Consider the following 72,089-nt stretch of genomic DNA (forward strand, 5'->3'; position numbering starts at 1 on the left):
GAGGGGATGGGGGCGCATGGTTGTTACACGCATGTTGTCTTGCCCGAATTGAGATTGTTTTTAATTATTTTATTTGATTTTCTGCAGGAATATTTTGAGTATTATTCGTGAAATTAAAATATTTTCGTGTGGGGAAATTTATTTTAATCGGTGGAATTTATTCGGAAACCCGAATACTATCGGGCAACAATAAATTTTACCACCGTCGATGATGAGCCTCGGCGAGTCGACGATGAGCCTCGGCGAGTCGACGGTGGCCGGTGATGATTTTAATCCGAGTCCTACCTTTATAAAAAATATATATAATAAAATATAAATAAAAAAAAGAAATCAATTAGTTTGTATAATTATCTTTGAAACGAAAATAGTTATTTGTTGTATCGAAATTGAATTGCGAGATTGGGATTGTGATTGTTGTGATTTGACGTCGATTATGTTTCGACGGGTAGGCCGATAAACAGAGGAGACGCTGCCCGATTTCCGGAAATTAATTCCGAAAATACGAGAACATAACCTACAATTATCGGAAACATCGAACGATAATATATAATTATATTATACGAAACCTAATTACGTGTCGTGACAAGATATTTTGTAAATAATTGATTACCCTATTTTTCAAGTTGACGAGTATACATACTTTCCGAAAATAAGTACCAAACTGAATTTCGAAGACGTGAACCTTGATTAAGTGTATTTCAATAACACATTTAAATACGAGTCGAGATTTTATATTGAATGGGTAGATTTGATGGCAAGGATATGTCAAGTATAAGCAATTGTCTAAATTACGGTATTTCGACTCTGTAGGTTCTAGTAAGAAGACCCGAGTGTTGACGTCGGACTAAAAATAGCCTAGTGGTTCGTCAAGCTTAGAAAGGTTCCAATCGAAGGACCTGAGTGTTGGAATCGTATCCAGGATAAGTTAGTGGTTAGACGATAAAGCCGAACGTCCAAGTCGGTCCAAAGTCAACCAATAATAGTTGTTAAAGCTTATCAAGGCAAGTATTCCTGAACTTTCTTATGATATACTATAAATATTTCTTTCCTATTCTAAGTTCAGAATAGTTAATTATTTTATATTTGCTGTAATTACTCTTATTTATTCACGTACTTTTCATTATTGTTCCTTTATTATCAATTGATCTCTTGAGCAAATACCTATTATTCTGGGTTATTTGCGAACCCTGAATCAGGATGTTTTGAAATCAAAATGATTTGACATCAAAATACTCTACGGGCTGGATGTTTACTATGAGGGCCAGTGATGAACTGGACCCTATGGGTCGGGGATGGACCGGACACCTGGGCCATAGTGTAATATCCGGGATATAGCTTGTAATTATTTTTATAAATAAATAATATTAAGTGATTATATTGTGATTTTTGGTGAATTATCTGATGATTGGTCTTGTCATCCGGATGTTTATATATGGCAAAGTATAAGTATGTTAATTTTATTATGCCCAAAATAAAATATAGATAATTAAGGTATTTTTTTGGTAATTTTTGGAGTGTTATATGATTTTATATTGATTTATGAATTTATTAATTATTTTTTTAATAATCACAAAACTATTTTATAAAGCCGTGAATCGTCCAACTTCAACTGTTTTTGCGTTTTTACAACCCGAAACTCTTCAAAAAACACCTTCCTAACCCAATCTGATAATTCGGGACATTTTCCGTGTTTTGACTTTTTCAATCCGGATTACGGTTTGACCCCTGCACGGACAGACCCAAAATTTTCGATACGATAGTCATTTCGATAATCAACAAAACCTGTATTCTCGAAAGACGGGATAATATTACGTTATTTTCCTATAAAGTGTTTTATAAGAAGCCCGGTTTGGATGATTATCCAATACGGGTATCAAATCATATCGTTTTTGCAGTTACTTAGCGGCTTAGTAACTAATTTATCGATCCAATACGATCCAACACGAACCAATATTCCATAAATATAAATATCCCTTTTCTTATTTCATTTTACTTGTAAAATCATAAACAGACATTAAAACCCAGTAAAATACAGAGAAAACCCTAATTAAACGTCGCGTTCTTCATAATCAAATGCACGAACGAAGGCGTTATCGAACTCCGATTCGGGCATGCAATATATCAAATCGAAACTCTCAAAAAACTCTTTCTGAATCAACCATCCATTTTAGTGCAGAAATCAAGGTATTTTTCTTATTTAATTATTTTATTTCAAATTATTTATGGATTAAATTATGAAATTTTGTTCTTGATGTTGTTTGTGGGATTTGATGCTAAAATCATGTAGATCTTTTCTTCCTGGTCATTTTAGTATATTATATGACTAATTTGGAGTTCAATAACATGTTCAAATTGATGTTTGATTCTCGGATTCATAAATTACGGTTTATATTCTTGAATAATTTCAATCGAAATTTGGGGTTTTTAATTTAGCTGATTCTGGGTATGATTGAGTAGTACCATTACACAAATCGTGTGATAAGCAATCGAATGATGTGAGTGGATTGAACAGAGGATGAATATTCGAGCTCCCGGCGAAACTTCGGTCGTATTGTCCGGCCAAACGGTGTGTTATTTGCAAAAATAGACCCTGCAGATGTGTTTCTGGGCTAACAGAGAAGGTCCCCTGAAATTTTGACGTGATTCCGTGATGTTTTCAGGCCCACCGGAAAAGCTCCATGGCGGCGGCCATGGAGTTCCGGCCGGCGAGGTGAAGGAGGAAGGGGGAGACTGTAAAATTACAGTTTAGCCCTCGGTTATTGTAAAACTTACATTTTTAATATTTCGGTTTCGAAAATTTGCAAAAATCAGTTTTAAAATGTTCAAAAATCAGACTCCTTTTTATTAATTTTCAGAAAATGTATTTTTTAAAAAAAAAAATAATTTCAGAAATTGTTTTAATTATTTTAAAATTCTAAAAATTTATTATTTAATTTCTAAAAATTAGTTTTAAGTTAAAAATAAATCTTATTTAATTATTTACTTAATTTTAGTTGATAATTAATTATTTAATCAGTCAATTAATTTAAATATTAATTGATTAATTAATTTTAATTGATTATTTAATTGGATTTAAATATTTATTTTGATTTAAAATCCCAAAAAAATAGTTTCGAGCTTTAAAATATTATTTTAAATTATTTTTAAAGCTCGATAATTATTAATAAATGATTTTAAAGTCAGATTCAGGAAATCGATATCACACCCCCCCCAACTTAACAATACATAATATATAACTTTTATAATATTCAAAAGAAAGTAAATACAACTGAATCCAAGATTTTACAGTTTAGGGTTTGGAACAGCCTAACACTACTAACTATTACAACTGGTTTTAATATCGAGTCTTCACACAAAATTATCTCTTATTCTACCTGAGCTCGGACATATGCATCAGCATCACAAGTCTTACGTGTTGTCTGCTTGAATTTAACCATAGCTGCTAGCTGTAATATCAGGGTTAAAGCAAGAAGTGAGCCAAATGCTCAACAAGTGCTAAACAATACGATACAGAACATAAATCGAGATATATATTAAAGAATGACAGTGTGAAGATATAACTAATAATAAAAAGAGATGAACTTTTGGGTGATGGCATCATTTGCTTGTATCAAAAACTTTTTCAAAATCATATCTTAATCAAAAACTATTTTATGACGCTACAGATTACAGCCGGTGATCAGCCGTGAAGTAATCCCGAACCTCGATGGGTTCTAAAACATTAATGGGATCCCTAGGCAACTTTTAAGCCTACAATATCAGTGTGGAAAGGACTTGCGTCTCAGTCCAGATCCAATATTTAAAGAAAACATTTATCCCCCTTTGGGACTGAAAATCCAAATTTTAATCATTTCAAAAACTGATGCCGATTGATAATAAAATTTCTTAAATAGTAAACATCTTTATCAAGGGATTGTAGATTGACTTGAAGCACTGGAATTATGTTCACTAAATCTTAGGGCCATGATCCACTAGACTTTACTCTATCAGGGTAATTGAAAGGTTTCCATTTACAAGAATTTTGACAAGGAGATTTAGTAGGGTTATTGGATAATATGAAAGAGTAATACCAAACTAGGCTTAAAGCAATGGTTTTAGACAAGGTATAGGTATTAGAACATCAAAAAGATAAGCATTACTGGTTACAAGTATGATAAAGGTGTTAAGATATAAAGAAAATGATCATTAGCTCAAGGTATATCAGGATGTCAAGCTTTAGGGTAAGGATAAGGTTATCAAACAATCGTGAACGACTTTATAGAATATCTGGCTTTTAGGTATCAAGATAAAGTTTCTATCGGGGTTCTTACAAGAGTTAAATCAAGCATCAGGGTGCAAAAATCAAGATTTCTCAATAATCAATAGCATGTGAATCAAAAGGATCAATCAAGTATTATAACCATTCTCTATTTTATCATGGCATCCCAATTACTTTGGTATACTAGCATGGTATGATTTTTGATCTACTTGCAATAAGTACTTGAGGGTTCATGGCAATTCTATATAATACGAAGATAGATTTGAGAATCACTTGGTCCAGGTATAACAAGATAAATCAGGATACTCACATCATATATATAAGAAATAGTTATCACACATTCGCAGTGTAAACTAAAAAGTAGGTTGAATCACTTGCACAATATAAGTTTACAAGGGAAGGACACTTGCCTTGAGAAAGCCTGGACTGGACTGGCAAGTAGGAGCAACTGGAAGCTTTACTCTACCTTTATGGCAAGTTTACACTCGTCTCGAGATCCTACACAATTAATAATAACCTCATTACAATATATTCTCACCAACGCAACCTACTTACAACCCGAAATTAAACACAAATGGCACTTAGGCCTATATGCACGTAATTTATAATCACCTTATAAACATAATAGTACACATAACCAAATATACTCACATACCATATTTTAAATACCAAACAATATCACACACACCATATTGTAACACTAGGCTTGGATGATCTCGTTCCACAACTTAAGTCACTTGATCGCTAAACTAGACAAAGTCTCCAAATTTTGGCCTCCTAACTCGATGTGCCTTTACTAAACTATCTAAAATCTATTGACCCTCACTTGGGCCTTTCACTCTACTAGCTTTATGCTATCTTAACAACTATAGTGGTCAACCTAGGCCTCACTCATAAATGCTCTAAAACTATGTGGTAAGTGAAGGTGCTTACTAAGGTAAATTTCAGAATGACATCTATGGTTTCTTGAGTGCATTAGACACTCTTACTCTACAAGTTTACCTCCAAAACTTCTACACTATACTCTTCTTATCATAAGGCAACTCCCAAACTTGATGTGGCTCAAGGGCCTAGCTTGGGCCTCCCTAGGCCTAAGCTTAAAGTCCATGGTTCCCCTGTTTTTCTGTGCAGAAAAGGTCCTGACTTGAACTAACTTGTGACACATTATTCTAACTCAAATCCTATGAACTATGGCTGAAAAAACTCCTCTGACACTCCTTCTAACTAAGGCCCAACATGGCCTAATGAGGGCCTACCTATGACATGGTCAAAATTTCCTATTTCTAAGTTGCAACAAAACTGTCCCCTGCTGGACAGATTTTGTGATTCCACTCGTGCACCTAACCAAACGTCTTACAAACCTAATACAAACACCTAAAACCTATTATATACTCCTAGTTCTAGCTTCTGGAGTCTTGGGCCTCAAAGTGCACAACAAATGCTCATTCAAAACTTCCCCATAAACTAGTGCATCAAATCTGGAAAAAATGCAAACACTAACTAATCCCTTTCCACCTTGACTCCCACTTATTAACCAAACATCCAACCTTTACCAAAGCAAACCTAGTGTATCAATATCCTAAAATAGTGCCTCAACAAGAGTGGAGATCATCCATTCCCTAGAACACCAACATGCAAATAAAAATATAACATGCAACTCATGGAAAACACTTAACAAGATTTCGGCTAAAACATAGAGTTTAAATTCTTGTAAATTCGACTTGTACCTATTACTCAACCTTAATAATCATGAAATATATCTTCTCTTAACTATTATTAAGAAATATATCATGGAAAAAATCTATTTCAAGCACAAATAATTCAAATTTATAGATTTTTAAACATGAAAACATGATTTCGAGAAGAGTAGCATAGACAACATGGTTGATCATCATATTAACATCTTAAAATTAGCATGCATGGCTAAACATGATTATATAGTGAAATTTCAGTAGCATGCAAAGGTTTTTAAAGTATAGTTTCTCCATAAAACTCTTAGTTAAAACATATATAAAATGTATCTCATAGAGAGCTCTTGAATTCACAAGAATCAAGAGTTTCCCTTTGGAGATCACACAAAAGCTACACATGCAACCATGAAACTTCATCTCCCAACAAAACTCTTGGGAATTATATAAAATAAATGTAGGTGGAAGAATTTTTTTCCAGGGAAGATGAGAAATGGGATGAAAAAATGGAAGGGAGTGGGGGAGGGGGTTCTCGGCCGAGAGCAAGGAGAGGGAGGGGAAGGAGAGAAAAAGAGAGGTGAGTTGGAGTGTGGAGTGAGTGAAATGATTTCTCACATTTTGTTTTTGGTATTATGCCTTTGATTGACTAAAAGAAATGAGTGGAAATGAGAATGTACAAGAATACCCTATAGCTAAAGTTAGGCCATTTTGCATGCAAGGTTAATGTGGTAATTTGGTTAACAACAAGTGAGTTAGTGGGGATGGAAAGGTCTCCTTTGCCCTTTAATAGAATGGAAGAGTGATTTGCATGCAAGGGTTTCCATGTAATTTGCTAATTATAACAAATAAATTTTTAAAGATTTATTTTTATAAAATAAAATACAAGTTCAAAAATTATAAAATTTATTCCATAAAATAACTTGGATATTTAGAAATTTTATAAGATCACTTTTGAAATTTGTGAATGAAACAAATTTTAAAAGAAAAATTTTCCAAGGTTTAGAATATTCCTTATAAATCAAAAATAATGGAAATAAATAAATTTTTGCTTTGAAAAATCATATTCTATATAAAGCAATTTATAATGCAGAAATTTTTATTCACACAACGTACAATCATTAAGTATATTTACATTCGGCTCTAATATTATACAAAGTTCACAAATAATATTACACAAAATGCCGGTCGTAACAATCGAACCCTATTATTTAATTATAAAATGATTTGGAGACCCATTTTAATTTTGAAAAATGTTCAAAAATTCGTATTAAATACATGAAAAATCATTTTGACCCCGAATCTTCTTTGAAAAATTATTTTGATCGAATATCTTGCGTGGTATGTACTACGTGCTATCTGATTGATGTGTTATTTGCCTATGTGGTTATTGTTTAACTGTTTTGGTCATAACTTTCAATCCGTAAATCTGATTTGGGTAAAATGAAGTGTAGATATAAGCTTATGACGTCTATGTGACGATTAGAATAATAAGAGATTGAATATTGAAAGATACTTGTGATGCCTAGAAGAGTCAGTCATGCATAGAAAAGGAAACCAGTGATCTATAAATAGAGTCGAAGCGTAGAAAGAGAAGACAAGTGATTGATGAATAAAAGCAAGGCGTAGAAAAAGAAGGAATGTGATTGAAAAGTAAAACTTTTAGATAAGTACATGTAAAGTTGGAAATCATCTGTGATAAGGCAATTATTTTTGAACCTTTATTAAAGATATATTTCAAATATTTCTGAACTTTCTCATAATATGTTTCTAGTATTCAAAATAAATCTTGTTTTATATTGCAAGAACTTTAAACTATTTAACCTTGAACCCTGATCGTATCATTGAACTTGAGCCGTAAGCTTTATTTCTTGTAAACCACCAACGGTTGATTTCCCAGATATTAAACCATACAAATACAATACCACTCCACAAATACATACACACCATAAACTAGGTATTTCAAAAGAATTCCTTGGGCATACAGAAATTTATACACCCTAGAATACCCTATCACATCAAAGGTCTATACCCTGTATTATCATTGAACCATTGTTCTTCAAATACTTGATTCTTCATCAGGGTTGAATCCGTTCTTCATATCTACACCTTGATATACCCTGGTGATACCTATGAAATGGTTTATGCTATGAGATAAATGCTTTATCAATGTTAATTATGGTTCTATTTTTATTGAACTGCAATGGTTATCATATTGAATTGTTTCAGAATTGGATGGTTTTATAAATACGGACCAGATTCGTGGTCAGACCATATTCGTGGTCATATTAGGCCAATGCGTGCCTTGGATCTAGTATATAGAGCAAAGTTGGGAGCCTTGCTCGGGGTTAGTGCGTGACTGATCAGCAGCCTAACCATGGTTTTTAAAATGAAAAGTGAATATCCAATTCTAATTTTTGCTTATCAAGAAACTTGATTCTTCAGAATCATTTCAATTAATCATTATTTAACCTCAGTTATTGCTATTATGACTTTCTGATCTAGTTAGCTCACTCTTACAAACCTTTTTATGTCTTCAACAATTGAAAAGGAAATTGTTGGTAACGAGGGTTCCCTGTCCAGTGTGCGAGCTAGGATTCCAGGTTAAGCTGGATCGAGCTAGCAAGAGCTTTATATTGGAGATGAGTTATACAAGATTGTAAGAACGATATCATTATTAGTTGTAAGTTGAACTAGTTGGGATTTGGTACGATGTAATAAAAGTTAAGGTTGTGGCTTGTTTTCATACTTTAACCTGTTGCAATCCGTGGTTGTGTAAAGAAGGGTCAATGCATATAATATTTTATATACAAGTTTATATATTGGGTGTGTGTTGTGAACCCCAAACTTCTGACCCGGGTTTGAAGGGTGCCACAGGTTTGGTATCAGAGCTACAGGTTATAAGTCACTAAAACAAGCCTAGATTGTCGGGAATGGATAGAGGGTTAGGATTAAGATTAGAAAATAGAAAGATAGAACGTCGAAAGGTTGAGAGCGACTGTATAATAGGTTTTGGTATGATTCGTGATGAGATTCGAGATTCTTATATAGCGACGTTATTGTCAGATAGCGGCGATGGCAGATTCTTTTATTCCAGATTCGTCTAATCATTCGGAGCCTTCAGTCGGAGGACCATCATTTGATTCACACCCTTCTCTTCCACCGGTGTTATCCATATCATCTCATGTTACGACGGTTACACCTTTTTAAGCTATTATCCCATCCCCTGATGCGAGACTACCTATTCGAGAATCCCCTACATATTGATTCTGGTTTTCCCGAATATTCAGCTGTGAGTGCATTTTTTCTGTCTACCCTATGCCTTGTTGTATACCATCAGTTTAAAACCCGTCTTATGAAGTAATATCACCTATGAGGATGGATTCGGGAGCTACAATATATGGTGAGTACTCGAGATATTAAGAAGGGTGAAAAGACACCTAAAGGAAGGATCTGTGTGTTCCGGAGAATAGCTGCTACCAGGTTATATGGAGCTACTAGTAAGCATGCCACCTATGATTATCTTGTGGAGTGAGCTAGATGAATTTTAAAGGAGTTTAAAAAGATTGGAAATCGAGAGTTTTCTTGGAAGTAGATGATGATGTTATGACCAAACATGATACATATAGTAGTAATGTAAGGTGTTATTAGTTGACATTGTTTTATAAAATAGATTTGATAATTACTGGAGAGACTTGTTATACTTAGTAATCGTAAGAGATGATGATGGGAGTGTTACCAGTATGGGAGACTAGAAGTGAAGTTACGAATAAGATAACATGTAACGGTAACTGGAATTTTTGTCGACCAATGAAGGCAAAATGGACCCAATAAGGGGTAGAGGATATACGAAAATGAATGAGCTTTTATCTGATTATTTCTCTAATTTGATATTTTGTAGTGGTTGAGAAGGACCACAACAAACTCATATAGTAATGAAGACCAGGTGTAGGATTTTCAAAATTTTAAACAGTTTTCAAAAGAGATTTTTCTAACAAAATTTTTCTGAAAATCCTTTAAACAAAACAAGTTTTGAAAACTTGGTTGTCAAACTACTACTTGAGTTTCTTGTTTGCTATAAGATTCGGATTATCCAGAAGAATACTTGTTCTAGACGTTAGAATGGTTCATTTAGCAGGCCAAGTGAACCCGCTATTATGGAGAAGATTTGATTGTTCCTAACAGGAGTACAAATATTGCTTGATAAGTTTAACAACAGAACCAATGTACGAAAAACTATTCATCCAATTTCTGAGACTACTAGAGTTCAAAGAATACGTCGATTTACAAGAAGCCGAGTATGAGCAAAAAATATTGAGAAAATATGCAGACTTTTCTGAAGGAAGAATGTTATTAGCAAAGAAGTCTATATGTTGAATGATCGGTAGCGTAAGGAAAATTTGAAGTTATGATTGTAAATCTCATAAGAGTGAAAATAGGGTCGAATTATAAAAATATTGAGCATGGAAGTGTGACGCTAAAGATACAAGACGTAATGAATGGGAATTTATTCTAATGAACAATTAAAGAAGGCATTTCAGAGAACTTTCTAAAGTTAATATATGACTCAGAATGGGATCTATTGATCGGACAAACATTGAAGCTGTAAATAGATGAAATGTGGATGGCGACCAATGATATCATTCTTTTCTATACTACTATATATTCTTATGAATCTTGAATAAAGTATGAACTTCTTTCATGATCAGCTCTATTAGGTGATAAGAGAATTTTTTTATTTCTTTCAAAATCATTTTTCCCTCAAGTATTATTTTCTGATTGAGAAAAGCAGTGTTATGATGTGACTCTTTGTCAAAATGACGAAGAGTTTGGTGGGATGCCACCTAATCATGTGTTGTATGCCATATAGTATGAAAGACTGGCCATCTTGAGTACACATATGGTTGTCTCATTCATATCTAAATCATTATTGATTCTTTCTTCTTCAATTATGATTTCTTGATTTATGGATCCTTCCGATTGTTTCCTTGTATTGTTATCCCTTACAAAAAGTTTACAATGAGAATCTTATACATAAATTCCCTTCTTGTGTAAGGTCTGTTCTTTGAATGACTTAAAAGGAAGTGAAGTGAACCCGAGTAGAAGATGGAGTTACATGATGAGTATGGATAATTGCAAGCCAATGAATGGTGGACATATACATGCAAAGAAGAATCATTATGCCAATGACATGGTTGTTACGAGGACATCAAACCAGAGGCAAAAATCTGTATACATGATACATTACAAGTATGAGATTTTGGCATGAATTAAAGTAGTTAGCGAACCGTATGAGGTAAATTAACTAGAGAAATAAGAAAGTAAAGCAGTGTATATCAGACAAGGAAAATGATTGATTAGACAGTGAAAGCGAATGAAGAAATTCTTAATAATAACCAGATAATCGATTAATACATTGTCAAGATGAAGCATAGCTCAATCATATGGGAGATACTTGTCATGAAGGTTCGAGATCGAAGAAATGCTAGTTACGAATAAACTTTGAGTATGTCTTCAAGGAATGGTTGGGCTTTCCCACTCAGTAAGTGAGTTATGGTAAATTTGATGCTCATAACTGGGCCAACAAAGAAGGTTCAGTATGGAAAGACATAAGTGGAGATGAAGTTATGATGGTTTAACTGTAACAATTTTTTAAAAAGTGATGCTTTAAAACCAAATAAATTCTTTCACAAGATTATAAGAGGGTTGGTTGAGACCATGTGTTGGTTATCAGAAGTTGAACAAGTTAACTAATAAGAACAAGTGTATATTGTCAAGGATAAATGAATTGTAAATGATAGGGCTTGAATTGAATCATGAACTAGAAGAAATTTTAGAATAATTTATAATAGTACTCAATATTGATATTTGGTTATAATTAGAAGATATGAGAAAATGTACGATATAATAAGAATTATTCGCTATAATCTTAAGTTAAATTAAAATATGGGTTATACTGGCTGGTATGTAGTGGTGAAATGGTGAGTTTAGAAGGTGGCAGTTGATTGGCACTCTTGTGGATCAATTGTTGGTTGTTTGATTGATTATTGGTGTCGGCTTGAGCCCGACTGGTAATCAATAATATAAAGGAGATGCTGCCCAAATTTTTGGAAAATACCCTACTCTTAAAGATAGATAATACACTTCCATGTGTTATTGATATACATGTTGATACTCCAAATAATTGTGATCTCGGTTCTTGAAAGAAGTTGTTACGGCCAATTCGACTATATATAATTGGTCTTTGATTTCATTTAGCTAGTCATCACTTGGTGTAATTGATCAATTAAGTAAGTTAATTGGTTAATTTTACCAATTAATGGTTAGTTAGACGGAAATCAATTTTAATTAGATCAAGTCAAATCTTTATGTGACTTTCAAAATTGAAATCAAAGCAATGAGGAATTTGGAGAAGGTAAGGACACCGGTAGAATTCAAGAATTGCTGCAAGTGTGTGAGGCTTTACTTGGATGAATATGCCCTTTATAATAGATAAGAGAAATAAAAAGTTATTTGTATGGACAAGTGAGAAGAATGTTTTCAAGAACTAAATATTTAAAATAGAGTAAAGAGAAGGAAGGAAGGAAGGGAAGAAGGGAGGTGGAATAAAGAAGAGATTAATAACTACGCCAATATAGGTTTTATGAGACAAACAAAGGGATTTTATCGTCTGCAATAAAGTTTTATTAAAGGACCTCTTATTTCTAAATTGTTTTGATAATCATACAATAAATGATATATCTTGTATTTCTGTTTTGGATAAAATGCGAGATACAGTTTTAATTTAGTTTCTGATTGATGTTGATACTTAGGTTGTTAAATATCAAAAGTAGTATTAATATAGATGATTGATGTTTACTTCAGTATGGGATGTTGTGAGCATCAAAGTTCGTATTGATATCTAATTTGATATGTCATCAAAATGAGTATTAAAATCAAGAGTTTGGTTTTGAATGAGCTATGAGAATGAAGAACGGAAATACGACAGAAGGTGGAATCAAAAGGATGATAAAGAAACTTTATAAATTGCCATGAGATAGGTAAGATATGGGTAATATGAGGGACATAAGTAAAGTGAATTTTTTTTTGGAAATATTTGTAAATTGAGAGGGGGATTGCATCCCAGGAGTACTATTAAGTACCGAAGGCTAAAAGATAATATCTAATGACCAGACATGAAGAGAAAATGGGGGAAACATGTAAATGAATATTAGACCTACCCAAGAGTTAAGGCGAGACATCAAAGACTAGATGGATACATTTCGCCAAGAGACGTCGTAGTGAAGTCACCTGAGAACCAAAGGAGAGGAAAGCGTTAATTGCATCATTATCGATAGGTTATCCAAACCTAATCATTCTCTTATATTAATAAACAGTTTGTCCAATAAATGGGTTAGTGGCTGCTTGAAGAAATGGTGGTACTTCATCAGATCCAGAAATTAATTGTAAATGATCAATATTGTTTGATTTGAGATTTGATAGGAGTATTCAGAATACGATGAATTATGTCGAACCATAATAGTATATACCATTCTTAGATGAACGGTCATTAAGTAAGGCAGAACTGAAAGATAGGAATTTGGCTAAACATCGATAACTCAAGGGAATTCAAATATGATACGCATCATAGATGTCAAAGAAGACTTTCTGATAGTATGGCATAAAGAAAGAATAAACGTTATATGTGACTGGACGTCAAGAAAATCATTGCAGTCAGTTTCATATGAGAACTTCTTAGAACCAAAATAAATGATAATATGGGTTAGAATATGCTGGTAATGCCTCCAGGTTAGTGTATTTTCTTCTAAATAGTAAGAGATTTTCACTCGGTAAATACACTCGATTATGATTTGAGGAAAATAAGATATGGTGATAAGTTTGTGCGTCAATCATATCCAGTCAAGATTTCCTCGTTGATTCTTAAGTCTAAAGTAATTTCGAGAATGCTATAAATCGAATACGCCATGGTTTTAGTATATCATTCGTAGATGGACAAGAAGATTAAGGGAACGATTAAAGAGCCTCGAATGCGATTGGAAGCGATTACAAACTAGGTTAATTAAACTAGAGAAACATATGGGAATGAGGTTCAACAACTAGTAACTGTTGTAAACGTTCATGAGCACGAATTACTAGAATTAGAAAGAAAAGAGAATTAATATGCATTATGCCGGTCCTTTTGGGACAGTAAAATAGGCAGGATAAGTATAAGTGAGTTGGCTTCACCGCCACATGTATAGCAGGTTCACTGGGTGTTTATACAGGTATATGCAGGAAGAGTAATCTAGCTCCATTACATATATAAAATGGAGACTTGAGTTGAGTTATATGAGCAACTAATAGAATATGATGTCAGCGAGAGGCTGTTAAGTAATGAGTGATGCTGCGAGTAAAGGTTTATAAAAAGTTGTAAGGTTGAGGGATTAATCTGAGAAAATGGAGGTGAGATACTTGAATGTATCATTATCTGATACTTAGTGTGATTCTGAGGACATAATTCTTTTAAGGGGGAAGGATGTAATATCTGGGACATAGCATGTAATTATTTTTATTAATAAATAATATTATGTGATTATATTGTGAGTTTTGGTGAATTATCTGATGATTGGTGTTGTTATGCGGATGTTTATATATGGAAAAATATAAGTATGTTAATTTTATTATGTCCATAATAAAATATAGATAATTAAGGTATTGTTTCTGGTAATTTTTGGAGTGTTATATGATTTTATATTCATTTATGAAATAATTACAAAACTGTTATATAAAGCTGGGAATTGTCCAACTTCAACCGTTTTTGCGTTTTTACAACCCAAAACTGTTCTTGACCAACCATCTATTTTAGTGCAATAATCAACGTATTTTTCTTATTTAATTATTTTATTTTGAATTATTTATGGATTAAATTATGAAATTTTGTTCTTGATGTTGTGTTAGGAAATGAATAACACACAGGGGGGGTGAATGTGTTTTACTATTTTTGTGCTTTTCTTGAATGTTTATTGTTGAACAAAGTAAATTAATTATTGTAGTGAAATGTGTTCATGCAGAATTTAAGGTTGCAGAAAATAAAGAATACAGAACTTCAAACTCACTTTATATTAAAATTAAGACTGTTTTGCGCCGAAATTTCTAGGCTCTTTGTTGATAAAGAGCTTAGCTTCTTCTTGAGAGTGTTACAAGAAATTTGATCTAAATTGTTACAACTGACTAAGGACCGGTGTTAACTTTATAACTTAGTTAACTTCTGGTTTACACAGTGTATAATAAGACATGCTATTAGCTTTTCTAAACTGTCACTTATCATTTCTATTTATAGAAAAGTAGATCTTCCATTTCTGGCTTAGCATATCTTTAGCATCCTGTGTTCACTTTGATCTCCTTTTGTCAGTTAATCTTTACCATTGATCTTGCACATTCTTCAAGCTGCTTTTTGTAGACTTTTTGTTTGTTGATTGTTAATCTTGGATATTGAACTGATCTGCAACTTTGTACTTTAAGATTGTACCTCGAGATCTCCAGTTTAGGTCTATAAAACACTTGACATCTCAATAAGTATATTGGCTTATCGAGATCTCTAGTACTCTATATTTAGTTTGGCTTGTAGAGGTCTTCAGTTCTCTATAAGAGATTTTGGGCTTGTTGAGATCTCTAGTCTTCACATCTTCACTTTGACTTATCGATAACTCTTAGTTCTCTAGTGGCTTTTTGTTTGACTTGTTGACATCCCAGAGTTCTCTAGTCAAATTTAACTTATCGATATCTCAGAGTCTTCTAGTGAATTTTAACTTGTCGATATCTCCGAGTTCTCTAGTGAATTTTGACTTATCGATATCTCTGAGTTCTCTAGTGGAACTTGACTTATCAATAACTCAGAGTTCTCTAATGAATGTAGACTTATCGATAACTCTGAGTTCTCTAGTAAAGAAATGACTTGTCGATATCTCCATCCTTCATGTCTTCATTTTGGCTTGTCGATATCTTTCTGAGTTCTCCAGTAGCTTTCTTGACTTCTCGATAAGCCATTCTGGAGTTCTCGAATGATTTCTCTATAACATTAAATCTGTGACTTGTAGAGATCTTGACTTGGAGTATTTTTCTCCAAACAGATTTATTCAACTCCAAGCTTCTTCAAAATTCTTCTGAGGCATGATCTTCTTGATCTTCTTCCAGATAGAATCCTTTGTCTTGATACTGTTTCAGGAAAAAGACTCCAGTCTGCTCCTTTGCATTTTTACAAACTTTAAGTGTTACAAGTAAAAAATACAAATTAAGAGAACAATACAACTTACTTAGGGTTGGCCCCAAGCTTAGATGATTACCAAAAATAACAGTTCAATAATCTCCTTAGATCAGATGTCCATTTGGCTTGCTTCATACTTTGATCAGGGACACTAATGATATTGTTATCTTCAGTGATCTTTGACATCATCACTTATATATTACAATCTCCCCCAACTTGTTCATTATGGAATTATGCATAAGTTCTGATTGATGATGTCAAAACTCTAACTAAATACAAAAGTCAATCTCCCCATCTAGTCTTCTTTTGTGAGGCAACATCCATTCAGCTATTTTTGCATATAGATATATTCTCCCCCTTTTTGACATTATCTCCAGGTAGAAAGATCCAGCTAGATGCACATTGTTCAACCTTTTGTCATTGTCCATTTAGAACACTATTTGCAGCTTCAAGCTTCAGTGATATCTATAGTGATGAGTTCATCAAGGCGAATAAGAGTTTTACTTAGATCTGCAGAAGAAGTCTGTCAGTAACAAAAGTCCTAAGCTCTCTGTTCTTTTGAATAAGTAGTCTTACTACTTCTCACTGCACTAGTCTCATGACTTGTAAGAGTCAGAGTGTCCTCACAAAAATTATTAAATCCAGACACTCATCTACCTCTCTTTTTGCCAGGAAGGATCCTGCCTCTCTTATTTTCTATTTTTCTCTTAATCTTTTCTCTCATCCTCACATGAAAGGCTCAATTGTTGTTTGACTTACAGAAATAAGAGGTGGATGAGAAGAGTTGTCTGTGATCATATGATTAGGGGTAATCCATATAGGTCTAATAATACTCATTTCATCTGAAGAATGAATACCGGTTTGAGGTTGTGAGGTGGATGGTTCATGAGAAACACCTATGACTAGGGTCACTGTTTAACTCACAGATTGCTCTGTGGTTTTGACAGTGTGTTTTCCTCCACTTATAGTGGGAACCTCCAATTGAATTGGAGGGGATTTGACTGGTTACTTTCATGTACACCAGCCTCAAACCCTTGTGTGTCTTGCAACACACTGGCACTTAAATGTGCTATACTTGCCTCTCTGATGACATTATCATAGGCAATTGTACTTCTAGCTTTGACTGCTAATGCAACTTTTGCTAAAGTTATGAGGGGAGTTGTTCCTTCTTGAGGAATCTCCAATTGAATTGGAGAGGATTTAGATAGCTCCCCCTCAGGAGTACTACCCTCAAACCTTTCAGGATGTGAAGACTATTTTACACATGAAGGTGCATTAGGGATATTCATGGGATCTTCAGTGAAAACTGATGAATTTCCCATGTTTGTGGTGGTTCTTTTCTCAAACAACAAAACAACTGAAGAACATTTTGTGAAGTTTCTGTTCTTTTGTAAAACAAGTTTCTTTCGAGAGTCACCTGAGTGGGATTGTGTTTGAGTTTGTGTTTGTGTTTGTGTTGCTATGCCAGGGTGAACTGCAGTTTGGTTTTGAAATGTATTAGCTGTAGTTTAGCATAAATGCCTGTTGATTGATTATCTTAAATTTACTGTTATTGTCTAAATAGATTGTATTGGACCTGTACTGCATTGAACATATGTAACTTTTTGGAGTTTAATTAGACATATGCAGTGTAAGATATTTAGTTGAAAGCATTATTGCAGAAAAGATAATAATCAATTGAGTTATAAACACATAACAATCATGACATAAACAGGATTAAAAATAATAGAGAAGAAGTAGAATTTTCATTAATAATAGAAACATAGTACATCAAGATGTAGATTTCAATAAGTGAATCCTAATCCTAACTACTCTAGTTCCTGCTTCTTCTTCTCGGCTTATATCCTCCTTGCCCGGCGCTGGTATGCCTTGGACATGGAGTGTGCAAGAGAAATGATTCTCTCTTGCAACTCCAGAGTAGCAAGGCGTTGCTGCTCAGCCACCATGGCACGTCTCTCCTGCTCAAGAGAGACTTGTCCCTCAAAGAATAGGATGTTTATCTGATCATCCCACGAGAGTTCGTCAAAAACGTCAAGTGGAATATTAAAAGGACTGCATACGATCCCCCTGATGCGGACACGAAGCCCGAAGGAGTCATAGTAGACCTAGTCATCAGCCAATTGAATGGCTGGTTGGTAAACTCCATTGATAAGCTTGTAGAAAACCGGGGCAGTCATTAGAGAGAGATGAACAAGAAGTGAGTTTTTGAAGTTAGCATGTTTTTTGAGAAAGAGAGTAGTGATGAATAATGAAGAGAGAAGGGTTTGAATTTATAGAGTGAGAAAAGAAACCAAGAGACTCTTGGATTGCCCAGTTAATAAGTGTAATAATCACACAAACATACTTTACGAGTATCTAGACAGTTAGAAGTGACTTAACTTTCTAGTAACTATTCCCCATGCAAGTACTCAAGAATCTTAGTTCACTTTCTAGGTTAACTATTCCCTATGCAAATATACAAGTATCCCTACACAACAAGTAAACCTTCATATCAGCAAAATATTCAACTGGCTAACTCATCAAAACAAATACTGATAAGGAATAATTTGAATAAATTTAAAACACATAATTAGCATATAGTCAAATAAATTTAACTATTATCAGCATTCTCAAAACATCACATATAATATACTAGTCCACTTACCTTAGACTAACATATTCCATATTTAAAAAAAAAATTGCACATAAGCACGTAAATGTGTCAATAAGTCTGAGTAATTATAGACAAAGTATGTCAAAAGTATTTTGCTGAACTTAATTTATGAATTAAATTATTTTAGTTTTTCATACTTTTTGCTTCTTTTGATCTGTTATTTATTAACTTCATATATTTAGGATATGAATTAATAAATATTCAGTTTGCTTGGAATTTCGAGAAGTTCCAAGTGAAAATATGTATCGAGAAGTCTGGGTATTTATAGTAAAAGTAAATGACTTATCGAGAACTCAAAAATAGACATTTGGAGTTTGTCTGTCGAGAAGTAATTTTGAGAAATGAAGTACATACTGAGAAGTCATTTTAAATTACTCTTTTAGAGAACTCAAAATTTACTTATCGAGATGTCAAATAAATACCTAGTTTGTCCAAAAAGTGGACTGAACTAATTCTAACTTTTATTTGAATAAATTCAAAATAAAATTAGTATGAATTTTCCAAAAGTATTTTATCAAAATAATTTATTAATTTAAATTATCTCAGTTATGAGTTAATGATAAGTCAAATATTGTACTTGTAGAGAACTCTGTGAATAAACACTACTAGAGAACTCTTCAAGGACTTATCAGTAAGTCATTTTTAAGTCTATCGAGAAGTCACTCGAGAAGTCAGTAATTGACTTATCAAGGACTCACTCGAGAAGTCCTAAAATGACTTGTCGAGAAGTCAATTTGACTTATCGAAAACTCAGTTCTCTATATACTTTTGGTTCTTGAAATTATGCCTTGTATCAATTTTACATATTAAGAATGTAAATTAACAACTGAGCAGTTTACATATTATTTTGAAAAATTCCAAGTTGAATTTGAATTTGAAAAACAAATAGGCAGAGATTTCTGAAATATTTATAATTCATATTTCAGTTAATTTCCAATTTAATCAAATTAATTTGATTTACTGGAGATTAATCTGCTGCAAAACATTAGCTGAGTTCTTGCCTTAGCATGAAGAGTTAAGCATTCCAATTTCACCTACAAGTCTAGTGAAAGTTGCTTCATCCAAAGGTTTAGTAAATATGTCAGCTAATTGTTTTTCTGTTGGTATAAAAATGAGCTCAATGGTACCCTTTGTAGCATGTTCTCTGATGAAATAATACCTCACATCAATATGCTTTGTCCTAGAATGATTAAATGGATTAGCTACTATAGATATAGCACTAATATTGTCACACATAATAGGAATTTTGTGTAACACTAGGCCATAATCCATTAGCTGATTTCTAATCCAAAGAACTTGAGCTATGTATTCAGCTTCAACTGTAGAAGTTGATACAGATTGTTGTTTCTTGATATAACAGGATACAAGTCTTTGTCCAAGAAATTGACAGCTGCCACTGGTACTTTTTCTGTCAACCCTGCATCCAGCAAAATCTGCATCTGTGTAACCAACAGCTTCAAAACCAGTTCCCTTAGGATACCATAATCCCAAGTTTGGAGTTCTCTTCAAGTATCTGAAAATCCTCTTTACAACCATCAAATGTGATTCTTTTGGATTGGCTTAAAATCTTGCACATAGACATGTTGCAAATATGATGTCTGGTCTAGTTACTGTTAAATAAAGCAATGATCCAATCATCCCTCTATAGGTTGAGATATCTACAATCTTGCCCTTTTTATCTTCATCCAACTTTGTTGTAGTAGACATAGGTGTAGATGCAGGTGAACAATCAACCATACCAAACTTCTTCAATAGATCCTTGACATACTTAGTTTGGCTGATGAAGATACCATCACTTCTTTGACTGACTTGAAGTCCAAGAAAGTAACTTAGTTCCCCCACCATACTCAATTCATATTCACTTTGCATAAGCTTGGATAATCTTTGGCAAAGCTTTTCATTAGTAGAACCAAAGATGATATCATCCACATAAATCTGAACTAGGATCATATCATCACCATATTTCTTGAAGAAGAGAGTCTTGTGTATGGTACCTCTAGTAAAACCATGCTTCAGTAGGAAGTCTGACAGTGTATCATACCAAGCTCTAGGTGCCTGTTTTAGTCCATAAAGAGCCTTAAGTAACTTGTACACAAAATTTGGAAATTCTGGATCTTCAAAGCCAGGTGGTTGTTGCACATAAACTTCTTCTTCTAGCTCACCATTCAGAAAGACGCTCTTGACATCCATTTGATACACTTTAAAATTCGAATGTGCAGCAAATGATAGAATAATTCTTATTGCTTCAAGTCTTGCAATTGGAGCAAAAGTTTCATCATAATCAATTGCTTCTTCTTGTGAGTAACCTTTTGCAACCAATCTTGCTTTGTTCCTGGTAACTACACCATTTTCATCCATCTTGTTCCTGAACACCCATTTTGTTCCAATAATGTTTCTATTCTTTGGTGCAGGAACTAACTTCCAAACTTTGCTTCTTTCAAACTGATCCAGCTCTTCCTGCATAGCAGATATTTAGTCAGGATCCAGTAGAGCTTCATCAATTTTCTTAGGTTCTACTTAAGACAGAAAACATGCATGTAGGCACTCATTAGCAGTTGCACTTCTAGTTCTCACACCAGCAGTAAGATCACCAATAATTGCATCTCTAGTGTGACTTCTATCCCGCTTCCTTATATGAGTTTGTTGACTTGTGCCTTCATTATTTTCTTCATTGTTGGTATGACTGCTGGATCTTTCTTCTCTTTCCCCCCCTGAGTTTGTGCTCTCAAATTCAGGTGTTTGATATGAGTTTCCATTTTCATGATTTTCCAGTTGAGTGGTCTCTTCATTTAATGTTTGTTATGCATCAACTTCATCTTCCCCATCAGAGTCACTATTAATGTTGAGGTTTTCAAATGTCAGGGCTTCGGCTTCATTATCATCAAGGCATTTCAAGTCTGGACACTTGTCATCATCAAAGGTCACATCTGTGCTCTCCATAATCTTCTTTTGATCAATCACATAAACTTTATAGGCTGTTCTTTTCAGTGAATATCCCATAAAAATTTCTTCAAAAACCTTTGAGTCAAATTTTTCCACATATTCAGAGTTGTCTTTCAAAATGTAACACTTGCTTCCAAATACATGAAGATGCTTTACAGTAGGCTTTTTCTTACACATGATTGAGTAGGGTGACTTGCCATGTGCCTTGTTAATGAGATATTTGTTCTGAGTATAACATGCAGTGTTAACAGCCTCTTCCCAGAAACATGTTGGCAACTTGGCATCTTGCAGCATTGTCCTGGAAGCTTCAACCAATATCTGTTCTTTCTCTCAACTACTCCATTTTGTTGAGGTGTTCTAGCAGCTGAGAATTCTTGAACAATGCCTTTGCCTTTGCAGAATTCACTTAATGTAGCATTTCTGAATTATGTTCCATTGTCACTTCTCAATCTTTTTACACAATTTTAATCTTCAGCCTATTTTTCTATCTTCTTGATGTGCTCAATTATGATGTGTGGAGTTTCATATTTAGACTACATGAACTCTACCCAAGTGTATCTTGAGAAATCATCCACCATCACAAGTGCATATTTGTCCCTAGAAATTGATAAGACATTCACTAGCCCAAATAAGTCCATGTGAATAAGTTGCAAGGGTGCACTTATAGAATTCACAGTTTTTGACTTGTGACTAGATTTTTCATTTTTCCTTTCTGACAAACTTCACAAACTTCAACTTGAGCAAATTCCAGTTTGGGCATGTCTCTTACTAACTCCTTTTTTACTAAGGTTTTAATTGCCTTGAAATTTAAGTGAGACGGCTTCTTATGCCATAGCTTGCTTTGTTCTTCTGATGCCTTGGTGAAGAAGCGGCAAATATCATCCTTATTTGTTGAGTCCAAGTCTGCAACAAACAAGCTTCCTTTCCTTGCTCCTTTCAGAGCAACATCACCAGTTTTCTTGCTGATACAAGTGTATTCTTCTTTGTTGAATAAAACTTCAAAGCCTTTGTCTGCAAATTGGCTAACACTGAGAAGATTCACTTCAAGACCAGCTACTAGTGCTACATCATCAATGACATCATTTTCAGAAAAAATCTTGCCATATCCCATTGTGACTCCTTTGCTGTTGTCACCAAAGGTCACCAATGGACTAGCTTTCTCCTCAAACTGTGATAGCAGGGCCTTATCACCTGTCATATGTCTGGAACATCTATTGTTAATGATCCATATGACTTTCTTCACTTTATGAGTTCTAAGTGTGTTTAGCAACCCAAGCAGTATTGGGTAAGTTCTTCTTGTTAACTGATTTAGCAGAAGTAGAATGAGTATTTTTAGATAAAATAGAGTTTATTGACTGTTGAGCTTTTTCCCTTTTTGTTGTAGATCCAATTCTTGTTTCTTTAAGGTCTACTCTCAGTTTGTAGGAGCTTTTCATCACTTTCAAATTGCAAGGGATGTAGTCAAACTTGTCATAGAATGAGTAGGGATCATTTGCATTTGCTTCATTGTATTTGCAAGCTCCTTCAGTTGGCTTGCTATCTGCCTTTTTACAAAGGTAAGTTAGGTGATTCACCGAGCCACATTTTTCACATTTCTTTCTTGGAGCATCTGCAACATTAGCAAAATTGTTGCTTTTGTTTATCCATATTTTTCCATTTCTATGTTTCTTTTTTCTTTCTTGCATCTCCAGTTTTGGTTTCTTTAACAGAAGTCTTGGGAATTTGTTTGTTCATAAGCTTCTCTTCAGTATTGTAAGACTGGACTGATTCTTCAGTTTTCTTCTCTTTATCCTCATCAGCAGTTTTTTGCTTGATAATCAATTCTTCTTCACTGAAGTTGACTTCACATGCTTTGAATATAGGTGCATTAACCTCTTTCAAAAAGGTTGGAGCATTCTCAGTTTTCTTTCCTTTCCCTTTTTCACCTACAGTCTTCTTTTTGTCATTCATGGCATCATAATCAAGGCCAATAGCAATATTTGCACATGGCTTATTCTTCTCATGGTACTGTTCGACCAGTTTTTAGATGCATTTCTGAAAGATTTCATCTTCACTTCATTCTTTTCCAACTTCTCCCTTAGCTCTGCTTCGATTTCATTCCCACAATTGAGCTTGTTCTTTAGATATACATTTTCTTGTTTTAAAGAATCAAGCTCTAAAAACAATAATTTAGTTTCTTGCTTCTCACTTTCAAGCATCTCATTTATCTTTGTTAATTTGATAACTTCTTCATTAGCAGCCACCATGTTTGTGTGAAAGTGAAACATTTTTGTGCTCATCTTTTCAACAGTTTCCTTGTATTGATTCATATTTAAATCAATAGTGGTAAGAGTTGGTGTTTGTGCTTTTGATGAGGATGATTCACCTTGCTCCAAGTCCATTAGAGCATAGTTTCCAACTTCCCCATCTTCATCATTATCTGAATTGTAACAGTCCAAATCCGGGGTCAAGATTTGGTGTCCCGAAACAATCTTTACATAAAATAAAATAATGTTCAATTAACCCCTTGAATCCGGATCGTTTACATATTATGGTATGAAACAAGAATTTAACCTTCTACAACTCACAATATCTAGAATACAAGTGTAAATACCCTTGTACTAATGCTCTTGTCATATTCTTCTAACATCTTCAACCTCTCGCAGCGGAGATTTCTCTAACTTCGGTTGTCTATCAAAGCTATTCACTTTTATCCTTATCTGTTTCTGGAAGGAATAAGAATTTACAAAGCAAGAGTGAGCCAAAAATGCCCAGCAAGTATATAATTTGAGTTTCAAATATTAAGATCGAAGGAAATCTTCCGGACAGAATCTTTAAACAATTCTATTTATTTGAGTGAGTTGAGCGAGTAAACATTGGCTGTCACCAGCCTTTGATTATAAATCCAAAAGTGACAAGCGATTCCCAGATACATCTCCTGAATCAGGGTTTTGTCCAGTTTTGGAATCTTAAAACCTTTCGAGAGAGAATGTCGTTAATGGCGATCAACAACAAATTAGACTGGACACTAGTTTGCACCTATATCCTGCTGATCAGCCAGGATACAGTGCAGATCTATACCTACCTGTATAGATCCAGTGGGGTTCCCAGGCTCTACGGCCCATTTCAAGGCACCGGTCATGTCCCGGTCCTTAGGATTAAGTAAAACTTAATCCCACACATCATCATTATCCAACCCATGGAGTATTTTGATGTTAAATCATTTTGAATTCAAAAACATCCCAATTTAGGGTTCGCAAATAACCCGAAAGAATGGGTATTTGCTCAAGAGAGCAATCGAATTATAGGAACAATAATGAAAAAAACATGCATAATAAGAGTAATTGCAGTGAAATGTAAAACATTTAACTATTCTGAACTTAGAATAGGAATGAAGAAATAATTACAGTATTTTAAAAAAAAGTTCAGGAATACTTGCCTTGATAAGCTTTAACTACTATTATCGGTTGACTTTTGGATTGCCTTGAACATTCGGCTTTACCGCCCAACCACTACTCTATCTTGGATACGATCCCAACACTCAGGTCCTTCGATTGGAACTTTGTTGATCTCAACGTCTAATCACTAGATCGTTCCTAGTCCAATGTCAATACTCGGGTTTTCTGTCTAGGACCTACAGGGTTAAAATATCCTAATTCAGATAATCGTTTCGCTTAACATAACACCACTATCCTATTCTACCCATACGATTTCATAACCCAACTCATATTTATATGTATTATTGAAATACACATAGCAAATTTGGTTCACATCTTTGAAACTCGGTTCGGTATTTATTTTCAGAAATACGTATACTCGTTGTTTTGAAAAACAGGGCAATCGATTATTTATAAATTATTTTATCTCAATCGCACTTAAGTTCATATAATATAATTATATATGGTTATTCGACGTCTCCGATAACTGCGGGTTACACTCCCGTATTTTCGGAATCAATTTCCTGAAAATCGGGCAGCGTCTCCTTTGTTTATCGGCCTACGTAAATTTCACCGATATATCAAAATAATCCCCGCTTAAAATATTTTATTTTTCACGAATTGATTCAATTTAATATATTTTTTATTTTCTGCAAGGATTAATAAAAGAGAAATTCATCAAGAAATCGAATAAAACAACAGGAGCAATAATACGCGACCCAACTCTGGCCTCTTTGCCGGAAAGGAATCCGGCGGCGGCTGAAAAATAGAAGAAACAGTAGCAATAACCATGGCAACGCAGCACACACACGCAAGGACACACACACGCCAAATACACACATATACACAACACACGCAAACAACCATAAGCAGCCGGAACACCGGCTTCAACAGCCATCAAAAAAAGGGAGAACGAGCAACGAACTCACCGAAGAGGAAAAGAAAACAAGGAACGAAACCAGAGGTAGAGAATCATGAGAGGGAGAGATTTCGTGAAAGAGAGACAGGAGAGAGAGTCAATTTAGAGAGAGAGAGATTGAGAGAGAAAAGGTCGAGGAGAGAGATGGAGGAGAAAGGCGGTGGTGATACAGACTGGGGGGTATATTTGAGGATGTTTTTATTTTTTTTTATTTTTTTCGTTATTATCTCGATTCGTAATGCCATTTCCGATTTCAATAAATTAATTTACGGGTATCACCGGCCCAAAAATTTGTCAGAACCAATTTAAAATTCCCGAGATAATTAAAACTAATTATCATAAAAATTTTAAAAATCATTTTTGGAATGCGCATTTAGACCCGCATTTTATAATTTAACGAACAAAAGTGCGGGTGGATAAAATCCATAAAATTCCCGGAATAATTTTAAAATACTTGAAATATTCCAAACTTAATAAATAAAATTTTCATGATTTTTGAGGCATTCTGGAATTAAATACCGATTTTACAATTTAATGAAGTCAGAAAATCATTTAAAATTAAATAATTAATAAAATAATGATTTCTAAATTTTATAAAATCCTAAAAATAATAATTAAAATTATAAAATAATAAAAGTAATTTTAGAAACAATTTTAGCATTTATAAGAATAAATATTCAATAAAAAGAAATTAAATTCATATAACTCGATAATTAATTGTAAAATTAATCTTCACATCCAACAAATTACAAACAATTAATAATACAACAACACATAGCTGACAGAACCATCACACATTTTATTTACTCAATAATTCAATAATTACATTTACATATCTGATCCAAAAATAGGTTACTTAGCCGCTAAGTAACTATATAACGATACAATTTTAATACAAGATTTGGATAATTATCAAAATAGAACTTCCTATAAAATACTTTACACGAAAATAAGGTAATAATGTCTCGCCTTTTGAGAATACGGATTTTTATCAATATATAATATGATTTGCGTATCGAAAATTTCACGCCGGGACTCGTACGGATTAAACCGTACCCCTGATCGAGAAAGTCAAATTACGGAAAGTGTTCAGAATTATCAGATTAGGTTAGCAAGGAGTTTTCGGAAGAGTTTCGGGTTATAAAAATACAAAAACGGTTGAAGTGGGACGATTTCTGATTCTAAAAAGTAATTTTATAATTATGTAAAAATAATCATTATTAATTCTATAATTTCTTATAAAATCATACAGCAATCCAAAAATTACCAGAAAATACCAAAATTATCTACATTTAATTCTGGATTATTAAAAATTGAAATATCTAAATTTAATCAGAAATAAACATCCAAATATTATTATCCATCATCAAATAATTCACAAAAATTCATATAATAATTATTTATTGATAAAAATAATTACATAATATTTCTCGTACGTTACATCCTTCCCCCCCAAAAGGATTCTGTCATCAGAATCATGCTAAGGAATAGACCATGATAATTTCCAAGTATCTCTCTTATAATTTCTCAGGTTTCATCACTTTAATCACAACTCAACGTTCTTTTACCGGCATCAAATCTATTAGTTACTCATGTAACCTGACTCAACCATTATTTTATACATGGGTAGCTAAATTACCCTTCTTAGTCATATACATTTGAACATCTCATGAACTCGTTATGCCCGTAACAACAAGGAAAACTCATTCACAATCACTCTATCTATCTCATTGTCTCAAAAGACTAACTTAATTTGTACTAATCTGCTTCTCTTTCTAATTCTAATAATTTGTGTTCATGACCTTCCATTTTCACTGATTGTTCTACTTTATTCTTCACGTGTCCTTCTGTTCGTTTAGCCTGACCTATGATCATTCTCCAGTTATATTCGAGAATTTTGAATCGGTCTCCTGTATTGTTCATTCATCTGCACCCGATATACCGAGTTTATGGCGTCTTATGCTTCGAAATATCCTACATCTATTCAAAAGTTTAAACTCAAAGGAAAATTTCAACATTTGCAATTAACTTACCACTTAACAGTATATCTCAATTTCTTTTCACTCGCTATCAACTATATTCACCACGAGAATCTTTTACTATCTGAAAGAAAATATATTAATTTGGAATGGAATGAATCATAACTTTATTCAAAACCGAACTCTTGGTACTAATACTCATTTTATTGTCATATCAAATTAGATATCAATATGAACTTTGATGCTCACAACATTCCATACTATAGTCAACATCAATCATCTATATTAATACAACCTTTGATATCTAATAACAAAGTAAGTATCAGTATAATCCAGAAGCCGGATGCAAACATGTTCTTCAATTACACTATCCAAATACTCCTAGTACATTATGTTCGTTTAACCCTCGGAAATTACATGTACATCATATCATTGGAACTCATGCTACCCATACCTTACTCTAAACACATCCTTTAGGGTGACCTCAGGTTTACAATTTCTGATGATCGATGCGTAACTTCATACCTCCATTCTCTTTTCCCCCATGACCTCTTTTGTGCATAGTGTGAAACAATCTTTATTTCATTATTCTTTCATTCCACACTCCTGAAGTTTCCTTCACTCATTACTTCATTCCTATTAGGTCATACGATATAGGGCTTTTGACACCAGCTTGACTCTGTGCAGTAACCAATGAGAAATTCCACCGTATGTTTCGAGGTAACCTTTGTAAATCATTCGTTAGAATCTTCGGGGCCTTGTTTTAATTCTAAAAATTCCGATATGAAATTCATTGTAACGTTCTTCCTTAGCAGTTCGCCACTAATACCTTGGTTTAATCTCCCTTGTTTACACACATTCTTTAAGGGAAATTTCTATCTTCAATTATCGGCGTTTCACTTCATTCTTTTATCAGTTCTAGCACAACTGACGTTCACAACTTGCACATATCCTGGATTATTTTATAAAATTTCTTTTTCATTCTTTTGATTCCACTTATTTTCTTATTTATTTCTCCATTTTCATTATTCATTATCTCTTTCAAACATAAGGAATTTCTTTTTCTTGATAATACTAATTTGTTCATTATTAGATGGGTCATTTCTATAGTTAACACTGGAATGAAGGCTTTTATTTATAATATTTAAATTCTTACTAACAGAATTATCAAAATTCATCGGTAGCTATTTTCTTAACCTCGCTTAAATCATCATGGATCGCGTATTTAACTTTCCCCCATTGCGGACTTCATCAGTCTTCGTCTTACATCAGACACTTGGATTTGCGAGCTTTCCGCTATTTTACAGCAACTTTCATTCAATCGCCATTCGACATGAGTATACATTCAAGTCCTTCCTGGAACGTCATTACAGATGATAATATTTGTTTGTTCCATCTTTCATCTTCAGTTTCTTGAAATCGCTAATTTTGTTTATCTCAAAGGCCCATTCATCTAGATGAAACCTCACATATGTCTGCAGTAACATCACGCTAATTCTACTAAACTTTCGATTTATGATAATGCCATCACTTCCTTCAAATCCTAATTGCTTTGATTTCGGCTCTGAAAATCATGTTAGAGTTTGACTTAATCTAATTGGAATTGATCTCAATTTAACTAAGCATTAGTTGGTAAAGTTAATCAATTAACTCTTTTAACTGGTCAATTAAACCAAGTGCTGACTAGCTAACTGGAATCAAAGACCAATTATATAACGTCGGTTTGGTCGTGACAACCTTTTCCAAGAACCAAGATCGCAATCATTTGGAGTACCACCGGGTATCTCAATAATATATGAAAGTATACTTTTTTATCCTTAAAAGTAGGGTAATTTCTGAAAATTTGGGCAGCACTTCCCCTATACCATCGACTACCAGTCGGACTCAGGCGGACACCATCAATCAACCAAATCATCCACAGTTATATCCACCCACTTCTATCGACCAAATTCATCAATTTAATATAATTCAGATTATATCATTTTGATCGGCATATGTATTATTAACTGGCATAACATATATCTTTTTGAATTGGACTAAGGTCTTAAATCAACAACGATTAATATCACCATACCTTTCTCAGTTGTTTCAGAATTTTACAAAATGTTACTATTGAGCTTAGAATTATCTTGTTGTTTCTCAATTTTTTTTTATTTCGCGAATGTTTTAACTTATTTCTTATCATAACTAATTCTGTACAATTACTCTTAAGAATTATGCCGCATCCTTTAGCCAGTCACACCAATCATCTATCTTGGACGATACACATTCAATTTCATTAACTAATCTGTTTATCTTTTAATAACCACGCATGATTTTTCATTATTATCGTCGCAATCTGGTGGAAACTTGGTCATTATATCATTATTTCTTAAAAGGTTTCACAGTCGAGTCGCCATTGCTTCATCTCCACTTATGTTCCCCGTATCGAACTTTCATCACTGGTCCAGTTATGCGTATCCAATTCACCATAACTTATTTACTCAAATTGGAGAACCTCACAGTTCCTTGAAGAACACGTTCGAAATTTTATTGCAATTAATATTCCTTCTATCTTGAATTTTCATAACAAATATCTTCCCGCGATGAAGGGATGCTTCACATATTAATTTCCTGTCTGAATTATTGTTCAGAATTTCCTTGATCTTTGATTGTCGTCCCGATACTTGTTTGCTTTATCTGACACACACAACTTTACTCCCTTATTTTGTAATTAATTTATTTGTTACGGTTTACTAACCATTCATTTCACGTCATAATCCTCTGATTTGAAGTGCATCGCATTAACGTAATCTACCATACTGATGAGATCCTCATAACACGAATAACTATCTGATTTGATATCTTTTCCACGACCGCATTGTCGGTGTATCCATTCTTCCTTGCTCGTAAATGTCCACCATTTATCGGCTTGCAAACATATCCTCCTTCGACACGTAATTCTACCTATCCCCCGGGACTATTCCATTTCTTTTGTAATCATCAAAGAACAAACTCTACGCAAGAGGAGAGTTTATGAATATGATTTTGATTGAAAAGAACCGGATAAGGAATAACAATGCAACAAACATTTGGAAGAATCTGTAAGTCAATAAATTGAAGGAAGAAGAATGAGTGAAGATTTAGATATGAATGAGATAACCATATTCGTATGCAAGATGGTCAGTCTTTCATACTATATGGCATACAGCACATGATTAGGTGGCGTCCCAACAGACTCTTCATCATTTCGACAAAGCGTCATACCACAACGCTGTTTGTCTCAGTCAGGAATCAATAATTTGAGAAGAGAAACAATTTAGAAGAAATACAATAAATTTTATTTCATTTTCATCTCCTATGATTTATCAACAGAAGAGCTCATACGTACTCAAAAATCAAGAAGAACATATGCTATCATATTAGAAGAAAAATGTTAGTGTTGATCACCTTCCATGCTTCACTTACATATGCCTTCAGGATTGTTCGAATACAAGTTCACGATTCAAGTCACATCATGGCTTCGAAATGCTGTCTGGAAATGCCTTCACATCAAATGCTTCAATAATTTGATCTTAATCGCGTCCTTCCGAAATTTATAATCACTGCTTCAGATCTCATCTATGTCGCGTAAAATACCTATCGATCACGCAACGCCTCAATTTCGTCGATAGAAATACGATTCTTTTTCAATTATCTGGAAGATTATTCCATTTCCTTCAATCATCATCTTTCTGTTCGAGTCACAACTCTCGCTAAGTTTTAATAATTTCACGAATTAGGTAAATAATGTTTTAGCATGTTGATTCAGTTATTGATATTATTAAACAAAATTTATGTTCGTCTTTCATGGGAAACTTTAAACTTTCTTCTTACTAGTGGGTCTATTTGGTCCTCCAGATTAACAATCCTGAGTCTAATTCCATTCTTCTTTTTAGGTCATTTTCTGTTTATAATAACAAGAACGTAAATAGTAATTCGACAACCAAATTGTAAAACTCATTTCATGCAAAAATCTTCTGAAAGTTGATTAGGAAAATCTTTTCCGAAATCTCATTTTAAAGTTTTGGAAATCAAATATTTGGTCGTCATTACTGTATAAGTTACTTGCTATTTTTATGATTCAGCAATGAAATATCTAATTAAAAGAATGCTCATATAAAGGTCTCTCCATTTTGGTACATCTTCTACTTTTCCTTGGATTCTGCTCGCACTAATTAGTCGACGAAACTTCATTTACCGTTTATATCATTTTATTCGCAATTCTACCGCAATGCTGACATCTGGTACTATCTTTGACATTCTTGTCATCATCCTTGGCGTGATGCTTACAACCATGCAGGCGATTAGACGTTATGTCTATAGATAAGGTTGCACCTTCTTGCTAGTCTTACCTATACCTAGTAAGGTAAATATCATTCCTTGCGCAGCTCCTGATAAGTGATAAGAGTCTTCTCGCAATGGTGGTGCCTTCAAAATGTGCAACGTTAGTTCTTCATCAGTTTTCATTAACTGGTTGCCTTCGGCGTGGAACTCGTCCTAATACCTAATTTAAGTCGTACTAATACTCGCCTAACTTCCCTTACACAAATTCTCACCGGAATCAATCGCATTTTCTTTAAAATCAAATGGAAAGTAGGGTATCATACCCAAACTCCGTCGATTCCTCATTATTGTACGATCAATATACCTATAACATTGCGATATTTGCCTTACACTTCCCTCAACAATCCTGGTTTACCAATTCCATATCGGACCTGCTAACCCTAATTCGCACTCAACTCAACTTAACATGAGTATGCCTAGGGTCTTTCCTATCTTGTACGGCCTACCACTCCTATCTTACTCTCACCTGTTCTTATTTCAGTGACCAATAACCTGTAGCTCTGATGCCAACTCGTAACAACCCAAATCCGAGGTCAAGATTTGGTGTCACGAAACAATCTTTACATAAAATAAAAGAATATTCAATTAACCCCTTGAATCCGGATCGTTTACTGTTTATGGTATGAAACAAGAATCTAACCTTCTACAACTCACAATATCTAGAATACAAGTGTAAATACCTTTGTACTAATTGAAGGGTTTTAGCACATAAACGCAGCAAAAACGTAAATTTAATTTTAAAAAAAAAACCGAAACCCTCCGCAGGATCCATGCGAAAAAATAATATTTAATTTGTAGTTCAGTATGTTTACCTTAAGAAGCTTTACATTAATGGAAAGATGGAGGTCATTAATAGCGATCCAAGAATGATGAACGGAGATCCTTAGCAGCTGCTCCTCAAGTGTGAAGCACTCCACCGGTATCCACCAAGAAAACGATATAATGAAGGAGGAGTAGATGGAGAGAATTAGGGTTTTGTAAATCTTTTTGGTTTAGGAAAAAATAGGGTTTATAATAATATATTTATAGGCAAAATTTTCAGCTGAAAATTTTGCCATAAAATATTATTATTATTAACCCTTTACTATTCTCACCAATAATTAAAACACCTTTTAATTATTAATCCTTTTTCTAAACTCTTTAGAAATAATTCTCTCACTTGATTTAATTTCCAAAAATTAAATTCTTAATTAATAATATTAAGAACCTTTTCTTAATTAATTTATAATCAATTAAATCTCATTTAATCAATTATTAAATTTGCCAATTAATTATTTATTTCATAAATAAATAATTATCAGCCATTATTAATTAATTCATCCACCATTAAATCATTTTCTTTTATGGTGTGACCCTGTAGGTTCAATATTAAGCCGGTAGTAGAAATAAATAATAATAAAACTATTTTATCATTATTTATATAAATTCTCTAATTCATTAAATATGATTAATTAATTAATCATATTTATTCTACATCGTGAGGGATACTTCTCAGCATATCGCGACTATCCGGATAATACGAATTCACTGCTTAGAATACCAAGAACCTATTCAGTGAGTAGTTACCGTACAATTAATTCCTTCTACCCTGCAATGTCATGATTAAATACAAGGCATGGAACTTGTGTCAAGCCTATCTTATTTAATCACTTGCTTTCCCATTCACTATGCTTAGTTCTATTTAATGTAAATTAGAAACTCCTTTCTAATTTCATTCACTCTGGCTAGAGATTCCTAAACTAACATAAGTGGATCAGCATTGAACATTGTCTTCCTACACTGGAAGGGGTAGATCCTTTATTGATCATACACTATCTTCGTGTACAAAATCCTATACCCAGTAGAGCCCTTATAATTGTCCCTTGAGAGTAAAAACTAAACCAAAGCATAGTTCAGTGTACACAAGATGACTTGTACAACTATCACTATGTGAACAACTGTTGACAAGTGAGTGAACTCCATCAGTTGTTCAGCTGTGTGAGTCATGTTCAGTGAACTTATTCTATAATAAGCACCTACATACTAGCTATAGTGTCACCACACAAATGTCTATGAGAACAGACATCCTTCATAATAAAGCAAGCATAGTATGTACAGATCTTTGCGGATTATTAATTACCAGTTAGTAATCCTACGACCAGGAACTATTTAAGTTTAGAGTTATCATCTTTTAGGTCTCATTATTATGATCTCATCACAATCCATAAAAAGCTTTACTCTAAACTGTGGTATATCTTATTTAAACATTTAAATGGATAGAGCCAGCAATAAAAACAAAACAAGCCTTTTATTAATATCAATGAAATCAAAACAGATTACATAAAAGTTATTCCTAAATCCTTATACATGATTGGACTTAGGACATATCTCTTTCACTAAAGCTCTTGTCATATTCTTCTAACATCTTCAACCTCTCGCAGGGGAGATTTCTCTAACTTCGGTTGTCTATCAAAGCTATTCACTTTTATCCTTATCTGTTTCTGGAACGAATAAGAATTTACAAAGCAAGAGTGAGCCAAAAATTCCCAGCAAGTATATAATTTGAGTTTCAAATATTAAGATTGAAGGAAATCTTCCGGATAAAATCTTTAAACAATTTTATTTATTTGAGTGAGTTGAGCGAGTAAATGTTGGATGTCACCAGCCTTTGATTATAAATCCAAAAGTAACAAGCGATTCCCAGATTCATTTCCTGAATCGGGCTTTTGTCTGGTTTTGGAATCATAAAACCTTTCGAGAGAGAATGCCGTTAATGGTGATCAACAACAAATTAGACTGGACACTAGTTTGCACCTATATCCTGCTGATCCGCCAGGATATAGTGCGGATCTATACCTAACTGTATAGATCCAGTCCGGTTCCCAGGCTCTACGGCCCATCTCAAGGCACCGGTCATGTCCCGGTCCCTAGGATTAAGTAAAACTTAATCCCACACATCATTATTATCCAGCCCGTGGAGTATTTTAATGTCAAATCATTTTGAATTCAAAACATCCCAATTCAGGGTTCGCAAATAACCCGAAAGAATGGGTATTTGCTCAAGAGAGCAATCGAATAATAAGAACAATAATGAAAAGAACATGCATAATAAGAGTAATTGCAGTGAAATGTAAAACATTTAACTATTCTGAACTTAGAATAGGAACAAAGAAATAATTGCAGTATTTTAAAAGAAAGTTTAGGAATACTTGCCTTGATAAGCTTTAACTACTATTATCGGTTGACTTTTGGATTGCCTTGAACGTTCGGCTTTACCGCCCAACCACTACTCTATCTTGGATACGATCCCAACACTCAGGCCCTTCGATTAGAACTTCGTTGATCTCGACGTTTAATCACTAGATCATTCCTAGTCCGATCTCAATACTCGGGTTTTCCGTCTAGGACCTACATGGTTAAAATATCCTAATTCAGATAATCGTTTCGCTTAACATAACACCACTATCCTATTCTTCCCATACGATTTCATAACCCAACTTATATTTATATGTATTATTGAAATACACATAGCAAATTTAGTTCACATATTAGAAACTTGGTTCGGTATTTATTTTTGGAAATTACGTATATTCGTCATTTTGAAAAACAGGGTAATCGATTATTTATAAATTATTTCGTCTCAATCGCACTTAAGTTCATATAATATAATCATATATGGGTATTCGAAGACTCCGATAATTGTGAGTTACACTCCCGTATTTTTGGAATCAATTTCCCAAAAATTGGGCAGCGTCTCTTTTGTTTATCGACCTACCCGTCGAAATCAAATCGACGTCAAAACACAACAACAATCGCAATACAATCGAGTCCACAATCCGATTCATCAATCCCAACCACCAATACGAATTGAATTTATTAATTGTTATTCGTTTTCGTTTCGTAATTAATATCACGAACTAATTTATTTAATTTATAAACGTAGGACTCAGATTAAAATCATCACCGTCCACTATCGACTTGCCGAAGCTTATTGTCGACGACGGTAAAATCCACGGGTTCCCGTAATACCGGGCATCCGACGTAAATTTCACCGATATATCAAAATAATCCCCGCATAAAATATTTTATTTTTCACGAATCGATTCAATTTAATATATTTTCATTTTTTGCAAGGATTAATAAAAGAGAAATTAGTCAAGAAATCGAATAAAACAACATGAGCAACAATACGCGACCAAACTCAGGCCTCCTTGCCGGAAAGGAATCCGGCGGCGACCGGAAAATAGAAGAAACAATAGCAATAACCATGGCAACGCAGCACACACACAGACCAACACACACACAAGGACACACACACACGCCAAACACACACATGTACACAACACACGCAAACAACCATAAGCAGCTGGAACACCGGCTTCAACAGCCATCGGAAAATGGGAGAACGAGCGGCGAACTCACCGGAGAGGAAAAGAAAACAGGGAACGAAACCAGATGTAGAGAATCGTGAGAATGAGAGATTTTGTGAAAGAGAGACATGAGAGAGAGTCAATTGAGAGAGAGAGTTTGAGAGAGAAAAGGTCGAGGAGAGAGATAGGGGAGAAAGGCGGTGGTGATATAGACTTGGGGGTATATTTGAGGATGTTTTTATTTTTTCGTTATTATCTCGATTCGTAATGCCATTTCCGATTTCAATAAATTAATTTACGGGTATCACCGGCCCAAAAATTTGTCAGAATCAATTTAAAATTCTCGAGATAATTGAAACTAATTATCATAAAAATTTTAAAATTTTAAAAATCATTTTTGGAATGCGCATTTAGACCCGTATTTTATAATTTAACGAACAAACGTGCAGGTGGATAAAATCCAGAAAATTCCCAGAATAATTTTAAAATACTTGAAATATTCCAAACTTAATAAAATAAAATTTTTATGATTTTTGAGGCATTCTAGAATTTAATACTGATTTTACAATTTAATGAAGTCAGAAAATCATTTAAAATTAAATAATTAATAAAAATTGATTTCTAAATTTTATAAACTCCTAAAAATAATAATTAAAATTATAAAATAATAAAAGTAATTTTAAAAACAAATTTAGCATTTATAAGAATAAATATTCAATATAAACAAATTAAATTCGTACAGCTTGATAATTAATTGTAAAATTAATCTTCGCATCCAACAAATCACAAACAATTAATAATACAGCAACACATAGCTAACAGAACCATCACATATTTTATTTACTCAATAATTCAATAATTACATTTATATATCGGAATCCGAAAATAGGTTACTTAGCCGCTAAGTAACTATATAACGATACAATTTTAATATCAGATTTGGATAATTATTAAAACAGAACTTCCTATAAAATACTTTATACGAAAATAAGGTAATAATGTCTCGCCTTTTGAGAATACGTATTTTTATCGAAATATAAAATGATTTGCGTATCGAAAACTTCACGTCGAGACTCGTACGGATCAAACCGTACCCCGGATCGAGATAGTCAAAACACGGAAAGTGTTCAGAATTATCAGATTGGGTTAGGAAGGAGTTTTCAGAAGAGTTTCGGGTTGTAAAAACGCAAAAATGGTTGAAGTGGGACGATTTCTGATTCTAAAAAGTAATTTTATAATTATGTAAAAATAATCATTATTAATTTTATAATTTCTTATAAAATCATACAACAATCCAAAAATTACCAGAAAATACCAAAATTATCTACATTTAATTCTGGATAATTAAAAATTAAAATATCTAAATTTTATCAGAAATAAACATCTAAATATTATTATCCATCTTCAAATAATTCACAAAAATTCACATAATAAGTACATAATATTTCTCGGACGTTACATGAATCATCCCAACTCTTTCCCTCTGCAATGTAAGCTTTTCTTTGCTGCTTTTTCAGAAGAGCTTCATACTTTGCTTCCAGTTCAAGATAAGCTTTGCCTTTCTTTGCCTTCTTGGGTTTCCTGCATTCTATAGCAAAGTGGCCTAGTTCATCACAATTGAAGCACCTTATATTAGATTTGTTAACAGATCCAGTTTTGTAGCCATTCTTACCATCATAATTGTACTTCCCTTTTTCTTTCCAGCTGCTGTGTTTATTGAAAGACTGTCCTTTACTCCTGAAGTATCTTGGCTTCTTTACTGTAATATTAGAGAATTTTCTAGCCAAATAGGCCATTGACTGATCTAGCTCATCCATTTCTTCAAGAGTGTAGAACTCATCTTTTTCTAATTCCAGAATGACTTATTCCTGTGAATAATTTGTTCTTTGCTCACTTGTTGAGACAACTGGTATTTGAGATCTTGACTCATCAGTCGATGTTTGGCTTTCATTGACAATTAAAGGACTTGAACCATCTACAACATGTCCTTGGTCAGATCTCAATGATTTTCTCTGAATCATTTCAAGTTCATATATTTTGAGAATTCCATATAGAACTTCCAGTGTTATCCTACTTAAGTCTCTTCCTTCCTGATTGCTGAGATTTTCTGTTCCAAATGATTAGGAAGAGTAAGCAAGAACTTTAGATTCACTTTTTCAGCTTCATAGTATTTTTATGAAGTTGCAAGTCATTCATCAGCTTATTGAATCTTTCAAACACATCAGTAATGCATTCCTTTGGCTTAGCCATGAAACCCTCATACTGTGAAATCAATATCCTTCTTTGATTTGATCTAACTTCCTCAGTTCCCTCACAGAGTATCTCAATCTTTTCCCATATTTTATTGGCAGTGTCATAGTTGACAATGTTGTTGTACATCACATTGTCAAGTGACTCAATCAATATTAATTGCAAGCTACTATCCAGGGAGACTTTCTCCTTTTCAGGGTCAGAATACTCAGAGGGATCTTTTGGAGCAACATGAGCTGGGATAACCATGTCTCCATCTGTAGGTTCCTCAACTCCAACCATAGGAATGAAGGGTTTATTCTTGAGGATCTGAATGTAGAGTGGATTGGCCATCCTGATAAACAACATCATTTTCTTTTTCCAAAGGGTGTAGTTAGCTTTGTCAGAGGTAGGAATTTTGATGCTACTGATTTTCTGTGTATTCATTCTTCCAAGATCTTGAATCTCTTTACTTTCAGACTATGCTCTGATACCACTTGTTAGGAAATGAATAACACATAGAGGGGGGGGGTGAATGTGTTTTACTGTTTTTGTGCTTTTCTTGAATGTTTATGGTTGAACAAAGTAAATTAATTCTTGTAGTGAAATGTGTTCATGCAGAATTTAAGCTTGCAGAAAATAAAGAACACAGAACTTCAAAACTCACTTAACTTTATATTAAAATTAAGACTGTTTTGCTACAAATTTTCTAGGCTCTTTGTTGATAAAGAGCTTAGCTTCTTCTTGAGAGTGTTACAAGAAATTTGATCTAAATTGTTACAACTGACTAAGGACCAGTGTTAAATTTATAACTTAGTTAACTTCTGGTTTACACATTGTGTAATAAGACATGCTATTAGCTTTTCTAAACTGTCACTTGTCATTTCTATTTATAAAAAAGTAGATCTTCCATTTCTGGCTTAACATATATTTAGCATCCCGTGTTCACTTTGATCTTCCTTTGTCAGTTAAACTTTACCATTGATCTTGTACATTCTTCAAGCTACTTTTTGTAGACTTATCAATCCAGCTATTTGGATTGTTTGTTGATTGTTAATCTTGGATATTGAACTGATCTGCAACTTTGTACTTTGAGATTGTACCTCAAGATCTCCAGTTTAGGTCTATAGAACACTTGACATCTCGATAAGTATATTGGCTTATCGAGATCTCTAGTACTCTATATTTAGTTTGGCTTGTAGAGGTGTTCAGTTCTCTATAAGAGATTTTAGGCTTTTCGAGATCTCTAGTCTTCACATCTGCACTTTGAATTATCGATAACTCTTAGTTCTCTAATGGCTTTTTATTTGACTTGTTGACATCCCAAAGTTCTCTAGTCAAATTTAACTTGTTGATATCTCAGAGTCCTCTAGTGAATTTTAACTTGTCGATATCTCTGAGTTCTCTAGTGAATTTTGACTTATCGATATCTCTGAGTTCTCTAGTGGAACTTGACTTATCGATAACTCAGAGTTCTCTAATGAATGTAGACTTGTCGATAACTTTGAGTTCTCTAGTGAAGAAATGACTTGTCGATATCTCTAGCCTTCATGTCTTCAATTTGGCTTGTCGATATCTTTCTGAGTTCTCTAGTAGCTTTCCTGACTTCTCGATATGCCATTCTGGAGTTCTAGAATGATTTCTCTATAACATTAAATCTGTGACTTGTAGTTATCTTCACTTAGAGTATTTTTCTCCAAACAGATTTATTCAACTCCAAGCTTCTTCAAAATTCTTCTGAGGCATGATCTTCTTGATCTTCTTCCAGATAGAATCCTTAGGCTTGATACTGTTCCAGGAAAAAGACTCCAGTCTGCTCCTTTGCATTTTTACAGACTTTAAGTGTTACAAGTACAAAATACAGATTAAGATAACAATACAACTTACTTAGGATTGGCTCCAAGCTTAGCTGATTACCAAAAATAACAGTTCATTAATCTCCTTAGATCAGATGTCCATTTAGCTTGCTTCATACGTTGATCAGGGACACTAATGATATTATTATCTTCAGTGATCTTTGACATCATCACATATATATTACAAGTTGTTTGTGTGATTTGATGCTCGAATCATATAGATCTTTTCTTCCTGCTCATTTTGGTATATTATATGACTTATTTGGAGTTTAATAACATGTTCAAATTGATGTTTGATTCTCAGATTCATTAATTAGGGTTTATATTCTTGAATAATTTCAATCAAAATTTGGGGCTTTTAATTTGGCTGATTCTGGGTATGATTGAGTAGTACCATTACACAGATCGTGTGATAAGCAATCGAATGATGTGAGTGAATTGAACAGAGGATGAATATTCGAGCTCTCCGGAGTTTTTAAAACTCGACGGCAGCGGAACTTCGGTCGTATTTTCCGGCCAAACGGTGTGTTGTTTGCAAAAATAGACCCTGCAGATGTGTTTCTGGGCTAACAGAGAAGGTCCCCTGAAATTTTAACGTGATTCCATGATGTTTTCAGGCCCGCCGGAAAAGCTCCATGGCCTCCATGGCGGCGGCCATGGAGTTCCGGCAGGTGAGGTGAAGGAGGAAGGGGGAGACTGTAAAATTACAGTTTAGCCCCCTAGTTATTGTAAAACTTACATTTTTAATATTTCGGTTTCGAAAATTTGCAAAAATCAGATCTACGTTTTAAAATATTCAAAAATCAAACTCATGTTTATTAATTTTCAGAAAATGTATTTTCTTTTTTAAATAATTTCAGAAATTGTTTTAATTATTTTAAAATTCCAAAAATTTATTATTTAATTTCTAAAAAATATTTTTAAGTTAAAAATAAATCTTAATTAATTAGTTAATTAATTTTAGTTGATAATTAATTATTTAATTAGTCAATTAATTTAAATATTAATTGATTAATTAATTTAATTAGTTATTAATTAATTTTAATTTATTATTTAATTGGATTTAAATATTTATTTTAATTTAAAAATCCCAAAAAAATAGTTTCAAGTTTTAAAATATTATTTTAAATTATTTTCAAAGCTCGATAATTATTATTAAATGATTTTAAAGTCAGATTCGGGCATTCGAACCCTATTATTTAATTATAAAATGATTCAAAGATCCATTTTAATTCCAAAAAATGTTCAAAAATTCGTATTAAATACATGGAAAATCATTTTGACCCCGAATCTTCTTTGAAAAATTATTTTGATCGAATATCTTGCATGCTAAGGGCTTCGTGCTATCTGATTGATGTGTTATATGCGTATGTGGTTATTGTTTGACTGTTTTGGTCATAAATTTCAATCCGTAAATCGGATTTGGGTAAAATGAAGGGTAGATAGAAGCTTATGGCGTCTATGTGACGATTAGAATACTATGAGATTGAATATTGAAAGATACTTGTGATGCCTAGCAGAGTCAGCGAGGCATAGAAAAGGAAACCAGTGATCCATAAATAGAGTCGAAGCGTAGAAAGAGACGGCAAGTGATTGATGAATAAAAGCAAGGCATAGAAAAAGAAGGAATATGATTGAAAATTAAAACTGTTAGATGAGTACTAGTAAAGTTGGAAATCATCTGTGATAAGGCAAGTATTCTGAACCTTTCTTCGAGATATATTGCAAATATTTCTGAACTTTCTCATAATATGTTGCTAGTATTCAAAATAAATCTTGTTTTATATTGCAAGCACTTTAAACTATTCAACCTTGAACCCTGATCGTATCATTGAACTTGAGCCGTAAGCTTATTTCTTGTAAACCACCAACAGTTGATTTCCGAGATATTAAACCATACAAATACAATACCACTCCACATATACATACACACCATAAACCAGGTATTTCAAAAGAATTCCTTGGGCATACAGAATTTTATACACCCTGGAATACCCTATCACATCAAAGGTCTATACCCTGTATTATCATTGAACCATTGTTCTTTAAATACTTGATTCTTCATCAGGATTGAAGCCGTTGTTCTTATCTACACCTTGATATACCCTGATGAAACCTATAAAATGGTTTATGCTCTGAGATAAATGCTTTATCAATGTTAAATATGATTCTGTTTTTATTAAACTACAATGGTTATCATATTGAATTATTTCAAAATTTGATGGTTTTATAAATGCGGACCAGATTCATGGTCAGACTTCGTGGTCATATTAGGCCAATGCATACCTTGGATCCAGTATATAGAGCAAAGCTGGGAGCCTTGCTCGGGGTTAGTATGTGACTGATCAGCAGCCTAACCTTGGTTTTTAAAATGAAAAGTGAATATCCAATTCTAATCATTGCTTATTAAGAAGCTTGATTCTTCAGAATCATTTCAATTGATCATTGTTTAACTTCAGTTATTGCTATTATGACTTGCTGAGCTAGTTAGCTCACTCTTGCAAACCTTTTAATATTTTCAGCAGTTGAAAAGGAAATTGTTGGTAACGAGGTTTCCCTGTCCAGTGTGCGAGCTAGGATTTCAGGTTAAGATGGATCGAGCTAGCATGAGCTTTATATTGGAGATGAGTTATGCAAGATTGTAAGAACGATATCATTATTAGTTGTAAGTTGAACTAGTTGGGATTTGGTACGATGTAATAAAAGTTAAGGTCGTGCTTTGTTTTCATACTTTAACCTGTTGCGATCCGTGGTTGTGTAAAGAAGGGTCAATGCATATGATATTTTATATACAGGTTTATATATTGGGTGTGTGTTGTGAACCCCAAACTTCTGAACCGGGTTTGGAGGGCGCCGCACATAGTGCCTGGGTACCCGAATGGATTTATACCGGTAGTGATATGGAATAAAAATAACCCTAATTGCGGAGTTAATGTCGCATTAATCAGACCTGATTTAGTCAAAGGGAAAAGGCCAGTTAATGAGGCCCAAAGTCCTAATTATTTCTTAATTTCGTAACTAATAATGGGGCTAATTAAACAGCCCAATAAATATGTTCAAATAAGTAACTACTTCTACAAGTAGTAGCCTCCAAGCAACCTAAATTCAGAAGGAAACTAGTTCCTGCCTTCTAGGACTCCAAAGTCCGATCAGAGGTGGAGACTTTTCTATCAAGCCACCCAATTCTACCTAATTCCTAGACTCTCAACATCTATATAAAGGGTCTCACCCCTTCAACTTCAGGGACATTTTTCGGGACAAGAGCTCCATACGTCACAAAGTCGTGAAGGCATCCTACAAGCCTTATAGACATTACCTGGAATGATATTTTAGACTTAGTCCTTGAAGGACGTGAAAGTCACTACGTCCTTGGTAAGCTCTCGCTGTCATAGCCCCGAGGGCAAGCATCACCAAGAACTACGTTTTAGCTTGATCCTTGGTATATGCCAAGCTACGTATGCATCTTGTGAGGGAAGATTCCAGCCATGAAACACAAGCGTAGCCATTAAAGCTTGAAGCTTATGAAACCCTAACATTGAATACACGTAATAAATAAATACTTGTTTTTTATCCATAACATTTAGCACCGTCTGTGGAAATCGATGACAACCATGAAAGCACGAAGAAGCACCGAGAAACCACCTGCTGCAATACCCAACGTCACATCCATTGTTAAGATTTCACCATAGTCAAACCTCAATATCCGAGGAACTGATCTCTCAGGGATGGAGATTCCCATTACCCAACTATCGATCGAAAGAATGGTCTTCAACCCCATGGGATGATTAATTAAGGGAAAAGTCCCAAACTACAGATAGTGTTGTCACTAATGAGCACCCGAATTTCAGATGTTAATAATTGTGTTTGCCTCAAGGGTGAATGATCACCCACTTTACGGGATGTAAAATTTTGAGGAGGAACGCAAGACCGAGTACATAAAGAGTACAAACATCAGTATTTGTAAGGGCTAAACCTTATTGAAGGATAGTGATTATTCATATGAAGAGGAGATTTCCCCAAGGAGGGTGTAGCCGATTGAGGAACATATTGTCAAAGGGCATTTTTAGCCCCAAAGACATGAAAGCATGAATTCCCAAATCATAAAGAAGAGGATCTGTGCTCATGAAGTACACATCCGAAAACCCCAAAAAATCTGGAATCATGAAGCAATCAAGATCTACCAGTCACAACTCAAGTTATTGCTTCCATCATTGGAGTATCATAACTTTCAATTACACAATCAAGAAGCCGGTCCCGTAATTATGGGATTTCTTGTGACCCGAACGCTGATTCAAGGGACCGATACCCAATCTCAAGGAGGGGAAAACCACGGGATGAATCCCCAATCCTATTTCAGATGCTAACAATTATGTTTTCGCCTAGGAGGAACGCTAATCCACCTGATTATAGTAAAATTCAGCATCAACTGCATTAGGAGTACGAATTCCGTTATTTGCAAGGGCCGAGCCCCATTCGTAAATGAGTATGGGATTTCTTTTATCCCAATACTTAAGACAATGATCGTCCATCTGGTAAAGAGACCGAGCCAAGAAGGAGACGACCAAGAAAAGAGCCCGTTGTCAGAATACTTTCTCAGTATCTAGGGCATGAAGGGATGATTCCTCAAACCATTGCAAAAAAGAATTCGAGCTCATGAGAAGCACATCAACAAGATTTAACAAGTTTGTAGGTGCGTTAGGCAAAAACCCGATCTTAACCCGAAGGGACGATTTAAGATCTCCAAATTTAAAAGATAGAATCCTCAAATTTAAGGGCCGAATCCCCAATTTCAGACGGTAGTTGAGACCTTAGCCCTATCAATATTCTCATTTCCCAAACTTTGGATGACCTGGGATATGGATTCAAAGATTATGACCAAGGAAGCGGAATTCAACATCAACCATGCAAAGGCTATACACCACTTTATATTCAAAGATTGAAACCCATAAATGATCAAATTTGTGATTATTCCAGTCCCTAACAGAGGATGATAAAATCTGAAGTAATAAGGATGCCACTCCAAGAAGGTGACGTCAAGGAAGTAACCGACCGAAGGAGAATTTTCCAAGCCTCGAGGGGCTCAAGAACCGCAAGCATAGGATGATGAAGAGAGAATCTTCATCTCATAAAACTCATGATTTAATGGAGAAAAAGAAACCTGAAAAGGGAATAACAAGATCGACTACTTGCAAAATTTGGAAATCTTGGAGCCCCGAGGGTCGAAACCAATATAAAAAGCATACACAAGTTCCAACCATAGGAAGGCGAAAATAAACAACATGAAGAAGAATTTGGCCCCTGATAGGAGGCGATGAAGATAACAACTAGAAGCAGAAGAAGGATCAAAAGTGTGGTGCTAATGATAAGTATCCCTGATGGAGACTCTTCCCGGAGAAAGAACAACAGAGAACCAAATTTCACCAAGTATGCACATTTTAATGCTCCAAGAAGCCGAATCTTGATAAACATGAAAAGATAAAATGGTCGATGGCTAAAGCCACCGTGCGTCAACCCTAAAGAGAGGAACAAGAATTTGTATTCACGATTTCATGAAGAGGACATCGACGATTGCCGTCAGCTAAGGAATAAAACTTAGTTTCTAGTCCAGAGAGGAATACCGAACAGGTTCACCAAGATAGTGAAGGAAGCAATAAAGTGAAAGATTATAAAGAATAAGAAAGGATAACAAGATACTCTAGAGAAACACACACCCTCGAGTGCCATTAATTAAAATGATATTTAGAAGATTAACGACTTATGGGACTTGAAGAAGATCAATGAAAGCTTGTGCCCGAAAGGTAGTACACCATAAGAAGCGACAGTGGAAATTTCCATTAACTTTGATGATTCTTATTTAGAAGGGATGGAATTCCTCTATGAAGACCCAATGATCGGCACACCATGATACAAAACTCTGAAAGATTCTTGGAAAATGAGACTCGTTGATTCCCAACTTGCATTTTATGATATGTTGCCAAGATTAAAGGCCTGATGGAATTGGGGGCAGGTCCTCCCAATAGAAGACATGGAATTCTAAAAGGCCGATGAGCAAGGAGAAAATCCCAAAGCGGATATGGAAAATAAAGAGGAATTTTTTACCCTTAGCAGGAGAGAAACCATAAAATAATAAGTTGATTATAAGGTCGAAATTACTAAGGTACCACTCCTCACCAACTTTTTAATATTATGTATCCTTTTGCTACTTTTATTTTGAGAAATCAGATGCCACCTACCAAAGGTTAGAAAATAATTTTTTTTGAGTATCTCTATTGAAAGACCATGAGAGTTTATGGTATAATAAAATTAAGAGCCTAGACAAGACAGAATATATAAAACACCTCTGAGAGGTATTTGAAATGCTGATGCACCACAAGATGATGTTAAATCCTACAAGGTGTGCCTATGAGGTAGGATCTGGAAATTTTTTGGCCACATTTCCGAGTGGGGAATCAAGGCCAATGTTGATAAGAATCCTGGTTATAGAACCTTCATCTTTCATTAAGAACATGGAGAAACTAAAAAGTGCAATTTAGGAGAGGTTCATCTCCGAATCCAGTAATAAGTGTTTGCCCTTCTTCATGGCATGGAAGAAAGTAAAGGATTCTTCATGAGCTGATAAAAGCCTATTAATAGTTGAGAAATTGAAGAAGCAGATGACCGGAACACCCGAAGAAATACTGAATCCATACATGGAAAACTCAATTACGTAATTGAGATTTGTCCCTGTGAAAAAAGACATAGAGGTTCAGCAACCCACCTACTAAGATAATGAAGTACAACCATGGTGCGAGGAAATTAAAACATATTTCCAGGTGTATAATATGAAAAAACTAGCCATCGAGAGAGCATGCTGCACAACCCTGAGACTAGTGGAAGGTTGTTTAAATGGACAATTGAGTCTGAAGAAATTAGTATAAACACGTACCATGTTAAGGGTTCGAGATTTGACTGACTTCATGGTTGAATGCCCTATTAAAAACCAAGAAGTCGGGGGGCTGGAAGACATACCCCATGAGTGGGAGAGAGATGATACTCAAGTGATATCCGGTTCTCTTTTTGATGGATCATCAAAAACAAAAAAAGGCATTTGTCTTGATATTGGATTTCTCAAATGACGGACAATAATAAAATATGAGAAACTCATGAAGCCATGACTCAATTTATTAAGTGCTACATCCCGATGGAGGAAAGCATGAAGGTCGTTGCCTAGGAAATAGAAAGTTATAAAAGAAGCTTTTACTTCTAAGTCATGAAGACCCAAAAACTATTTCAAAACTGATAACACCGATACGTGTAAGGAATTGTTGCCTAGGTGACTCGATCTGAAACTAGTCGGTGATCCGACAATGCCATGAGAGCATGAAAAATGCTGGAAAAGATTTGGAGCTATAATATGATTGGAAAGACTTTATGTAAGGAGTAGTTCATGATTCCTTATTTGAAATGCCCAAAACCCCGAAACACAGAGTTGGCCTTGAAGAAAGTACATAAGAAAAACCGTAAGCTACGCTCGGGGGGCAAGGATGTCGCTCAAAATGTATCATATTTAGATTACATCGGTCGAAGATGATGGCTGATGACAAAGATAATGAGAATAAAATGTGATGGGTGCCCGAAATAGACGCATAACCAACACCCAAAGGCAGTTCCTGATAATAATCATAAGTTACTTCATAAGGTGGATTGAGGCTAAGCATTTATCCATAATAACCACCACTCAAGTGACACAATTTCTGTGAGAAAGTGTGATACACGAATATGGACTTCCGCGAATCCTAGTGACAGATGATGAACATCAGCTCCACAACAAGGATTTAAAACAAACAAGCAATTATGAGGAGATAGTTCGTGATTCCTACTTCATACTTGTCCAAAGTTAATAAGCAAGCCAAGACGGCCATGTGAATAGTCCTGGATGGACTGAAGAGGAGGACCGAGTATTCGAGAAATGTTTCGGCAGACTATGTACTTCCCATATCATGAGTGAATCGTGCCACTTACAAGGTAAGTGCAGGAGTTACGCCATTCTTGTTAATTTACAAAGATAAGGTTGGGATGGCCTTTGGAATCACTCCATCCCAAGGGTCGGGGCGTTTGAGTTCGAGAAGAATGAAGAATACATGACACATGCTCTAAATTTGATTAATCCAACACCGGGATTGTTGAGGATCAAAAATGAGTTTCTTATAACATAAGAAGTAAAATAATGATTTTGTTGACAATGGACATTACTACCTAGAGAGATTAATGCACCCGAAGTTGGGCAGAAAGGAAATTTGAATCCCATATTTCGAAGGGTCGTATCTAGTCAAGAACATAATAAGGATGAAGCTCCTACAAGCTTGAAGACATTTAAAGAAAATGAGGTATTTATACTCGACACACTTTAAACCTGAGGGTTTAATTAAATCGAGAATCTAAATAGGAAAACACACTTAGTGAGACGAACTAAGGAAGAGAAGTTGGGGGGCTCGTAGAGGCCACGTTCCATCCGATTGAAGGCAAGGAGAAGGCACGTATCGTCCAAGAAAATGCTCGCAGAGCCATGATTTTATCCGATTAGAGGATCAAGGATTGCAATTGGCAAGATGAGAATGCTATTATAAGTTAGAGCTCGGAATAAGCTTCGATTTGATATTTTATAAGCTCAAATCGGGAAAGTTAGCAAAAAGTTATGACTGTTGAAAGGCTTGCAGCTCGTAATTGGAGATTTCTGATCCAAGGGGTCAGGATTCCTGATCTAGATTGTGAATTGTTCAACCAAGGGTCAGGATTCCTGATCTAAATCATGAATTGTTCAACTAGGGGTTAGAATCCTGGTCCAAGGGGTCAGGATTCCTGATCTAAAGGTACGACATTCGGGTTCTAGGGGGTCAAAATTCTGGTCCAAGGGTTCAGGTTTCCTGATCTATATTGTGAATTGTACAACCAGGGGTCAGGATTCCTGATCTAAATCGTGGATTGTTCAACTAGGGGTTAGAATCCTGGTCCAAGGAGTCAGGATTCCTGATCTAAAGGTACAAAATTTGGGTTCCAAGGGGTCAAAATTCTGGTCTAAGCGGTTAGGATTCCCGACCTAATCTGTTAATTCTTGGAGAATGATCCCGACTGAATGGTCCTGGTCGAAAATCCCACGGCCAGGACAAATTAGTTCATAATTCGGTCAGAATCTCGGTCAAAGGGGGATTTCTGCAAAAAAAATAATAAAAAATTTATTATTAAAAAATATATTTAAGATTTTATTCCAGATTTTTTAACCCGGATTGGGCTATTATTCAAAAAATTTAATCTGAGTTAAATTTTATTCGATATTTTTTAACCCGATTTGGGCTATTATTTCAAAAATTTAATCCGAGTTAAATTTTATTAGATATTTTTAAACCCGATTTTGGGCTATAATTCGGAAAATTTAATCCGAGTTCAATTTTATTCGAGATTTTCTAACCTGGTTTGGGCTATTATTCGGAAAATTTAATCCGAGTTAAATTTTATTCGATATTTTTAAACCGGTTTGGGCTATTATTCGGAAAATTTAATCCGAGTTAAATTTTATTCGAGATTTTTTAACCCGGTTTGGGCTATTATTCGGAAAATTTAATCTGACTTAAATTTTATTCGAGATTTTTTAACCCGGTTTAGTTTAATATTTAAAAATTTTAATTCAAGTTAAACTTTATTCAAGATTTTTTAACTCGGTTTGGGCTATTATTCAGAAAATATTTTATTCAAAAGGACGATAATTTTTTTTATGCGGATTGGACACTCCTGACATGGGGCTCATATTATTCAAAATATTGAATAAAATTAATATTATTATTTTTCAGTAATAATATTTTAAAAAAAGAATTAAAAAAATAAACTAAAAAACAAATAAAACAAATAAAAAAAGGGTCGACCAAAACCTGTTCGCGGGTCCTGACTGAATCAACCTGTTCGAAAATCCCACGACCAGGTGAAATTCCCCCTTAATTCGATTAGGAGGTCCCAAGGTGCCAAAGTGCAACTTGGTACCCCCAAGTTGCACTTTCTTCATAATGACCCCTGAATTTTCTAAATATACGATTTTAATTCTGAAGTTTGAAAATTTATAAATTTAATCCTGAAATCTAAAAAATTACGAAAAAAAACCCGGAAAATCAAGGAAAAATTCCTAAAATATTAGGAAAAATCACGGAAAATTCCTGGAAATTAAAAAAATCTAGAAAATTAAGGAATTTTTTTGAAAAATTAAGGAAAATTCCCGGAAATTAAGGAAAATTCCCGAAAAATTAAGGAAAATTCCCGGAAAATTAAGAAAAATTCCTGCAATATTAAGGAAAATTCCTGGAAATTAAGGAAAATTCGTGGAAATTAAGGAAAATTCTTGGAAATTAACGAAAAAATTCCCCGGAAATTAAGGAAAATTCCTGGAAAATTAAGCAAAATTCTCGGGAAATTAGAAAAAATTACAGAAATTAAGGAAAAATTCCAGAAAATAAGGAAAAAAATCCATAAATTAAGGAAAAATTTCAAAAATTAAGGAAAAATTCCTGAAAATAATAGAAAATTTTCTAAAATATTAGGAAAAATCACGGAAAATACCCGACAGTGTAGAAAAAAATCCTAAAATATTAGGAAATATCACGAAAAATATTAGAAAAAATCACGGAAAATATCCGGAGATACAGAAAAATTCCTAAAATATTAAAAAAAATTACGGAAAATACCCGGAGGTTAAAAAGTTAGAAAAAATTACTTGTGAGTATGAGATAATCCCCGAAAATTAAGGAAAAAATACCAAAAAATTCCTAAATATATGTACAAGGTAAGAAAATGAGTACGGAAAATTATAAAAATTTCATAAAATATCGTAAAGCCTCGGATAAGGAAAATCATTGTAAATGTGTAGGTCATTCCATACTTTACGCTAAAAATGATACCCATGATAGGGTAAGAGATAACTTAAATTCTACGAAACATCGAGTCTATTTCCCAGAATTTGGGGGGCAAATGATAGGGAATAAAAATAACAATCGGAGTTACTGTCGCATTAATCAGACCTGATTTGGTCAAAGGGAAAAGCCCGGTTAATGAGGCCCAAAGTCCTAATTATTTATTAATTTTGTAATTAATAAGGGGGCTAATTAAACAACCCAATAAATATGTTCAAATAAGTAACTACTTCTACAAGAAGTAGCCTCCAAGCAACCTAAACTCGGAAGGAAACTAATTCCTGCTTTCTAGGACTCTAAAGTCCAATCATAGGTGGAGACTTGCCCATCAAGTTATCCAATTTTACCCTAATTCCTAGACTCTCAACATCTATATAAAGGGTCTCACCCCTTCAACTTCAGGGACGTTTTTCGAGGCAAGAGCTCCATATATCACAAAGCCATGAATGCATCCTACAAGCCACGAGGCCATTACCTGGAATGACGTTTAGACTTAGTCCTTGAAGGACATGAAAGTCACTACGTCCTTGGTGAGCTCTCGCTGCCATAGCCTCGAGGGCAAGCATCATCAAGAACTACGTTTTGGCTTGATCCTTGGTATACGCCAAGGTACGTAGGCATATTGTGAGGACAGATTCAAGCCACGAAACACAAGCGCAACCATTAAAGCTCGAAGCTTATCAAACCCTAATATTGAATACACGTAATAAATAAATATATGTTTTTTATCCATAACAGGTAGGTATAGATCTACACTATATCCTGACTGAACAACAAGATATGAGTGTGAACGTTGAACTAGTGTACAGTCTAATTCATTGTTGATCACCATTAACGACATTCCTTTCTGAAAAGTTCTATGATTACAAAACCGGATGAATACCTAATTCAAAAGATAAATCTGCAAACTACTCGATGCTTTTGATTTAAGATTGATGCCTAATTAAGGCCAATATTTTATTCGCTCAATTACTTCAAAAAAATAAAAATGTTTATAAATTATTTAGGAACTGCATCTGGGAATTTCTTTTGATATTGATACCTGGAAATCAGTATGTTACTTGCTGAGCATTTTTGGCTCACTCTTGCTTTGTGAATTCTTATTTCTTTCAGAAACAAATTTGAATAAAAGCGAATAACTCTCAATAGAAAACAGAAGTTAGAAAGATCTCAGCTGCAAGAGGATGAAGATGTTAGAATGAATAAGAAAAGGAAGTTAGTACATAGGTAATAAACTTGTATTTTAGTTGTTGTAGATTTTAGAAGGTTAGATTCTTGTTTCATACCATAACCTGTAAACGATCCAGAATCGAGGGGTCATTTGTATGTTATTATATATTTTGCAAAGATTGTTTAGTGACACCCAATCTTGACCTTGGATTTGGGATGTTACAAGTTGGTATCAGAGCTACAGGGTATTGGTCCCTAAAATAAGAATAGGTGAAAATAAGATATGACTGAAAGGTCATATATGATAGGAAAGACCCTAGGTATACTCATTTTGAGTTCGAATTGAGTGTGAATTAGGCTTAATAGATCAGATATGGATTAATAAGATAGGATATTGTTAAGAGAAGTGTAAGGAGAATATGTTGATGTTATAGATATTTTGAGTTATCAGATCTTATAGTTACAAAGAGTTGATAGCTCGACGGAGACTGGAAAATTATCCTGCTTTTCATGCGTTTTTAGAGAAACTGGAGATTTACTCTTGTAGGAACTTCGTATAAGGAAAGATATATTAATTGTAGTATGATTCAACCTAGAATTTTGTATTAGGACAAGCTCTAGGCTGGAGGTAACGAGTTAATTGAAGCTAACGAAGAGTCAACATCGCCAGTTTCAAAGACATCACCGTTGTAAGGAGTTTCTTATCACTTTTTAGGAGCCGCACAAGGAATGACATATATCATATTAGGTATACTTAACACTAGCAAGAGATACGCCCTTATTTACGGATAGATCGTCGAGTGGCATCAATTGGCTGTAACTATGGAATCAAGGGTGATGATGAGAATATCAAAGATAGTACCGGACACCAGCATTGGAGTTGGAATTATGAATAAAATGGTATGTAACAGAAAATAAAGATTTTGTCGACTAATGAATATGAAATGAACTTGAGGAGAAGTAAAAGGTATATCAAGGTAGTTATGATTAAACCGACTTTATATAATTGGTTTTGATTTTATTTAACTAGTCATCACTTGGTTCAATTGATCAACTAAAAAAGTTAATTGGTTAATTTTACCAAATTATGATCAGTTAGGTGAAAATCAAATTTCAATTAGATTAAGTCAAATTCTGACATGATTTTCAGACCCGAAATCAAAGCAATTAGAAGTTTAGAGGAAGTAAAGACACCGGCAGAATTCAAAAGTTTAATGGAGTTAATGCAATGTTACTGCCAGTTTGTGCGAGACTTTATCTATATTAATATGTCCTTTTGTAGTAGACAAAAGTAAGAGAAAGTTATTTGCACATGCAAGGGAGAAGAACGTTTTCAAGAACTGAAGGTTCAAGATAGAGCAAACGAGATTTCATCATTTATAATAATGTTTCATGAAGAACTTGAAGGTATATCCATATGGAATGACGATGTAATGGAGGTTACTCTGAAATACTAGAAAACTCGCGACTACCAGTATCTGATGTATGATAGAAGATGGAAATGTTAGCATCTGAACTAAAGAAGAGAGAGATGTCCTGATTATGTAGAAAAAAAGCCATATAACTAGCACAGACCCCAATAATTTGAAATATATCTTTAGTTCGAGGAAGCCAAATATGAGACATGAAATAGTGGGGGTTGAGTAAAATAAAAGTTGTGCGATTAGTAATTATTCGAGTTAGGCTAAGGAAGTAATCGTCGATGGAATTTGATAATGCTATTCTCAAAATAAAAAAAAATTGAATAGTTAGGAATTGAAAGCTCTCATTTCAGTGTTAGCCACAGAAATAGCTTATCTAATAATGAGCAAATCAGTACTATTAAGAAGAAGAAATCACTTATGTTAAGAAGAGACAATAATTCATAAAAATGGAAAACTTATCTAGGGAAAGAAGTGGAATCAAAAGGATGATAAAGAAATTTGATAAGATAGTCCAGTATATAAGTGAGTTACAAACGTCAGGTGTGACAGAGCTAAAGTAATGGACGAAATGAAATGCTTATAATTGGAGATAGGAAATTCATTCTGAGAATGCGATTAAATAGGGAAGGTTAAGTGAAGATATTGGTGAGCCTGGAATAAAAATAGAAATAGAAGGACATGTAAGTAAATGTCATATCTACCGAAGAATCAAAGCCATCATCAAAGGTTGAGCTTACTATTATAATTGTTTCACAAATGAATATAGTTCGTTAAAGGGCGAAATAGTGGAATCACTTGAAATCACTTGAAAACCAGAGACAAAGTAATTGTTATTTGAATTACTAGGGATAAATTAACCAAACCTAATCATTCTTTTATTAATAAATACTTTACCTAGGAGTAAGTTCGATATTATTTAGAGGAGATGGTGATATGTTATCAGATTCAAGTAAGGATTGTAACTAATCGATATTATTATTTAATTTAATATGTTGGCAGAAGTATAGGGAACACTATGAACCATGTTGAACCGAAATAAGATATACCATTCATGAATAAATGGGTACTAGGTAAGGCATAATTGAGAAATTTGGGTTACCCTAAGAATATGATACAAGACATTGATGTAAAAAGAAGACTTTCTGATAATATGACGTGAAGACATGACTAAGCAGTATAGGTGGCTTAACGTCAAAAAAGAGCATTGTAATAAATTGTATATCGGGACTCCCTAGAACCAAATAAATGATAATATTGGTTAAAGTATATGAGGAATGTATCCAGATTAGTATATTTTCTTCTAAATAGTAAAAGATTTTCGCTCGATGAATACATTCGATTGTGACTTAAAGAAATGAGTTATAAAAAAAGTTATGATTCAAATGCATCTGTTGAGATTTTCTCCTTAATTCTAAATTATGGAATTGATTTAAGACATTTAGAAACCGAAGGCGCCATGGTCGCAGTATATCATTCACAGATGGATGAAAAGTATAGGGGAACGATTAACGGAGCCTTGAGTAAGATTGGAAGCAATTACAAGCTAGGCTAATTCAACAAAGAAATACTTAGGAAATGAAGTGGAACAATCAGTGAAGGTTGGAAGCGTTCATGAGCACGAATTATTAGAATTAGAAAGAAAAAGAAGACTAGTATAAGTTAGATTGTATGAGCAACCGGTAGAATATGATATCAGTAAGAGGTTGTTGAGTATTTAGGTCGCGAGTTAAAGTTTATGAAAAACAATTGTACGAGTTAGAGGTTAACCTGAGAAGTTATAAGTGAGATACTTGAAAGGCATCAATATATGTTCCTTAGTATGATTCCGAGGACATAATTCTTTTAAGGGGGGGGGGGAGGATGTAACATCCGAGAAATATCTTTCAATTATTTTTATCAATAAATAATTTTTTGTGATTTTATGTGAATTTTTGAAGAATTATTTGATAATTAGAAGTGATATTTGGATGTTTATATATGATAAAATTAGATATTTTAATTTTTAATTATCCAGATTCAAATATAGATAATTTTGGTATTTTTATGGTAATTTTGGATGGTTATATGATTTTATAAGGATTTATGGAATTAATAATTATTATTTTTAAGTAATTATAAAATTACTTTATTAAACCGAAAATCGTACAACTTCAACCGTTGTTGCATTTTTACAACCCGAAACTCTTCGGAAAATTCCTTCCCAAGTTAATCTGGTCATTCCAAACATTTTCCGTGTTTTGACTTTTTCAATCTGGGGTACGATTTGACCAGTACGAGTCCCATCGCAAAAATTTTCAATACGATAGTCATTTCAGTAGATCAATAGAACCTGTATTCTCGAGAGACGGGATATTTTTACATTATTTTCTCATAGGGTGTCTGTATAAGAAGTCAATTTTGATAATTATCCAAATCTGGTATCAAATTGTATCGTTTTTATAGTTACATAGCGGCTAAGTAATCTATTTTCGAATTCGATATATAAGTGTAATTATGAAATTATTAAATAAATAAAATATGTTATGATTCTTTCGGCAAAGTGTTGTATTTATTATTAGTTGGGTGAGACCCTGTGGTATTCGAGGATTAATTATATTATTAAATGCTGAGTTGTATTATTTTGTTTTCACTTTTAAAAGTAATTTAATTGAAGATTTATTCTCATAAATATTGAAATTGTTTCTAAAATTATTTTTATGGTTTTATAATTTCAATAATTATTTTTGGGAATTTATAAAATTTAAAAATCAATATTTCATCAATTTTTACCCCTAAATGATTTTCTGATTGTATTAAAGTGTAAATTCAATATTAAATTCCAAAATGCGTCAAAAATTACGAAACTCATATTTTCTTAAGTTTGGAATATTTTGAGAATTTTATAATTATTCCGTAAATTTTCTGGCTTTTATTCACCCGCGCGTTTATTGGTTAATTTGTTAAATGCGGGTATGTGATGCGTTTAAGAAATATGTATTAAATTATGAAAATTTTATTTTATTAAATTTTGAATATTCTTAGAATTGTGGTGTGTAATTTATAATTTTTTGATAAATTCTTGCGCGCAACTGCTTCACTAAATTACGAGAAACGAATCAGAAATTTATAAAAAAATAAGATAAATAAATAGTAACCAAGACAAATCAAACAGAAGGGGGATAATTACAGCTTCTCTCTCTCGTTTCAAATTTTGCTCATATCAATCTCTCTGAATCCTTCTCTCTCATCGAACCCTCTCCTCTCTCATTTTTTTTCTTTTTTCTTCTTTTCTTTTTCCTATGCTTGTTCGTTTTCTCTTCTTCCTCATGCGGTGGTGATTTCTTCCCGTAATCCCTTTTCCGGCCATCTGTTCGGCTGGTTCGATTTTCTAATTCATTTAGTCTAATTTTGTTATTTATATATATACATACGTACATGTGTATGTGTGTTGTGTGTGCTAAGTGTGTGCGTGGGTTGTGGGTGTTCATCTGTGTGTATGCGGTGCCGCCCTTTTCACTTTCTGTGAGGGGATGGTGGCACGTGGTTATTACGCCCATGTTGTCTTGCTTGAATTGAGATTGTTTTTAATTATTTTATTTGATTTTTTGCATGAATATTTTGAGTATTATTCGTGAGATAAAATATTTTCGTGCGGGGAAATTTATTATAATCGATGGAATTTATTCGAAAACTCGAATAATATCGGGAACCCATAAATTTTACTACCATCGACGATGAGCCTCAGCGAGTCGACGGTGGACGTTAATGATTTTAATCTGAGTCCTACCTTTATAAAAAAAATATATAATAAAATATAAATAAATAAATTAGTTTGTACAATTATCTTTGAAACGAAAATAGTTATTTGTTGTATGGAAATTGAATTGCGAGATTTGGATTGTGATTGTTGTGATTTGACGTCGATTATGTTTCGAAGGGTAGGCCGTTAAACATAGGAGACGCTGCCCGATTTCCGGGAAATTAATTCCAAAAATACGAGAACATAATCTACAATTATCAGAAACATCGAACGATAATATATAATTATATTATACGAAACCTAATTACGTGTCGTGACAAGATATTTTGTAAATAATTGATTACCCTATTTTTCAAAATGACAGGTATACGTACTTTCCGAAAATAAGTACCAAACCGAATTTCGAAGACGTGAACCTTGATTGTTCTGTGTATTTCAATAACACATATAAATACGATTCGAGATTATATATTGAATGGGTAGATTTGATAGCAAGGATATGTCAAGCATAAGCGATTGTCTAAATTAGGGTATTTTGACTCTATAGGTTCTAGTCAGAAGACCCAAGGGTTGACGTCAGACTAAAAATAGCCTAGTAGTCAGTCATCAAACTCAGCAAGGTTCCAACCGAAGGACCTAAGTGTTGGAATCGTATCCAGGATAAGTTAGTGGTTAGACGATAAAGCCGAACGTCCAAGTCGGTCCAAAATCAACCAATAATAGTGGTTAAAACTTATCAAGACAAGTATTCATGACTTTCTTATGATACACTGCAAATATTTCTTTCCTATTCTAAGTTCAGAATAGTTAATTATTTTATATTTCGCTGCAATTACTCTTATTTATGCATGTACTTTTCATTATTGTTCCTTTATTATCAATTGATCTCTTGAGCAAATACCTATTATTCCGGGTTATTTGTGAACCCTGAATCATGATGTTTTGAAATCAAAATGATTTAACATCAAAATACTCTACGGGCTGGATGTTTACTATGAGGGCCAGTGATGAATTGGACCCTATGGGTCGGGGATGGACCGGAACCTTGGGCCATAGTTCCTGGGTACCCGAATGGATTTATACCGGTAGGTATAGATCTACATTATATCCTGATTGATCAGCAGGATATGAGTGTGAACGTTAAACTAGTGTCCAGTCTAATTCATTGTTGATCCCCATTAACGACATTCCTTCCTGAAAAGTTCTATGATTATAAGACCGGACGAAGACCTAATTCAAAAGATAAATCCACAAACTACTCACTGCTTTTGATTTAAGATTGAGGCCTAATTAAGGCCAATATTTTATTCTCTCAACTACTTTAAATAAATAAAAATGTTTATAAATTATTTAAGAACTGTGTCTGGGAATTTCTTTTGATATTGATACCTGAAAATCAGTATGTTACTTGCTGGGCATTTTTGGCTCACTCTTGCTTTGTGAATTCTTATTTCTTTCAGAAACAAATATGGATAAAAGTGAATAGCTCTTAATAGACATCAGAATTTAGAAAGATCTCAGTTGCAAGAGGATGAAGATGTTAGAATGAATCAGACATGGGAGTTAGTATAGAAGTAATAAACTTGTATTTTAGTTGTTGTAGATTTTAGAAGGTTAGATTCTTGTTTCATACCATAACTGTAAATGATCCGGAATTGAGGGGTCATTTGTATGTTATTCTGTATTTTGTAAAGATTGTTTAGTGACACCCAATCTTGACCCCGAATTTGGGATGTTACATGATCTACCTGTGGCACTGCACCAAATAATTTATGGAAAAGCTGGCCATTTCATACTCGCTTCCGGGCTGTGAGCTTTCTAACCGGCATCTTGGTTCACTGTTGTGTTGTGTCATTTTAATAAAACAAGTGTGAGGTATAATTCCTAGCATAATAATTTGCAGTATGAAAAGACTGTATAAGAAATTCATATCTATTTCCGTATATGGATAGATATTTGTTTAAAGTAATTTTTCTTGGTGATACAGACCTATTTTTAAAACAATTCTTTGATTGACTTACTAGTCTGCAAATACCTTAATGATAAACCCAACACCTAGGCTTGAGGTACGGTATTGCATCTTAATTCCAATTGAAAAAATAGGAAATTCACCGGAGCCCCAGAAATACGATGATCAGTCATATAACAGTAAATATTTATTATTCTCTACTAGTAGAAGGACAAATCCCGTACATCCAGTTATCACCTTTGCCTCATTCGGGCATATTATGTGTGGCCCATATATTTAGGCTTTCCACATACTTCACATGTTTACATGTGGCACACCACTAGTCATTCCAGTACACAAAGTACTAGACTCTACCCCTATTTGTCCTTTTAAAGAATCTTATTATTAATCGGGAACTCGAATTATATCGAAGGTCCTCAAGCGTTTTGCTTGTTGATAGACACAACTCATCTTTTATATGTATATATGTACTTTCAAAATATTTCGGAGGAAGTACCACGATAATGTGGGTTGACTGTTATCAACAGATAAATAAATAAAGGGGGTTTCTTTTGATACTATAGTCAAAATATTTAAAAATATGTCCAGATAATCTTTTCGACGATCCGAGAGTATTAGAATAATTTTCCGGATTTGAGAAAATATTTAAAATAGGTTTTATGATTTTTAAATCATATTAAATCATTTAATAAATATTAAATAATTAAATAATAATTAGTAAATTATTAAACCTCGAATAATTCTATTTTAAAAGAATATTTGAAATGATATTACTTAACTAATTGTATATTTAAAACTTTAAATTGATTTATAATAATATTAAATATTTGAATTTAAAATAAAATAATCATCGGAGAATACTTCTCCTATTTAAATGAATATCTGAAATAATATTCATTGTTCGAGTAATTAAATATAGTTGAGGGAATACGATAATTGGATATCGTTTAAATAAATTCGAGGGAATTTAATATTTCGCAAGAGGATATCGAGTCTCTTGGAATAAAAGTTACCGACCTTTATTTGTCAAAAACATCTCCGAGATGATTCCTGGGTTTATACTTTATAAAAGCCGATGAACCTTCGGTCTTATAACTTATACATCATGATATTCAATAGCGTCAATATAATCTACGATATATGCATCGTAACTTAATCAATATCGATACGTAAAACTCGTATTTTACTATCATGGTAAACATGACATTTTTTATGAAAGACAGTAAAACAATCTTCACAACACAACACTATACGGAGTTGGGTTCGTAAACTTGCCTGGGTGTTTCGAGGAGAGTGCTCTAGAGTTCGTCCGAAAATCTAAAATCAAGAACATTATCGTTCTGTTAGATTCTAATCGTATTCATCATCACTTAGTAAATACGCAATACTTATAATCAATTTACACGACTCTCTTTACTCTCTTCATTTTAATAAGGTACGAGTACTCGTTATCTTCGTTTCCTTTTCACGATCCATTATGTACATAAATCTCATTTACTTTTGCCACTCGGCTCCACTCGCGATTCTTAAGGATTTCTACTCGCGCGATCTCGGCTCCGACATTTTTATAAAATTGAAAAATCCATATTTTCACTTGAATTTTTTATGGAATTTAATATACTCCATTTCGTACTCTTTGTAAAATTTTTATAATTTTTGAATACTTTTAAGTTGATCATTTATACTTCCAAAGTTCATAATTCGTTGTAGTTTTTATCGCGTAAATCATTTTCACTAAAACGACCCTAACTTTTGAACTGTAAATCGAAATTAAGCGATTCAAACACTTAAACAATCCTTAAAACAAGATCTATCATTTTCAAGTCTTACTTTTCAAAAAATCACAGTTTATACTTTATGTACTTATGCAGAAAACCTAAAGTTACGATTCGACCATTTTATCAACGTTACGCTCGCGATTCAAGTTTCATTTTCACTCTAAATTACTAATCACTAACTAATTATCATCATACCATAATCTCGCTACTTAATCCTATCAAGAACATCAAGTTTTTGAGGCCACAAAATCAACCTTAGCATCTAACTAACTAACATTCAAGAAATCGACATATCAATCATCAAAACTATGTTTATAACCAAGATCCATACTTTTCTTGAAACTTCATCCTTAAACAAAGGTTGGGTAAAGATTTATACCTTTATTGTTAGCTTGGGAGGTTCTCTTCTTCATGGATGATGCTTGGTGAGGATTGGGTGTGCTTAAGAATCCTAGATCTTTCCATGAAAATCTAGAAATCAAGAAAAGTCACTATTTGGCACTATTCATCATCACTTTCATGAATTTATTTAACCATCCAACCATTAATGAAATGCTATGAAAAAATTATCTTACCTTAGATTGATATTTAGGAAGCTTGGTAATTAATTATTGCATTTATCTATGGATAGAAGATGAAGGTTGAACTTTAATTCTTTTTCTTAAAAAGCCGAATGGCTTCAATGGGAGAAAAAAGAGAGAAATTTTGCTTGCTTTCTTGGTTACTTCTTTTGTAAGTGTTGGCTTGTTTGTGTATATAATCTTAGATATGCAAATCTTAGTACATATCTTCTAGCATGGCTAATTTTCAAAACCTAAACTATAGCCAAGTACTACAACTACATGCTTGGTTACTATTCTCCTTAGCTAGGTTACTATGCTCCTTGGTTGATCACTATTTGATTACTAATTATTGGTTGCATTCTTACTAATTAGTTTGCATGGCTTGCATGGGAAGTTTCTTGGGGTTGATACATTTATTTATTCACTTACGTATTTGCTTGGTCGCTTATTCGTTTTCGTGATTAATCTTTATAAGCCATTCGCGGGGTAAATCCTTTTCTTATAAGTCCTTTATGATTTGAAATCTTGTGCTTGGGTTTTAATTTATGGAATTTTAGATTCGTGATTGTAAGATGATTCTCGTATTCCTTGAAGGTTCGTAAGATAAGGTCGTTTTATACAGTTCGTTTTCTTCGAAAACTAATGGCTTTTATATACACTTATTTGGTACGTATAATCACAATATCGACTCGGAAACTAAATTTTCCATGCATAATATAGTATGGGCTAAAAGGTTTTCCTTGATCATCAGGGTTACTATTCATCGAATATTTTACAAAGTCCCAAAAATTTGGGTTATTATATTGCTCAAAGCACATTACTGGAGATTCTACCATGCTCACTGAGTTCAAGGAGAGAGCTGGCCCAAGCATTACCTTTGGAGATGACATCAAAGGATATACTATAGGATATAGCTTGATTTCAAGAGAGAATGTCAACATTGAAGAAATTTCCTTAGTTGATGGACTCAAACACAATCTTTTGAGTGTCGGTCAACTATGTGATAAAGGCAACTCTGTTACTTTTATAACTGAAGCCTGTGTTGTTACCTGCAAGAAAAATAACAAAGTGGTCCTTACTGGAGTGAGGAAAGGAAATGTGTACCTAGCTGATTTCAACTCAACAAATGCAGATTCTATTACTTGTCTTTTTAGCAAAGCAAGTCAAGATCAAAGTTGGCTATGACTCAAGAAGCTATCTCATTTGAACTTCAAGACCATGAATGAATTGGTCAAGAAATACCTTGTTAGAGGAATTCTTCAAGTTGAGTTCTCAAAGGATGGACTGTGTGGTGCTTGTCGAAAAGAAAAATAAGTGAAAGCATCATTTAAAAGGAATCTTGAATCAATAATTGATGAACCTCTACAAGTAATGCACATGGATTTGTTTGGACCCATCAATGTTGTAAGATATATTTGATAATGTCATGACTAATATGATTTGTGTTTAGTTTTCAGATCTTACTTAACAGGACAAATCAGTACTTAACTGGAAATCAGTACTTATACTAAAGTCAGAACTTAAGATATCAGAACTTAAGTTGTCAGAACTTAAGTTATCAGGAGATATTTATCAGGAGATAATATCAGGACTTAAGGAGACTTTCAGATAAGGAAGGCGGCTGATTGAAAGAAAAGAAGATCAAGAAAAATGCAAGAAGAGATATGCATGAAGAAGGAATTCTATGAAGAATAGAATACTTAAAAGAAAAGATAACTAGTTGATATATTTTAAGAAGCAGAATTATATTCCATATCAATTAGAATATATCTTGTAACTGTGTAGTATATAAACACAGACATAGGGTTTACACTATATGTGTTATCATAATTGAAGTTATTATTCATTGTAACCCTAGCAGCTCTCGTGATAAGTTGTTCATCACTGAGAGAGGACAGTTCCATATTGTAACAGAGTTTATTGTGTTAAATAAAATCTATTTTCTATGTTCTTATATTTGATTTGATTGTGATAAACATTGTATTCAACCCCCTTCTACAGTGTGTGAGACCTAACAAGTGGTATCAGAGCAGATCTGTTAACACACAAATAGTTAAAATCCAAAAATAATCATGTCTGAAGAAGAACAAACTCCAACCAAGCCCACCAAAACTGAAGAACCTCCAAAGACTCAAATCCATAATCGATATGAGACTATTAGAGTTCCCATACTGAAACCATCTGAATATCCCATATGGAAGGTGATGATGTCTATGTTTTTGGAAGCTACAGATCTAGAATACCTTGACAGAATCAACGAAGGACCACACAAGCCACCCAAACTCTCTGTTGTAGTTGCAGGTGAACCAGCAAAATCCGTTCCAAAGGAGAAGAGTGATTACACTGCTGAAGATATCTCATCGATTGCTAAGGATGCTAAGGTACGACACTTGCTTCATAGTGCCATTGATAATGTCATGTCAAATAAGGTAATTAACTGCAAGACTGCAAAGGAGATATGGGATGCCTTGGAGACAAGATGCCAGGGAACTTATTCAATTAAGAAGAACAGGAAGACTATACTCACTCAAGAGTATGAGCACTTTGTTGGATTTTTAACGCAACGGGGCATGGCAAAACACTTTTACACACATAAAATCCAAATAAAAGCATACAGATCATGAATAAAAATTCGAGGGATCAAATCTAACCTTTAAAAATAATTCGGAGACAACGATTAGAGATCCTTAGCAGTTGCTCCTCAAGTGTGAAGCACTCCACCGGTATCCACCAAGAAAACGATGTTAAGGAGGAGGAAGGAGGTGGAGAGAATTGGGTTTTCCAAACTTTTTGGGTTTTCGGGTTCGATGTTAGGAAGGAGGAAGGAGGTGTATTTATAGGCAAAATTTTCAGCTGAAATTTTCCCATAAATAATAATATTATTATCCCATTTATTATTCTCATTAATAATTAAAACACCTTTTAATTATTAATCCTTTTTCTAAACACTTTAGATATAATTCTCTCTCTTGATTTAATTTCCAAAAATTAAATCCTTTAATTAATAATATTAAGAACTTTTCTTAATTAATTTATAATCAATTAAATCTCATTTAATCGATTATTAAATTTGCCAATTAATTATTTATTTCACAAATAAATAATTATTAGCCATTATTAATTAATTCCTCCACCATTAAATCATTCTCTTTTTATGGTGTGACCCTGTAGGTTCAATATTAAGCCGGTAGTAGAAATAAATAATAATAAAACTATTTTATCATTATTTATATAAATTCTCTAATTTATTAAATATGATTAATTAATTAATCACATTTATTCTACATCGTGAGGGATACTTCTCAGCATATCGCGACTATCCGGATAATATGAATTCACTGCTTAGAATACCAAGAACCTATTCAGTGAATAGTTACTGTACAATAAACTCCTTCTACCCTATAATGTCCCGATTAAATACAAGGCATGGATCTCGTGTCAAGCCTATCTAATTCAATCACTTTGCTTACCATTTACTATGCGTAGTTCTATGCAAATTAGAAACTCCTTTCTAATTTCATTTACTCTGGCCAGAGATTCCTGAACTAGCATAAGTGGATCAGCCTTGAACATTCGCTTCCTTCACTGGAAGGGGTAGATCCTTTATTGATCATACACTATCTTCGTGTATAAATTCCTATACCCAGAAGAGCCCTAATAATTGTCCCTGGAGACTAAGAACTAAACCAAAGCATAGTTCAGTGTACACAAGATGACTATGATGACCTCAAGTCTAAGGATACTTGTACAACTATCACTATGTGAACAACTGCTGACACATGAGTGAACTCCATCAGTTGTTCAGCTGTGCGAGTCATGTTCAGTGAACTTATTCTATAATAAGCACCTACATACTAGCTATAGTATCACCACACAAATGTCTATGAGAACAGACATCCTTCATAATGAAGCAAGCATAATATGTACCGATCTTTGCGGATTATTAATTACCAGTTAGTAATCCTATGACCAGGAACTATTTAAGTTTAGAGTTATCATCTTTTTAGGTCTCACTATTATGATCTCATCATAATCCATAAAAAGCTTTACTCTAAACTATGGTATATCTTATTTAAACACTTAAATAGATAAAGCCCGTAATAAAAACAAAACAAGTCTTTATTAATATCAATGAAATTAAAATAGATTACATAAAAGTTATTCCTAAATCCTAATACATGATTGGACTTAGGACATATTCCTTTCACACTTTGACTCAAAACCTGATGAGTCATTGACTGGTTTATATGAAAGATTTGTCAAACTCTTGAATGATTTGTCAATAGTTGACAAGGAATATGATCTTGAAGATTCAAATCTTAAATTCCTGTTAGCTCTTCCTGAAAGTTGGGATTTGAAGGCCACCACTATAAGAGACAACTATAATCTTGAAGAAACAACTCTTGATGAAATTTATGGGATGCTCAAGACTCATGAACTTGAGATGGAACAAAGAAGCAAGAGGAATGGAAGAAAGTCAAGGACAGTTGCTCTAAAGGCTGATGAGGAATCCCCCAAAGTAGCTGCCTCAAGAAAAGGCAAATAAAAGCTCTAATCACAAAGTCTGATACTGAGTCATCAAGTTCTGATAGTGATGATGACTCAGAAACTGAAAGCTTACCTGAGATGGATGCTGATGAAGAGATGATGAAGCTGTGTGCTCTTATGGTGAAAGGAATGACAAGGATTGCATACAGGAAATTCAGAAAAGGAAAGAAATTTTCCAGGAAAGGTGCAAGTTCTGATAAGAAGGGTTTCAGAAAATCTGAAGGCAAATGAGGAAAGTCTGACAGAGGAGATTACTCAAATGTCAAGTGCTACAACTGTGGTGAGAAAGGCCACATATCTCCTGATTGCAAGAAAGTGAAGAGTGACAAAGGCAAGGCTCTTGTCACAAAGAAGAAAAGCTGGACAGACACTTCAGATTTTGAAAGTGAGGTAAACTATACCTTGATGGCAAATGCTGATAGCAGTTCTGATAATGCTGAGTTAAAGGTACCTCAAACTACTTATGCCTTTCATACTGATGATATTAATGAGTTGAGAAGAAATCTTAAAACCATGTTCATTAGTTATAGAGATCAAACTTTAACATGTGAAATATTAACTTCTGAAAATCTTGCTTATAAAAAGAGGAATGATTATTTAGAAAAAGAGTTAGTCATATTCCATAAAACTTAGAAAGATAGAGATGATGCCTTTTATGTTAGGGATGAATTACTTAAAATAAATGAAGCTCTAAAAACTGAGTTAGAAAATGAAAGAGAGATTATCAGGACTTGGACTAACTCTGGCAGAACAACTCATAATTTGTTAAGTAGTGGAAACTGGAAAGAAGGCTTAGGTTATGGAGATGATAAGAATGATAAGGGAACTGTAGAAATTGAGCCTATAGTTGTTAAACAAAAGCCAAAGGTAAATCCTGTTAAGTTTGTAGCTGTAAAGTCTGATATTGATAAATCAGAAGTTAAAGAGAAATTAACTTCTGACAAACCAAAACAGGATAAGCCAACTGAAGTTAACATAGGCTTAATGACAAAGAAGCAGCTTAAGCATAAGCTGAAAGATGTTAATGATGGAATTTACGGATGAGCGGAAGCGTGAAATAACATTTATTCCGTAAAAACCATATACCGCACATATAGAAAAACGTATAAAAGGGAAAAACTGAGGAATCGAAATCATACCTCGTGAATCGAAGCTTTATAAAATTGGAGTGCTAGCAGTTGCTCCTCAGTGTGTGAAGCACTCTACCGGTATCCACCAAGAACGATCCTCTTCGATGAACCTTTTATAAAACCGAGCTTTTATAAAATGGAGTTTTGGGAGAGAGAGAGAGAGAGGAAGAAGATGGAGGCTAGGGTTTTCACAAAACCAAAATTGTGTGTCAATTGAATGAGCCATCCATCTCATTCTATTTATAGGGCTCTCCTAGGGTTTTATAATATATCTTTTTATATATTAACCCCCATATTTTATCTTCATAAAATGCTTTAATAATAATTAAAACTATTTTAATCATTATTTCTTTTTCTTAACTATTTAGAAAATAATTCTCTCTCTCATTGTTTCATCAAAGAAAATATTCTTTTATGGTGTGACCCTGTAGGTTCAATCTTATGCCGGTAGTAGAAATAAATAATAATAAACTTTTATTAATTATTTACATGAATACTGAAATTCACTAAATATAATTAACTGATTAATTATATTTATTCTACATCGTGAGTGATGCTTCTCAACATATCGCGACTATCCGGATAATATGAATTCACTGCTTAGAATATCAAGAACCTATCAGTGACTAGTTACCGTACAATGAATTCCTTCTACCCTTATAATATCCCGAATAAATACAAGGCATGGATCTTGTGTCAAGCCTATCAAATTTAATCATATGATTTCTTATTCATAATGCAAAGTTCATATTAATTCAAATTAGAAACTCCTTTCTAATTTCATACACTCTGGCCAGAGATTCCAGAACTCGCATACTAAGAATAACATAGGATATTCTCTTCCTATACTGGAAGGGGTAGATGCTCTATTGACGTTAACTATCTCTATACACAAACCCTATGCCCAGAATAGACCTAATGGATGTCCTTGAGACTAAGGACTAAACCAAACCACGGTTCATTATATATAAGATACCTTTAACGATCTCAAGTCTAAGGACACTTGTACAACTATCACTCAGTGAATAACTATTGACACGTGAGTAATCTCCATTAGTTGTTCAACTTATCGAGTCATGTTCAGTGAACTTATTCCCTAATAAGCACCTACATACTAGCTATAGTGTCCCCACACAAATGCCTATGAGAATAGACATCCTCCTGAAGGGAGCAAGCATAGTATGTACCAATCTTTGCGGATTATTAATTACCAGTTAGTAATCCTATGACCAGGAACTATTTAAGTTTAGAGTTATCATCTTTTAGGTCTCACTATTATAATCTCATCATAATCCATAAAAAGCTTTACTCTAAACTATGGTATATCTTATTTAAACACTTAAATAGATAGAGCCCGTAATAAAAACAAAACAAGTCTTTTATTAATATCAATGAAATCAAAACAGATTACATAAAAGTTATTCCTAAATCCTCATACGTGATTGGACTTAGGACATATCTCTTTCAATCTCCCACTTGTACTAAAACCAATCACTCTGGTATCTAATACCCATCTTGTCTTTATGACGATCAAAGTGACTTTCAGAAAGTGGCTTTGTGAGTGGGTCTGCTATGTTGTTATGTGTGTCAACTCTCTTTCAATACAAAACAAGAAATGTTACCGCACTCCCACTAACCCTTTTGTAGACACATGGTTCATCTACGTTTTTGATAAAACCAAACTCTTTGATTGTCTCATCAAAATGGATGTTCTATCTACGAGAAGCTTGCTTTAAACCACATATGGTTCGCAGCAGCTTACACACTAGGTTTTCATTTCCCTTGGAAAGAAAACCATCTGGCCATTTTCCAGATCTCATAGTCGTAGTAAGCAGCAATCGCAAGCAAAATCCGAACTGATTTTAACAGGGCTACAGGTAAAAGGTTTCATCAAAGTCAATCCACTGCCTTTGTTTGAATCCTTTTGCCACAAGCCTGGCTTTAAAGGTCTCCACCTGGCCATCTGCTCTAATCTTTCTTTTGTATACCGTATACATAGATTCCATTTTGGATTTCATGGCACTTTGCCATTTCTCTGAGTCAACACTACTCATAGCCTCATTATAGGTCATAGTGTCGTCATCATCAATGATTGACAACTCATTGTCATTCTCAATGACAAGGCCATAATACCTCTCAGGTTGGCGAGACACTCTCCCTGACCTATGAATGGGCTGTTCCACAGAAGGTTGTTCAGGCTGAACAGGTGTTTCCGCTTGATTCGTAGTAGTTTGTGCTTCTTGAACTTCATCAAGTTCAATTTTGCTCCCACTGTTTCCTTCAAGGATAAACTCCTTTTCCAAGAAGGTAGCATATCTGAAGACAAACACCCGATGATCGGTGCAAAAGTAATACCCCAAAATCTCTTTAGGATATCCCACAAAATTACATTTTATGGATCAAGATTCCAGCTTATCTGGGTCAACTTTCTTGACATAAGCTGGACATCCCCAAATATTAACGTGTTTAAGACTCGGTTTCCTTTCTTTCCATATCTCATATGGAGTTTTAGGGACAGATTTGGAAGGCATTTTATTCAGTAAATATGCTGAGGTTTCCAATGCATAACCCCACAGGAATACTGGAAGATTCGTATAGCTCATCATGGACCGAACTATGTCTAACAAAGTTCGATTTCTCCTTTCAGATACCAATCTGAAGCAGTCCACTGGGAGACTATACCCTTTTCTTTGAGATAATCCAGAAACTCTCCATTCAAGTATTCACCACCTCGATCTGATCGAAGAGTTATAATACCATTTTTGGTTTGTTTCTCCACTTCATACTTATACTCTTTGAACTTTTCAAAGGCATCAGACTTGTGTTTCATCAAACACATATCCGAATCTAGATCTATCATCTATGAAAGTAATGAAGTATGAAAATCTACCCACGGATTGCGTAGACATTGGTCCACATACATCTGTGTGTACCAATCCTAGCAAATCTGCAGCCCTCTCTCCATGTCCACTAAATGGAGATTTGGTCATTTTACCCAATAGACAAGACTCGCATGTAGGATATGATTCAAAATCAAAAGGGGTCAAGTAACCCTTCCTTATGCAATGTCCGCAGTCTATTTTCACTAATATGACCAAGTCTGTAGTGCCAAAAGAAAGTGAGATTTTCAACATCCATTTTTTTTATTAGTTTGTTCAATCTGAAGTAAATTATGTCACATACAGACCATTATTTAAAATACCACATTAATAAAGAATATTATCTCTAAGGATAGAACATTCATTATTCTTAATAATAAAATGAAAAACCATCCAAATCCAACATAGGAATAGAAACAATATTCCTTACAATCGAGGAAACAAAAGAACAATTATTTCAAACAATAGTCTTGTCCGTAGGCATATGTAAATGAAATGATCCTACATCTTCAGCAGCAACTCTTGCTCCATTTCCCATCAGTAGAATCTCCTCCTCTTCCTCAAGAGTCCTACTTCTCCTTAGTCCCTGCAACGAATTTCAGATGTAAGAACCACAGGAGGTATCTAATACCCAAGTAGAAATTTGACTTAATGACATATTCATTTCTATCATGAACATACCTGAATCAGAAGCGGTAGTCTCACTCCCCTTCTTCTTCTTCAACTCTGCAAGGTAAACCTTACAGTTCCTTTTCCAGTGCCCCACCTTGTTACAGTGAAAGCAAACAACTTTGCTCTTGGGGTCTTCAGCTTTTGGTGGAACCGACTTTTCTTCACCTACTTTCTTCTTATTGGAAGGGTTCCTCTTCCTTTTCTTAGGATTGGAACATTCACCAATTAGAAGAACAGAACTCTTCTTAGGGGGGAAATTCGATTCTGCAGTCTTCAACATGTTGTGGAGTTCAGGCAGGCTGACATCCAACTTATTCATGTGAAATTTCACAACAAACTGCGAGAACGAACTCGGAAGCAATTGCAAGACCAAGTCTTGGCTCAGCTCCCC

The sequence above is a fragment of the Apium graveolens genome, chromosome 4 (genome assembly GCF_009905375.1).
Source record: "Apium graveolens cultivar Ventura chromosome 4, ASM990537v1, whole genome shotgun sequence".
Taxonomy (NCBI): Eukaryota; Viridiplantae; Streptophyta; class Magnoliopsida; order Apiales; family Apiaceae; genus Apium; species Apium graveolens.